The following is a 72,089-nucleotide window of genomic DNA, read 5'->3' on the forward strand; positions in this document are numbered from 1 at the left end:
TATGCGCATTATAAAGTAACATAATCCCACTCTTATTATTATTTTTTTATTATAGTAATTTTCACTAAACAGTGCTCTCCTTAATTTACTCTTGTCTCTATTCTGGTATTTGGAATATTATGAAACAACTCATTTTCATATCCAACTTTATAAAGTATCGGAATCCGGAGGAGGTATTATAAAATGTAAAAGAAGGCATTGATAGGAACTAATCCATAAAAAAAAAACAACTGCCCTAATTAAAGCGTTCAAATCAACGCAATTATGAAACCCTTTTTTCCATTGTAGGTATCACACGTTTACATTGTCCTTATTTGATACGTAAGTTTTTCTTTTTAAATATAATGAAAGATGAATATTGTTGAAGAAGTATGTTTTTTTTTTTTTTTCAAATATGGCGGCATTTATGTACAATAAATGTCAAGAGTGAACAATAATTGGACTAAGATTGAGTGAAGGGATGTGACAGAGCTTTTATTCTTTCTGATTAAACTGTAAAATAAGTACATTATGTACAATTAAGACTGTAAGAGTGCTTCAGTTGGAGGTACCCGGAGAGAGGGAAAGCAAAATTCACTATACGGAGTGGAGATTTCATCAAACCACGTTTGGCCGGGTGGTTCACCTGCTCCAAAAGAGGTGAAAATGGAGAGGAAGCGGAGGGGAGCGACACTGTGCGAAGGAAACGCTACGTTGAGTTTTGGTGAAATCCTTCACCTCCAAATCGGAGTGGATACGAGTTCACCTCTCTTCCCTTTCCATTAATAAGATTTCACCTTCATTTTATAGAGCACAACCTAAATATTTTTCTTTACTAATGAAATTGTTAATAAACATCTAACCCATCAACGTTAAAAAAAAGAGTAAACATAAATTTAATAAAAAATAAGAAATGGGACATTAAGGTAATTATGTAACAAAAGAGGTATGTGTGGTTTTAATTATGATTTTTGTTCTAAATGCCTTTTTGTTTGGGTACAATCTGAAAATGTTATTGTATAGGTCTCATAATTTTTTCAAGTCCTTAGAAAAATTAAACTATTTAATATCAATCAAAATATGTACGTGAAGAATTGAACAATTAATACCTGAAATTGGTAGAATTCAAGAAATAAACTAGCGCAAGAGCAATTTTCATCAGTATTACATCGTTCCATATCCGGATGGTGAATATTCACTTGATCTTATAATTCTATCACAAAACAAGTTAAAAATCTTAAATCCCAATCAAAATATGCAGAAATCCAAAGTATATCATAATGCACAGAGAGTGCGTTATAATAATGCAGTCGGCTTTGACTTTTAATGCGTTTTGTCATGAACTGGTTATCCGGATGTGCATGTTTTGTAACGCACTCAATAGGAATACTGTCTATTATACGATCTATTTAATGTAACCGTTATTTTGTAATTATCACTTGGTTAGCAACTTGACATATTTATCCTTTATGATTTATGGGATACCGTCAGCAGTAGAATTAAACTTTGAAGCTATCCAGAACAATCATATAAATGTTTTGTGCTACTAATAAAAATTAATTTTAAGAATTTATCTTTGATCTAGTAGCAAAAGCACATGACTCCTATATAAGATGTCATAGGTTAGATACAGTATAAAATTGTATTTAAAAATATTAGTTGGATGATGTATGATCAATAATCTAATTCTCTTTGACTTTGGAAAACTCCGGCTGCATATGCAGTATGCGGGTAGCCTTCCATATACCGTATTTAAAAATATTGATTTGATGTATGACCAATAATCTAATTCTCTTCGACTTTTGAAAAACTGTAAAGAAAGATATTGTCCCAAAAATTCTACCGACATCTTCTAAGATTTCATTCGAGGCATATAAAAAATTTAATTTAAGAGAAAAATAAAAGAAATTCTAATTGTAAAATATTCGAGTGCTAGGAAACAAGTGAGAGCATCTACAACAGTAATTGTTTTAAAATTGCTAATTTGATGTGTTAATTGCTAACTTAATTGCTGGAATGTATTACAATTGCTAAATTAACAAATTTGCTTTATAAGAAAATGTTTGTTTAATGACACGATGTCTAATTGATTGGCTCAAAATCTTTTTTAATGCTCTCTCTCCAATAAAAAAGAAAAATGCGCTGATGTGGATATAGAAAGAAATTTAATTTAATTGCACCAATACAGCAGATTAATTCTTAAAATTTTTATAACCACTTTTTAGCAATTAATTTCAATTGCTGAATTGGATTGCTTCGATACGACATGTATCAAAGGACAACCAGATCAGAATTAATTTAGTGTCTATTTGGAATACAAGAGATTCGTTTTGAGTTCGTATTAGATTAAAACAGACGACTAAAATCTGAATTGAGGAGACAAGTATGGTCCCAATCCCACCATCAGACATTTAATTGATATTGGGTTTTGAACTCTTTTGTGACTGAAGCTGATAGATATATATAGATAAAATAAAAGATACGACTGATAAACTGATTGGCTGGACCATGCTTTTCACCGCTATTTGGTGAGCTCTACATATCCTTGGACCTATGAATCATGATTGATTGTGATTTTCTGTGCTTTATTTGCCACTTGCGAAAACTCGTTTTCATAAATTGTGAAAAAAAACAAGAGCAACAACAACAACAAAAGACAAGGTGCTATGAACCTAAATTTTTATTAATATCCAAAAAAAAAAATTCTATCTACTTTTGCGCATAATTTCAAAAATTATTCAAATCAGTCAAAATCTCATCGGTTTGAGATCTCCTTTCCGGTTAAATTCTAACCGGTTCCAAGCCATAAGGCCAGTTAAAACCTCACTAGTTTTTGTGCATTTCTTTTTTTACAAAACAGAAAATTTTATAATTTTTTTATTGAAATATTAGAAATGTTTAATATATTTATTTGAAAATAGATGTAATACAATATAATTTAATTTATTAGAAAGACTGCGACAAATAATCCAAATCAACATTTTCAGGCCGGATTTTTCGAGGCTGTAAGAAAAATTAATATATTTTTTTATGTGTTATTGAAAAAAAAATGCTTGGATTCTAAGTTATTGATCTTTGTTCAAAATCACTTCTAAGTAAATACAGAAAATATTATCATCCTTCTAGTACATTTAATTTCTAAAATATTGTATCTATTTTTGAAAAAAAAAACTTTAAGTTATTTAATAATTGTTATTCAAAAAGAATTCTAAAATAGATACAACTTTTTAGAAATTAAATATACTAAAAAGATCACAATATTTTCTGTATTATCTAGAAATGACTTTTAAACTGCCATCAATAACTCAAATTCAAAGCATTTTTTTTCAATAACACGTAAAGAAATATATTAATTTTTCTAACAACCGCTAAAAATGTTGATCCGGGTTATTTGTCGCTGTCTTTCTAATAAATCAAATTATATTGTATGCCATCTATTTTTATAAAAATATATTAAACATTTCTAATATTTTAATAGAAAAAAATAATAAAATTTTATGTTTTGAAAAAAAAAAAACACAAAAACCGGTGAGGTTTTAACCGGTTATAGGATTGATTGAAAACCAGTGAGTTTTGAACCGGAAAAGAGATCTCAAACCGGTGAGATTTTGACCGGTTTGGACAATTTTTGAAATCATGCACAAAAGTGGGTAGAATTTGAATTTTTTTTATATTAATAAAAATTCCGGTGCTATGAATCAAGCTCGGCCCAAAACACATGGTGACGTGGATCAGTATTAAGCGATATAAAACAACACGCGCGGACATACATAAAGAGAAGCTGACAATAATAATTTTGACAATAAATATTTAAAAATTGTAACAGAATTAAAAAATTAGTAAGTAAATTTATATGTTTGTCATTCAATAATTTAAAAATTAAATTAAGTTTCATACAATTTAAATATTGTTTAATGATATATCAAGATGAAACTTCAAACTATAGCTATGAGCTGATAACAGTCCACGACATATTATCCCCACGCTAAATCCCTAAAATGGGTCGTGATGCGCTGAAAATAAAAGTCCGACAAGTGCGAGAACATCTGGTTCGGCGCTCCCGGCAACTATTTATACTAAGAATCGTCAAAATTTATACTAAATAAACAAGTTATATTGTAATGTTTGCGCATCACTGAAAATTAAAAAAATTATATCTGCTTCATCACAAATTCATTTACAGAAATTAGATAATCGCATTATACACAATTAACAGTAAAAGATTAACTGGTTAATTCAATCAAGCAAATAATCTTATCTGTATGTCTAATCAGTATAAAAACGGAGCGCATTATTGTCTTCATCTTCAATTTACAAGAAATCATTGTTATTCTCGAAAAGAGCTTGCAAATAACACAAATTATAAAAGATGAAACATCAAAACATTTACTGATTTCAATTGCAAATACCAATCTTTAAACGGTCCTGTCAATGACAATATTACCATGTTAGTTCAATCCATTCTCTAGAATTTCCAATTTGTATTCCTTTCTGACAACAATCAAAATATAATTTGAGTTCAAATGAAAACGATAACAAAAAAGTGTAAAACTAATTCCCAAGCATGGAGACAGGTGCATCGCTAGATGAACGCCAAAGAGATTGATCTTCAAGGGGATTATCGATGAATAGACAACCATTAAATAGAAGAGAATATACCGTCTATTTTTACGAGAACCCTGATTTTGAGAAATGAAAAATTGTGAAAATGTTGCCTACAAACTTAGGTACTAATATATCATATTGCAATACATGTAGTTTATACACCAGATCACAAGTGTTTAATAGAATTACAATGGACGTCTCCATTCCAAGCCCAAGTGATTCAAGACCGAATGTTGTTATTACACAAGACATGTAATTGAGTTGGTTAGATAGTTTGTTAGTAACTGATTACTGTTAGACAGTTGTGGTTAGCTAGATGTAATCAGAGAATTAGAATGTCTATATAAGACGGTGTACATGTAAACAGAAGTTAAAATACAATGAAATCATTCTATCATTCTCTCTTGTTTCAGTGTTCTATATCATGCTATCATGTTTCTGCTGCCCAAGCTTTCTCTTCCCACGACTCAACTTGCTTTATCGAATTTTCTTTCCGCTTCAAAACTGTTTTCAATTCAACTTCACTGAATGGTGGTGGCAGCTCACAGGGGCCCACATCACTAGGTTTATACACGGCCGATTCCATCATGAATTTATGCTCGTTTCCTTGAGCCGGGCATGCCATCAACTCGGAACAGAGCTCAGTTGCATTAGTCGGTACAGTTGGCTTGTATTTCATGAGCTTTGCATACTCTGTGAGGAGGTGGAACATGTAGTCATAAACACTCTTCGTCTTGAGCTTTTCTAGCATGAAATTACTTCCCTCCTTTCCTATTTCTTGTGCCTGTTTAACAATGGCCCATAATGTTAAGCCCAGAATTGAAAAAAAAAGGTTGCTTATAGTTATATGTTAGTTGATTTCTAGCATAAGATTCCTTAAGCTGCCTTCCAAAAGAGTAAAAATATGTCCTTCAAATTTGTTTTTAATTTTGAAGTACCAAAATTAAAAAAGGAAAACTTCAAAAGGGAGAAGTTGAACCTTTTTCTTATGAGAGTTGCCCCAGTCAACTGCAAATTTAATAGAACGGCATTTGTCTTTATCGACTCTTATCGGCCAGTAGTGCTCAACTGGCATAAGACCCCGGGAGAAGAAGTCGTAGTATGTTGGCTTCACAAACAATGGCATCGAATCGCATGCTAAAATGTACTTCTCGCTAACTGACCATGCGGATCCCTCGATGTAAATCTTGTACCTGTCAAAGTATATTTTTGAAGTTCATATTAATTTGCCTTTTACTGACAAACACAGAGGTAGAATGAGAGGAGGGTTACCTATGAATGCACTGCTTCGAAAGGTCTGATTCCTTGTATCCTGTTACTGCCTCCTTGGACCAGTCCTGTACTTCACAATGCCATTACATAATTTGTATCTCATTAACAGAGCATCATAAACATATATAATCTCATGGTAATATTTTGAAATATTAATTCAATGTAATTTATATGGTACCTGTCCATAGATTCTAGCGTTCCAATCATGCAACTCGGAAACATTACATTCGACCAACTCTTTCCTGATTTGTGCCACCTCAGGATTACCTTTCCAGAAAGCATAGGGTTCCCTATCCATCCATTTGACATGCTTATTCTCTTGTTTAATCTCACTCTGCAGTGCTTCCCATGGCTTAATATTTATCTCTGCCCTGTTTCAAAAAGGCCCCAAAAAAGAAAAGAAATTCCAAACAATCATTTAACCTCATTAATTTAATTTACAACTTTTGACAAAATATGATATCATGTATAATGAATTAAGAAATAGAGAATTACCAACCCCAGAAGGACCAGTCAGGGAATACAATATCATATGCAGAGTCAGCACTGCAATAACGAAATAATGTTGGCGGCGAGTGAGCATTTTCTTTTTCGTACTCCTCAGCTCTAATCATTGGCCAGTCAAAACAGTCAAACATGAGATCGAGATCAGGAAGCCGTCCCGGGTAATATCTTAAGAGCTGCAAAATGCCCCACAGAGTGAACACATCTCGGGTTTGAAACGTTGGGTGATATTTCAGCACGTACGCACGGCCATCTATAATGGTCAATCGGAAGGTTGCGAATCTCTGGGCTTGCTCAACCATGTCAAGTGTAATACCGGTCTTGGCCCACGGACGGAGATCTTCATGGATCCAACGGAAGTAAGACGGGCAGGTGGAGGATGGGGGAGGGAGAGAAGCGGGGAGGGGAATAGGCGGTGCCGGGCATGTTATGTTTTGTTGGGGTTGGTTAGTGGTGCCTGGGCAGGAGATGGGTGAAAGAGTTGGAAGGGGTGGCCGGTCGAGTTTTCGAGGCGATCCAATGTGATTGTGGGTGAGCATGGTTTGGGAAGGAACACCCTGCAATGGCCAATGGCGGTAAATTTGATTTGTCAATAAACTCAATGTTAAGAAAAATAACGAATTTATTCCCGATTTTTTTATTATTTTTCCTACTTGTGACGAATACACATAAGTATATCTAAATATCATTGTGCCGCAAAAATGAACTATTTGCTTTCACAAACCGACAAATCAGAAGATTGAGTATTTCTCTTATGCTATGTAGTTTTAAATTTTTAATTGAAAAGGGAATAAATTAAATAAATTTGTGATTTTTTGAAATTTAAAAAGATATATATATAATATTATGATTTTTTGAAAGAAAGTATACATGAAATTCTCACTCTTTTTGAATCATTCATTACCAGTGTACGTTTTGTAATCAATTACTAATACAAGAGAAATTGCAAGCTTACTCATCAACAACTTAGCAATAGGGATTAATTGACATATTGTACCAGTAATGATGCTTGAGCAATAGTATCCTATGTAAATTACTTTCAACACAAAATGGACTTTGCAAATAAGCTAAAATGAATCTATTGGAATAGATAGGGAAAGGTCTGTCACATGTAGGATGTAGCTAGGGAACATTTCCGGTGCAAAGTCTTCGGGCGCATTTAATGCGCAATGATAAGAACAACAACTACATTTAAAAATATATATCACATAAAATGAAAAAGATAAGGGTTAAAATGTTTCATTGTTTTCTGACTTTTCGTGTCTTATTCATGCCGTACATTCTTATTTCTGTTTTAGAATGTGTTTGAATATCAAATTTCAGTTTCTTTAGAATTTATATACTATTTATTTAGATAGGTAAACCAACTTGTACAAGGTCGGTAAAGGGAAGCACTAAAAATTAGTATTGTAATATTTTATTGTTAGAAGCCTCAATATATGTACATCATGTATAATCTAGAATTTGTCCTAACAGACATTAGAGTGCTATATATAATTAAATAGGTTATAGGTGCTCTTGTATATGTGAGTGAGAATATATATCAAAGCTTTGTACCTGTAGATTCTTGTACTCTCCTTATAATAACAAAAAGTTTACAAATCTATATAACATTTGCAATCCAAAGTTATATTTCCAACAGTCCTTGCTAGACAAAATATTTCTTCCTAGATTCAGCAGTGATATAGTCTGATGGAGAAGCTGATCGGAAAGGTTGTAGAGAGCCACTGAAGAAAAAGTTCTAAGAAGTAACAAGAGGTTTTAATTCATACGGGCTTTCAAGAAGTCCTAAGATCATGTAAAATTAAATTTCGCGCCCTTTACAAGCTACACAGGGACAGGGTCAAAGGAGAGTCAACCAGTCAAGGTCAAGGCTGCAGTACGCCAGTACCCAAACTTATTGTATATTTGTGATGTGAAGTCTTTGAAAGTCTAGTGTGACGTGCACGTTAGTTGCGAATTTATTACTACATGTTTTTCAACATTTTGTATGATTTGATACAATGGAGGCCAAGGATGAGATTTAACAAATAGGATTAATTTGCTTGTTTTAGGTGATTCAGTATACGGTTCACCAATCCATTCGAAAAAAAAGTACTATACGAATCTTTAATCTAATTTGACGACTTAAGGTACGCTCCAGAACGAAATATGTGAAGGAAAGAAAAGGAATAAGGTATTAACAAATCTTCTGTTTCAATTTGAATGTGATCCAACCGTACAATTCCACAGAAGAATTGAATTCTAACTTGAACTAAGCAACAAGTGGTTTGGTATTGGTGGATTTGGCGACGTCAGAACTATACTAAAAAGACGTAAAAAATACATCAAACTTTTTATCAATCATGTATGACTTTTGATTTTTAGTCACGACTCACGAGAGCGGAACGGCCGGTGAAAGGTGTCTGGAGCTAGACACATTAAATGAACTGCCTAGCTGTCCTCTACTATTTTATATAGTCTCTTCTTTTCCTAAAAAAATATATATATATTTATATATTCTCTTCTATTCTCCCAATTAGCAAATTCTACTGGATCCCTACTGTTATAATAGAAAGTGTTTCCACATTTTCAGCGTATTATCGGTGCCGGCACAGAAGTATGGTCCCGGACAGAGCATAATCATCTAAGTTTGATGATATTCGCAGGGAAAATTAAAAGAAAAGATTGCAAATTATTAATCTCTCCCATTTCCTCCAAGAGATGAACACATTTTTCCATCAAATTTGGGGCGAATTAATTGGAGATATTCATGCAGTTATTAATCTGAAAACATATATATAACTTACCAGATAGGAGATCCATTGAACCCATACAAATGCACCGATGAGGAGAGCTACAAAGAAGAGAAAAATGATGCTCGTGGTTTGCGAATGGCTCTCGCGCGCCTTCTTTATATTCTTCCCCACATTAAACCGCCACTCCATCTCCTCTTTCTTCTCAGCTTCTCATATCAATGAAGAGCACAGATTCAAGGAAAGCTAAGGGATGCAACTTAGTCTGGTGGAGCCCTCGGCGTGAAGAGATTTAGAGAAGACTTTTAGTTATTTATTTCATTAATTTTGTCGAAGTGGAAGGGTCTTAGTCGCTGCCATAGTGCCATGTCTCTTTATTACTTTTTTTGCGTTTTTTTATTTATTTCCGGGCCTACAAATTGACGTGGCAACCTCTCCTGAATTTGCGTTTTTGTAAGCGGCAGCTCAAACTCCGTATACAGCATATTTCTTTCCAGGAAAAAAGAAGACAACAGAAGCGTATAATAAATGTGAATTGCTGATCCTCTGCTGCTTTTACTGACCAATACAGGGTGCAGCTAGCGAGGAAGCATATTGTTAGTTCAATTCATTCTCTAGAATTTCCAATTTGTTTTCCAATCTGACAACAATCAAAATAAAAAGTTGAGTTCAATTTAGGGGTAATTCATCGGTTCGGTTGGGTTGAAACCGAACCGAATTAGACAAACCAAAGTTATAATTTGGTTTTAAAAATAGAATCGAACCGAACCGAACCGATTTAGTATTGTAACCAAACCGAACCGAACCGAAGTTTTATTTCGGATTGTTCGGTTCAAACCAAAATATATTAATTTTTTTGTTTAAAGCAATTGATTTATAATAAACCGAAGTATATTAAGAAATAAACCGGGTTATTAAGAAATAAATTGGAATATTAATAAATAAATCAAAGTATTTAAAGTAATTGATTAAAAAATAAACCAGGACAGTCTGGACCAAATTCATAATATATAAAAGTTCGGTCAGTTCGGTTATTTCGGTTTATAAAATTTCTAAACAGAACCGAATCAAAGTTATAATTTGGTTCTAAAAACAAACCAAACCGAACCATTTGATCCAAACTAATTTGGTTCGGTTCAAAACCGATTAAACCGGATCCAATGAACACCCCTAGTTCAATCGAAAATTATTACAAACAAGTGTAGCGTGGAGGCCTAGTCGAGGCGAGTGTACCGGTGTATCGTTAGATGAATGCCAAAGAGATGGATCGTTAAGGCCTTAAGGGGATTTCAAAATGGAAGAAATAATAGACTATCTGTTTTACGAGAATAACCCCAATTTTGAGAAATGAAAAAATATGAAAATGTTGCCTAAAAACTTAGGTACCAATATATCATATTGCAATATCTTCTATGGGCAAATGTGTAGTATATGCACCACATCATGAGTGTTCTATATCATGCTATCGTGTTCCTTCTGCCCAAGCTTTCTCTTCCCATGATTCGACTTGCTTTATCGAATCTTCTTTTCGTTTCAAAACTGTTTTCAATTCATCATCACTGAAAGGTGGTGGCAGCTCACAGGGACCCACATCACTAGGTTTATACACAGCCGATTCCATCATAAATTTATGCTCGTTTCCTTGAGCCGGGCACGCCATCAACTCGGAGCAGAGCTCAGTTGCATTAGTCGGTACAGTTGGTTTGTATTTCATGAGCTTTGCATACTCTGTCAGTAAGTGGAACATGTAGTCATAGACATTCGCCATCTTGAGCTTTTCTAGCATGAAGTTACTCCCCTCCTTTCCTATTTCTTGTGCCTGTTTAACATAAGGCCCATAATTTTAAGCCCAGATATTGAAAGAAAGAAAGGTTGTTTATGTGCCAGTTGATAGGCGTATTGTATAAACCATGTATTCCTAGCATGAGATTCCTTGTGTAAGTTGCAAAAGAACAAACATATGTCCTTCAAATTTGGTTTTAATTATGAAGTATCAAAATGGAAAAAAGAACTTGAAAGGGAAAAGTTAAACCTTTTTCTGATGAGAGTTGCCCCAGTCAACTGCAAATTTAATAGACCGGCATTTGTCTTTATCGACTCTTACCGGCCAGTAGTGCTCAACTGGCATAAGACCTCGGGAGAAGAAGTCGTAGAATGTTGGCTTCACAAACAATGCCATCGAATCACATGCTAAAACGTACTTCTCACTGACTGACCATGCGGACCCCTCGATGTAAATTTTGTACCTGTCAAAGTATATTTTTGAAGTTCATATTTACCAGTAAATGACAAACATAAAGATGTAGCATGAGAGGTGGGTTACCTATGAATGCACTGCTTTGAAAGGTCTGATTCCTTGTAGCCTGTTACTGCCTCCTTGAACCAGTCCTGTAGTTCACAATGCGTTTACATAATTTGTATCTCATTAAAAGAGCATCAAAGACATAATAATCTCATGATAAAATTTTGAATTATTAATTCAATGTAATTTATATGGTACCTGTCCATAGATTCGAGCGTTCCAATCATGTGATTCAGAAACATTACATTCGACCAACTCTTTCCTGATTTGTGCCACCTCAGGATTACCTTTCCAGTGAGCATAGGGTTCCCTATCCATCCATTTGACATTCTTATTCTCTTGTTTAATATCACTCTGCAGTGCCTCCCATGGCTTAATATTTAGTTCTGCCCTGTTTCAAAAAAGCCCAAAAAAGAAAAGAAATTCCAAAAAAATCATTTAAGCTCATTAATTTTATTATTTACAAGTTTTGAGAATATCTTATATATGCCTAATCAATTAAGAAATAGAGAATTACCAACCCCAGTAGGACCAGTCAGGGAATACAATATCCAATGCAGAGTCAGCACTGCAATAACGAAATAATGGTGGCGGCGAAGGTGCATTTTCTCTTTCAAACTCCTCAGCTCTAAGCATGGGAAAGTCAAAACAATCAAACATGATATCGAGGTCAGGAAGCCTTCCTGGGTAATATCTTAAGAGCTGCAAAATGCCCCACAATGTGAACACATCTCGGGTTTGAAACGTCGGGTGATATTTCAGCACGTACGCACGGCCATCTATGACGGTCAATCGGAAGGTTGCAAATCTCTGGGCTTGCTCAACCATGTCAAGTGTAATACCGGTCTTGGCCCACGGGCGGAGATCTTCATGGATCCAACGGAAGTAAGGCGGGCAGGTGGAAGATGGGGGAGGGAGAGAGGCGGGCAGGGGAATGGGCGGTGCTGGGCACGTTATGTTTTGTTGGGGTTGGTTGGTGGTACTTGGGCAGGAGATGGATGAAAGAGTTGGAAGGGGTGGTCGGTCGGGTTTTCGAGGCGATCCATTGTGATTGTGGGCAGGCATGGTTTGGGATGGAACACCCTGCAATGGCCAATGGCGGTAAATTTGATTTTTGATGTGTTAATAAATTCAAGATTAAGAGAAATGACAAATCTACACAAATACTATAAGTGAACAATTTGCTCTCATAAACCGGACATGTTACGTGGTTTTAATTATAAAAGACAATAAACTAAATAGATTTGTGAGTTATTGAAATTTTGGAAAGGTAAATATGATATTATGAATTTTTTAAGGAAAATTTCCAATTTTGAAGTTTTTGAAGGTTCTACATGAAATTCTCCTTTTCTTTGAAATCATTAATTACGGTGTAAATTTATTAATGAATTACAAATAAAAGATTAATAGCAAGCATAGTCATCAATAACTTAGCAAGAGGGATTAACATATTCAACCATAATTATGCATAATTAATAGTATATTACGTAAATTAATTTCAACACTAAATGGAGTTCTAAATAACTAAATGAACTCTTTAGGTGCAAATTCTTTCATTTAATGCGCAATGATAAGTGCAACAACTACATTAAATACGTATACCATATAATGAAAAAAAAAAATATGATTTAATGTATTTATATGCATCATATTTTGTTGCCATGAACATTAAAATACCATCAAACCCAATTAACTGTTGCCAGATCCGATTAGTCACCTTTTAAGATCTAATAATCCGTGTTAATTTTAAAAAAAATGAGCCGTTACATACTTTATAGTAAGCGAACGAGCAAAGCTAGGGTGTGATGTGTTCATCAAGAGAGTTTGGTAAGCACAACTTCAAAAGTATATCGGATCGACTTCAAACGCCGAATCCAAATCGTTGAAATCCATGTAATTCATGAGTGATACATGTATAGGCAAAATTTTAAAAGTTTCAAATTTATTTGCTACAAGGTCAAGCAGTCAAAGAAATTAACTCTTTATAAGTTAATTTATAAGTTATTTTTTGTATTCAATTTTTATCATTTCTTTGACCACTTGACCTTGTAACAAATAAAATCAAAACTTTCAAAATTTTATATGTACATGTATCACTCATGAAGCATATGGATTTCAACGGTTTGAATTTGACGTTTGAAGTCGATCCGATATATTTTTAAAATTGTGCTCACCATCTCTATTGGTGAGCACATCACACCCTAGCTTTACTCTTATTATAGTATAGTAAGGATTTAATATTTCAGAATAAATTTTAAAACTTGAACTTGCTTCAAATAAGGTATTTTGATTGGGACAATATGATTTAGCTCGTCGTACAGGTGAACTTGTATAACTATTATTTATGCAATAATTATGTGAATAATTCGATAATCAACGAGCATATTTTTGTTAGACATAAAATTTATAATCAATATTTTGCATAATGTGATAAAAGGGAGGTCCACAATGAGATTTGAATACGGGTGCAAACGGGTTGGATATTATCCGATTCCGTATTCGAAAATTTAATACGGATATCTGATTTCTGAATATCCGTGCGGATACGGATAAGATATGGTTTTGAATTTTAATTATCCGTATTCGAATAGTAGATATATATTATATAATTTAATATGAATTATGAAAAAAAATATGTTCTTCACTATTATAAAAAGTGGATATCCGTATCCGTATCCAATTAATATCCGATCCGTATCCGTTTCCGTCTAATATTTGATCCGTATCCATATCCGTATCCGGAAAATAAAAATGGATACAGATATGATTTTACCGCTATCCGATCCGTTTGCACCCCGAGATTTGAACCCATGTTTTATGCTTAAATAGCGAGGGCACACATGCTACTAAAATGATGTTACATTTAAGGATTAATTTGCTGATCTTAGTGCACTTAATTTTAAAATTTATCGAAATAACTTCAAATAATAAATACTTCACGAGTATGTATTTACATGTCAAATTTATAAATTTTTAGACTTAATTTAATATAAAATCAAATGGTAAAAAAAGTTAATAAATTAATTTTATTGCGTTAATTTTTCATTAATTTTTTACCACTTGACTTTATATTGAATTAATTTAAAAATCTATAAATTTGACATGTAAACATGCACATCACTTATGAGGTAGATCAATTTCAACCATTTGATTTATTATTGAAATAAATATAATGGACTTTGAAGTTAGCTTACCAAAAGATTTCATAAGCTTAAGAGCATCCTAGTTCTATTCTAAATAGCTTGTTTTAGGTAATCTCAAGAATAGTACACCAATCCATTCGGGAAAAAAAAATACTATGCAAATATTTAATCTAATTTGGTAACTTAAGATATGCTCAGAACGAAATATGCAAAGAGAAGAAAAGAAAGGAGAAACGGAGTTAACAACATGAACTCTTCACCTTCGATCTCTACGCTCTACGCTCTTGATTTGAAGATGACAAAATTCATTGAATTTATATAATAATTTCACGAGGAGCAAATGCTTCATTGATTCATGCTCTAATCGTACTCCAACATTTTTATTTTCAATTTTGAAATTCAAATAAAAGATTTAAATTGCTCAACATGATATCCATATTAAAATGTACTTAGAAATCAAATTTTATATTTTTTGAAAAAAAAAATTAATGTTTTTTAAGACATACAAAAGCACTGTTTTTAGATGATCCACAATTTCTTAAAAAATATTAATTTTGTATCTATTTTAAAAAGTAAAAAAATATAAAATTTGATCTCTAATTTCTAATTACATTTTAATGTAGATATCATATTGAACGGTTTAAATTTTTTGTTTGAGCTTTGAATTCAAAAATAAAAATATTAAAGTATGATTGGAACATGAAGCATTGTCCTCCTCTAATTTCACATGTGCTCTCATTTTTCTTCCGTCCGCTTATTTTTCAATTATAATGTTCTGAAACAAGTAATCTTAGACGGTCATGATCGATCTCCCAATGTGATCCGAACCGTACAAGTCCACAGAAGAAATTGATTTATAACTTTAACTAAGCATCATGGGGATTGGTGTTGACGAAGTCAGAACTCAGAATCAGTAGTCACGAGAGCGGAACGACAAGTGTCTAGAGCAAGACACGTTAAATGAACTGACAAGCGAGACACGTTAAATGAACTGCTTAGCTGTCCTCTACTATTCTATATACTGTTTCTTTTACGAGGAAAGTTTAAATGTCTTTATTTTTTTTGTCTCAATTATGTCTTTATTTTTTAAAATTTTAATAACTCAAAATTTAAAACTTAAAAATTAAAATAAAACTGTTAGATGTGATCTATGTTATTTTTTCTATGTATTCATAAAAATTGATCACATTTCAATTTTGTTTTTATGTGAATCAATAAGTTCAAAAATCAACGTTTAGAAATTATCCATATTAGTACGTTTTTTACAACTCTTGTTTTTATGTAGATTATATCCAACGGTTTTATTTTGACTTTCAAGTTTTAAATTTTGAATTATTAAAGTTAAAAAAAATAAAACTATAATAGAGGCATTTGAACCCTCCTCTTCTTTATTTCTCCTAATGAGCTAATTCTACTTTCTACAGGATACCTTACACAATTATAATAGAAAGTGTTTCCTTTTTTTCAGCAGCGTAATCAATTAATTATATACAATTCTATTATAAGTATGTTCCCGCACAGAGCATGATCTAATGAATTTGATGATATTCGTAGTAGAATTTTGAAATTTCGCAGGGCAAATTAAAGAAAAGCTTGCAAATTATTAATCTCTCCCATTTTCTCCAAGAGATGAACATATTTTTGCATCTATTTTGGGGTGAATTGGAGATATTCAAGCAGTAATTATTCTTAAGAGACATATTTAACTTACCGGATAGGAGATCCATTGAACATATACAAATGCACCGACGAGGAGAGCTGTAAAGAAGAGAAAAATGATGCTCGTAGTTTGCGAATAGCTCTCGCATGCTTTCTTTATATTCTTCCACCTCAACAACTCCATCTCCTTTTCTTTCTGCTCGCTCAGCTTCTCATATCAATCAATCAAGGGGTTTTGTTTAACTTTAAAGGGCAAAGAAAGAGCACAAATGACACCAGAGATTCAACCAAAGCAAAGGGGATTGTGACTTAAATCAGGTGGAGCCCTCAGCTTGAAGAGATTTTAGAGAAGACTTTTAGTTATGTACTTATTTATTTCATTAATTTTGTTTAAGTGGGAAGAGGCCAGGGTTTACTTAGTCGCTGGCTCGCTGCCATGTCTCTTTATTACTTTTTTTTTGGATTTTCTTATATTTTCATTGAATTGTTAATCCATTTCACCGGGTCTAATAATTGATGTGGCAACCTCTCTTGAATTTGTCAAAGGATACAGGGCTGGGTTCTTTTGATGCTTTGCAATTTAAACTCTGCAATCTGCGTACTTGTTTCCAGGAAAAAAGAAGACAGCATAAGCATTTAATAAATCGTCATGTATAATAAATGTGAATTGCTGATCCTCTGTTGCTTAATTTTAGTGATAAATACACGGTGCAGCAAGGAAGGTGAGAGTCAGAAAAATGAAGTTAGATTTTTTATTGATAAAAAAAAACGAACTTACAGCGAGTCAAATAACTCTAAATTTAAAGGGGAACGAGTCAAATAACTCTAAATTTAAAGGGGAAATTTCATGTATGCCCCTCAAAAACTTCAATATTACGTAATTCTCCTTCTAAATTTTAAAATTACGTATTTCCCCTTCTAAACTTCAAAAACTCACATATTTACTCATTTTCTTGTCTTTTATATTAAAACTAATTCTAAATTTATAAAATACCTACTTTACCCTTCATTAAAAGTATGAAATGCCCCATTAAACTCAAATTTGAATCTGAAGGGTTCCTATACTGTCCGATCCGAGCGCATCGCAATAAGATTATTGCGTGTTCGCTTCAAGATTCGTGCTAATCTAGTCTGCACAAATCTCAAAGCAATTTTGATCCGCATGCAACACATTAAAATCTGTGCACATTGCTTCAATATCCGTGTGTGTTCGCTTCAAGATTCGTGTTGATGTAGCGCGCACGGATCTTAAAGCAATTCGGACGGTAGAGGAACCTTCATATTCAAATTGGAGTCAGATGGGCGTATTATGTTTTTTTAATAAAAGGGTAAAATAGGTATTTTATAAATTTAGAATGTGTTTTAATATAAAATACAATAAAATGGGTAAATATGTGAGTTTTTGGAGTTTAGAGGGGGAAATATGTAATTTTAAAATTTAGAGGGGGGAATACGTAATATTGAAGTTTTTGAGGGGTATATATGAAATTCCCCCAAATTTAAATTCACTCTTTTATTCTCACAAAATCTTCCAAATTACTCTAAATAACTTTAATCTTACTTATATACACTCATAATTACTCTATTACCTTTTCCTATCGCTCTCTAAGACTGGATACGCTTTTTTGACAGCCGTTGCGCTCCGACGACCAGATCTACTCACCCGTGCTCTGATTGAGATGGCGTAGAGACTCAATGCTCTGAACTCTGCCAATACCACGCTCTCGGCTCCGATCAGCTCTGGTTCCTACCCACTCTCTCATTCTCCTCTCCTCTCAAGGTAGAGGTGAGAGAGAGGATGTGTTTTGTCAGAAGAGAAGTCTAGAAGGAGTGACAGAGGAGTGAATTGAAAATAAAAATGTGGAGGAGAAGAGACAGCTGTCTAGAATTTGAATCGCCTGAGACTTTTTTTTCGCTCTTTCTTTTCTAGAATTGGGGGCCATGAAGTTGAGATTTTCAAATAAAGAATGACATTAAAATCACTTGATCTAAAAATTAATTATGTACCATCAGAATGCACAGATCTTTTACGATAAAAAATTAAAATATGTAAAATTTGATGTCCATGTATATTTTTATATGGAGATTATTTTTAACGGTCCGATTAATTATTTAAATTTTAAAAATAAAAATAAAAATCTATAGTACAAGTCAATCTGTAATAATAAAGCATTATTAGCATCACTCTTATAATTTAGTTTTATAAAGAATCAAAGAATATTTGTAGTTATAAAAATTACAAGTGATGGATACAAATGTAAATTATTTGTTCACACCATCTCTCTCCCATCTTCCTCCCCTCTGTGACTGTTCTTGTGAGTGAGACGTGCCAACAACCAGAGTTCTCACATTAGTTTATATATTACAATTTTATAAATTATGTTAGAGTCAACATAAAAAATTAATATTTAAATAAGGGGAAAGCTAAGTGGAATTCGGAGGTGGTACATGTCTACCCGACATTTTTATTTTTACTCCATTAAAAAAATATTTTAATAATAATAACTAAAGTTTAGCAAAATTTTTAAAAATACCTCACCCGTGGAAATTTTCCACGGCTAGAATTGAAATTCTCATTTTTTTTTTTTTTATATAACAGAAATTTTTTTTTGTATTGAAATATTAGAAATGTTGGATATATTTCTTTGAAAATAGATGGAATACAATATAATTTGATTTATTAGAAAGACTGTAACAAATAACCCGGATCAATATTTTTCTGGTCGGATTTTTCGCGGCTGTAAGAAAAATTAATATATTTCTGTACGTGTTATTGGAAAAAAAATAAAAATGCTTAGATTCTGAGTTATTGATCCCGGTTCAAAAGTCACTTCTATGTAATCTAGAAAATATTGTGATCCTTCTAGGACATTTAATTTATAAAAAGTTGTATCTATTTTGAGAATTCTTTTTGAATAATAATTATTAAATAACTTAAAGTTTTTGTTTTTTTTTCAAAAATAGATATAATTTTTCATAAATTAAATGTCCTAAAAGGATCACAATATTTTCTAGATTACATAGAAGTGACTTTTGAACCGGGATCAATAACTCAGAATCTAAGCATTTTTATTTTTTTCCAATAACACATACAGAAATATATTAATTTTTCTTACAGCCGCGAAAAATTCGACCTGAAAAATATTAATCCGGGTTATTTGTTACAGTCTTTCTAATAAATCAAATTATATTGTATTTCATCTATTTTCAAAGAAATATATCCAACATTTCTAATATTTCAATACAAAAAAAAAATTTCTGTTTAAAAAAAAATGAGAATTTCAATTCCAGCTCATGGAAAATTTCCACGAGTGAGGTATTTTTAAAACTTTTGCTAAACTTTGGTTATTATTTTTAAAATAATTTTTTAATGGGGTAAAAATAAAAATGTCGGCATATCTACTCTAGTTAAAAATTAAAAAATACATTTCTTATACTATCACTTTTTGAAGAAAAAAATTATACTAATTTACTTGTAATCGGAAATATTTTAAAATTACATTCCATCCTAATCTAATCTTTTTATCTCACTCCGTGCCATTTTATGACCCGCCTCAAATCGGGTGCTCCCACTACGCACTTGTCTCATCTATTAAACAAGAGGCCCGTATTTTTTTTTTTGCCAATTATTCATTTTGATCATTTATTGTTATAATAGAAATTTGCGACATCCCAATTTTCCGGTCAAATTTGTTTTCAAACCGCACAAGCTACATAATATTCATTGGATAGTATGTGTTTAATAATATTGCCGCATATGATGATCCGGTCAAATGGTGATGCACGACGTCGGGACTTGGCCTGGTCTGGTGGATAAGTCCGAGAAGATGCAAGGACCACTAGGCATTAGCTGTCTTATATTTTTCTGGTAAATTTTGTTGGAGGTTGTTAAATTTTGTTCTTTCTCATGAATTAATTCTTTAAGTTTAATTTATTATAATTAAGTTTCTGAATTTTTCAGTTATTCTAATTAAGTCATTCTATAACTTTTGTATTTAAAATGTTAATAGAATATTCTTATTCCACAAGTATTTTGGATGAAATATTCCTATTCTGTTAGAATTTTGAATGAGCCATTAGTATTTTGGATAGAATAGGAATATTCTATTAGCATTTTGAATAAAAAAATTATAGAGTGATTTGATTGAAATAAATAAAAAATTTAATAATTTAACTAAAACAAATTAAATTTAAGTGATTGATTCGTGATAAAAAAATAAAGTTCACTAACTTCCAGCGAATTTTATCCTATATTTTTTTTTGCAAGTGATCTACCGTGCTGGAAGCGGGAGCATATCGCACACACCACTATATAATATAACAGGAGTGATTAAGGTATGGACATATTTATTGATATCTTTCTCTAAATAAAGTTGATATTCGTTTGTTTAATAACCGCTTTCTGCCCACTATTCGACCTTATTTCTGATGTTAGAAGAGGTGCAAACGGATCAAATACGAAGCAGATAGTGGTAATATTATTTTCGTATTTATTTTTATTTTTTGAATATTGATGGGATATTATACATATATGAATGTGGATTAAATACTAATTGAATATGAATACAATTACATATATAATTTGAATCGCTAATTCATATAATGTAACAAAATAAATATATTATTCAACAAAAATATATTTTTCATTAGAGAATAAAAGTAACATAAAATACGGATGTAACTCGCATATTCGATCATCATGGTGAACGAAATAATTTTTTCTATGTTAAACTTCTTATATCGTGACAAAATATATATCTGATTAACAAAAAAAAAACAACAATATAACCGTTTCTTCAATCAAAGAATATAAAAAACATTCTTATTTACAAACATAATTATCTAAAAGAAATGGATATCCATACGGATACGGATAATATCCATATTTATATCAGTATCTGCATAAATTATAACCATATTTATATACGTATTCGAACATCTAAATCCGTAAAAATTCAGATACATATTTGAATACGGTTATAGGCAAATACAACCGGTCCGTTTATAACACCTAGTTATTAGGAATTAGGACGACGTTTTTAAGAGTAAACTTCACGACTTCACAATATAATTATCATTGAGATCAAATGATGTAGATTCAAAAATAGAGAGGTAGGCCTGACATCAAAGCCCTGATCTTATCCCAATTTAAGTAATTAACCTTCTTCGGGTCATATCTGGGCCATATATCCTGTTTAAGTCTTTTCCAAGATTTAAGCAAAAGCTATGCGGCTCATAAAAATCAAGCCTGCAGCTGTGCCTCCTGGATTGCGGCTCTACTAAGCTGCTCATGAATGGAAATATGGACTGGCGGCCCGATGGACATCAGACCGAATTGTTCGGTCAGAAGAGTCGTTGGATTCGTATTAAAATTTGTATGTACTTGATCTATATGAATGTTGAGACAGTCCGTATGAATCTATTGATCTGATATCTAACGGAAATCCGTATCATCTCATGTATTGGACTGAATACAATATAATGTGGTGAATTTTCAACTAAGTGATTGGAATTCGGTTACAATATAATCCGTTTCATTTTTGAGATTCATACAATAATTAGAACGATTAGGATTTAATAATTGTAGATGCGATACTCAAATTCTGCCAATCAGACCATCTTGATTCCAAAAAGAATATATACCTCTTTCGATTTCCGGTAGAAGATGCCACGCCTCTTCCACTCTTCAACTTTAAAGAGTGCTACTAGGCAACCTTTTTGTTATCTCCATTTTTTGATAGACAAGAGGTTTCCCTAAGGTAGGTATGGCCTCTGCAACCATAATTCTGTTTATGAAGATCTTAACCGTTTTTTTTTTTAAAATAACGGTTACTTATTATTTTATCATGTAAATTTTTGTAATGATTCTTAGCCTTTGTGTATGGAATTTCATGTGTTAATGTAACTACGCTGTGAAGATCAAACTTAATTAGCAAATCTATCCTGAAAACTAATATACCTACAAGTGACGTATCTGGTCTAAATATTTATATTAAATATATTTTACATAAAATATAAAATTCTAACCACCTGATGATGTGTAACCTTATATTTTAATTGTTGATTCACATCGAGTTTGACCCCTTTACAAAATAATATAAAATAATACCCACATGACCGGGGTCCGGGGTGTCAATGGCATTCTTTTATCTGTTTATCCGATCCGTACTTTATCTGATAAAACATATACATATAAGATTTTTTTCGTAAATTTATTGTGTACGGATAAAGATTATTTTTCGTTATCTAAATGGATAAGAGTACGGATAAAGCTTATTTCATACCCGTTATCCAAATGATCGATCTGAACTGTTAAATGTGATCTCCATATTAAAATGTGCTTGGAGACCAAATTTTACACTTTTTGGAATTTTTTTACTATTTATTAAGCTGGTTTGAAAACCGCTGTTTTCAGTAAATTTCTGCAGCATTGAAAACAGCGGTTTTCAAACCAGCTTAATAAATAGTAAAAAATTTCCAAAAAATGTAAAATTTGGTCAGCAAGTAGATTTTAATATAGATTAAACATCTAACGGTTTGGATTTGTTGTTTGAACATCACAAAGTAATATATAGGCCCGGCAGCACCTTGGCTGAAATGCTGCCAGTAGCAACTTAGTCGGACCCTATATATATATATATATATAGAGAGAGAGAGAGAGAGAGACTGATATCAAAACGTTTGCACCACGCCTCCCGTGCAACCAAGTCATTTTTAATTTTTAAAGTCCAAATGATCGATCCGAACCGTTAGATGTGATCTCCATATTAAAATGTGCTTGGAGACCAAATTTTACATTTTTTGGAATTTTTTACTATTTATTAAACCACCGTTGGATCAACGATTTTCAAAGTGGCTTAATAAATAGTAAAAAAAATTCCAAAAAGTGTAAAATTTGGTCTCCAAGCACATTTTAATATGGAGATCACATTTAACAGTTCGGATCGATCATTTGGACTTTAAAAATCAGAAAATAATTTGGTTGCACGAGATACGTGGTGCAAACGTTTTGATATTAGCCACTCTCTCTCTCTCTCTCTCTCTCTCTATATATATATATATATATATATATATATAGAGGTTGGCTACTCTATTTACATATGCATATGAGGGTATATGCTTATAAGTCATTTTTTTATTTTCAAAATTAAAAAAGTCGATCTGAACCGTTAGATGTAATCTCTATATTGAAATGTGCTTGGAGACAAAATTTTACATTTTTCTGAATTTTTTTACTATTTATTAAGCCACTTTGAAAATCGCTAATCCAATGGTGGCTTAACAAAACAGTAAAATCAGAAGCCACCGTTGGATCAACGATTTTCAAAGTGGCTTAATAAATAGTAAAAAAATTATGAAAAATGTAAAATTTGGTCTTCAAGCACATTTCAATATAGAGATCACATCTAACGGTTTAGATTGACTTTTTGGATTTTGAAAACAAAAAATGACTTATAAGCATATACCCTCATATGCTTATGCTTATGTAAGTAGAGTAGCCAACCTCTATATATATATATATATATATGAGGAGGGTTCAAATGCACCCTATCTTTCAAATATTTTTTCTTCGTTTTCAAAGTCCAAATAGTCAATCTGAACCGTTAGATGCGATCTATATATTAAGATGTGCTTGGAGACCAAATTTTACATTTTTTGAAATTTTTTTATTATTTATTAAGCCACTTTGAAAATCGCCAATTTTACATTTTCTGGACCATTGGATCAACGATTTTTCAATGTGGCTTAATAAATAGTAAAAAAATTCCAAAAAATATAAAATTTGGTCTCCAAGTACATCTTAATATATATATCGCATCTAACGGTTCGGATTGACTATTCGGACTTTGAAAATGGAGAAAAAGAATAGGGTGCATTTGGGTGCATTTGAACCCTCCTCTCTCTCTCTATATATATATATAGAGAGAGAGAGAGGCTATGGTGCATTGCAATGCATAGGCATCTTTGTGCATTGGACCATAAATCACCGATTCAAAGTCCAAATGATCGATCCAAACCGTTCATCTTGTTCTCCATATTAACATGTACTTGGAGACGAAATTTTACATTTTTTGAAATTTTTTTACTATTTATTAAGCCACTTTGAAAATCACCGATCCGGTGGTCCAGAAATTTTTACTGTTCATCCGGATTTTCATATTTTCAAAGTGGTAATAAATAGTAAAAAAATTCCAAAAAATATAAAATTTGGTCTCCAAGTACATATTAATATGGAGAACAAGATGAACGGTTTGGATCAAGGTTCTAAATAGCGATTATAGCGGCATAGCAGGGAGACCAAAAAAAAAGCTATTGCGAATAGCGTAGCTATAGCGGAAGCTATCACACATAGCGATTTTCCCTTTTCAAACTTTATATTCTATATTTCTATTAATTATCAACATAATCAATATTAGAGAATTGATGTAACAACTAAATGACAACTAATCTAAGTCTATACTTTTTATCAATTACGCAAATAAGAAGAAAAAAAAATCTAAAAAGTAACATTATTTAATAGTTTATACTTCATGGTATTACATATTATAATAGACAAAGAGCAATATAAGGTAAATGAAGTCAACATATGTTATATTCCGAATTTTTAAAACAGGATTAATTAGCTAAACTAAAATCACGCCTAAATCAAATTATTATTTAAGTAAATGGTGCATCAAACGATATTCGAGTAATTAAAACAAAACTAAAATTTCGAAAATAAATGATCATAGGATTAAAAATTTCTAACTTAAGATTTAAAGATAAAATTTTAGAACTTATAAAACTAAGATAAAATTCGGAATATTCGAGAAATTCGAGAAATCAAATAATTGAGAATGAATTCATTACTCGTGAATTATTAGAACATGATTAATCGATAAAATTAGATTTACTAGTAACAAAAATAACCGGATTTATGAGGTTAATACATAATAAATAAAATTTGAAACTAAACTATAAAACTTAGGATCTAGTTTTAATATTCGAAAGATTCGTAATTATAAAAATGTTACTAATTTATAAATTAGATATGTTCTCGTTTCAATCAGATAGTGAAATAAAATATTGTATAATTTTTAAACAAAAGTTTTGTTAGTTCGATTTGATTAGAAGACCAATTTCATTCTTTAAATTAATGGAGATCTCAACCGTTCAAATGATTAGCACTAATCTCAAAGCCATTTCCCTATTGAATGTTTGGAGCAAATTCACTCTTAACCAAATTGAAATTTTGTTCGGATCCGCACCTTATCTCCCCCTCTTATTTCATTCCGGGAGGAATCTCAACCATTCAAATACAATTGGCACAAATCTTAAAGCATCAATTAATTAAAACCCCCCTCTCTATTTCTCTCTTCTCTCTCTCTGTTCGTGTAACCCCACCCCCGCTCCTCTCTTTTCTCTCTTTTCCGTCTCCTCCATCTCTCCCGTTCAAAACCCTAGCTCACTCTCTCTTCTCTCGCTGACCCGCGGCCCCCACTAAGGAAATCCCCTCTCTCGTTCCTTCCAGGAGAAGGATCTTGGATTCAATTTTCCCCGCTCTCTCCCACTGTCCCGTCGCAAGTCAGAACGCCCACGCCCCTTTTGGGGCGAATTTATTGCGAAGCTGCGAATTTCGCCATTGTCTCTTCCGTTGTCAGTTGGTCGTACGGGCTGTCCCTGTTGCGTGTGGTTCCTCTCTTATTTCGGGTATATAAACCCTCCCCTCTCCCCTTTGGTTGGTTGCTCTCTCTCTCTCTCTTTCTGCCTCTCTCTCATGTGTTGAGAAAAACCCTCTTTTGAATTCGATTTTTCTGTTGTAATTGTGAATCTGTGTTGTTGGTTGTTCTTGAGGCATTTCTAAGAAACGGGCCTTTCAATGGTGCGAAAAAATCGATTTAGACGGTCGAGACGCGAGCCGTGCTTGGAACCGACTGTTTTTCATCTCCACCTCTTCCCTTGCTTATTCAGGTAATCTCTCCAAATACCTCGTTTTATTTGATTGATTTGTGCCTTGTCAAGTTATAATCGTTAGAATTGTGGCTTGCTCGGGTTGTTGATTTTCCCGGCAAGCCAATGCACGTGGCTGTGTTGCCTTGCCCTCTGACCTGTTGCTTTGTCTGTGCTTGCCTTGTTCCATTCTGGTTCTGTTTGCCTTGACTTGCTTCCTTGCTCTGTTTTGTTTCGCTGGGTGTTTTGCCCTTTGACCTGTTGCCTTGTTCTGCTCTGTTTTGCTGGCCTTCGTGCCTTGAGTTACTGGTAGTGTATGGCGCTGGTTTTACCAGTATATGATTTGCAGGGGCCTTGATGTAATTTCTAAAATTTAGGGGGGGTGATATGCTAGTTGCCCTTGTTGTGTTAATAAATTAAAAGGGAGGGGCCTCTATGCAAATCTGATATGAAATATGGTAATTTCGGCCTTGAATTGATGTATATTAATTAGACTTTGGGCCTCTTCCTTGCTGGGCCGAAATGACATGTATAAAAATATAGATAAATGGATTAAGGGCTTGGGCCTTTAATAAATGCATAGTTGAATTGTTAAAATTGAATTGGGCTTGAACTTAGTATTTGAAATAAAAATTATGGTATTTGGTTTAAAAGCTAAGATGCATAATTGTTAGATTAAACTAAAACACTCCACATGTTAAATAAAATAAAAGTCTAATAAATAAGTTTTAATTAAAACTTTTAAACTTTTCAAAACTTTCATAAAACTTCGTTGCTAATTAACAAGGGACAATTAATTAGCACAGAAAAGTATTGTTTTATACTTAGATTCGAAACGTCGAGATAAACGTAAAATTAGAGTAGTTATAAAATATCGAATTGTGCGGCTTAGTTAGAAATAATTCAAAACACGTACATTAGTTAAAGGTTTCACTTCAAAAAATTTATAATCAAATTACGCATTTAAAATATAATACAACTATACTAAACTAAAATACAAAATTTAGTTATAATTATACAAATGCACATTTTAATTAAAATAGTATACTTAGGAATTTTAAATCATAAATTAGCTTTCGAAACCGCATATCGACTGACTAAAATTAATCGTAGTTCATTTAAAATAAATCAAAGTAGATAAGGAATTAGAATAAAATAATTAAGTAAAACACATTTAATTTGCCATAATTCTCGAATAATTATTTTTGGTCTGGGAATAATTCGACATTTAAATTTTCACAAGCAATATACCTTCAAATTAAATTATTAAAAATATAAATTTAATTAGGATTAAATTAGATTAAATTAGATTAAATTAGATCAAGGTGAATGATCAATATCTGACGAACTTATAAAGAAATTAAGATTAATGCTAAGCTCGATGACATGAAATTAAATAATTAATAAATGCCTAATCGGATCAGTCGGACTGACTGAACCGGTAATTTTATAAAATCAAAATAATCGAGAATTTGACTTGCACATTAATTGGGACGAGGGTTAGAATAATTTAGCGTAGATTTTAATTAGTTTAAATTACGTGATCACAGATAAGTCAACTTCGTACGAGTCTGACCCGTGGACCGATCTGTAGTTCGGAGCATACGCGGAGCACGCTGATTTTTAGCGACAGAGACTCCAGCCCCCTCAGGTGTGGGATATCTGAATTATTTTCTTTCGTGGGCGTACTCTTACCAGTCGATCCATCTGACCTGACATCCGCACTTTATTTTAAGTAGTTGCATTAAAACTTTAGAGCATGTTTATCCTTTCTGCACTGTAGGTAGATTTGCATAAACCCTGAAAAACCTGAATTTACTGTATTTTAGGAGTAGAATAATTAAATAATATTATATATATATCTGATTAGAATATTAGGTTACTAGTTGTCTCCTTCTCGTGGAAGGCAATATATTATTATTATTATTATAATACGTGCATACGCATGCATTGGTGAGAGCTGAGCAGAGCCGAGTGACTTCGTTCCGTCTTGGTGTCACTTGGCATGGGACGGCCCGACAGCCACTGAGCTGAGGGTCACTTGATCCTTGGATGGCTTTAGGATTATACTATATATATACACTTTGATATATATACCCTTTTTCGATCATTTTACTATTTGACGTGAGCAGTTCCGATCTCGAGTTCTGTGGCACGATACGATTCGGGATTTATCCCTTCCCTACATTAGGAGCTACTTTGCCTAGAACGGATTCCAAGGTCGAGCTACGGGAGCCTACGGGAGCTACGGGAGTCTACGGAAGTGAACGGGGGTCAACGGGAGCCTACGGTTGTGCAGGGCTCACACCGGACCCAATGACCGGACTCATAGCCGGACTCATAGCCGGACTCATAGCCGGACTCAGTCTGTCTCAGCCGGTCTCGAGCCTTGTGGAATCATGCGTGGTGTACCTATTGGACTGGCCGGACGGTAGAGTTCTCTCCTGCTCATGAGGGAAGAGATTAACTTTTTACGACCTGCATTGTATGATTTCTCCTATTGGATATGTTTGGGTGATGAATCGTTAGGCGAGATGACACATTGGATTTGATATAACCATCGGCTAGTGTGCTATTATCTTGTGGAGTAATGCTCGATGTCACTAGGCAACGTGTATCATTGCACTCTGATCACAGTCCTTGGATTATATTGTTTGGATCTTTTTGATCCTATTGGCACGGCACGGGGTGATTACTTTATCCATATTATTATTATTATTATTGTATTTGGGCACACAGTGCAAGGAGTACTGGATTCCGACTTGATTTATATCCGATATTACACCTTGATTTTATTTTGGGTTTATTTCGCATGTTGGCATAATAGAATAATCGCATCATGGCATCATTCAAAAGTATTGTAAATTCTATTAGCTATTAATATAGGTTCACACATGTGCATATTTTTAATTGTATTCATTTTATAAATAAAAGTGCTTTGACCGTAGAGGATCCCTGAGGGGATAATTCTGGGTCACATACTGGGCGATTCGTCGCTCACCCACAAGTTGTTTCGTGGGTTTTAGGTACAGGTTCTGGCGGTCCGCAGCAGGAGATGTCAGGAGCTGTCCCCGAGGGCCATACCACTTGACCTAGTTAGGGTTAGGCTTTTGATTAGGTTTGCGAGTCCCGTATTTCCTGTGTTATATATACGGGCTCGATAGATCATGTATCCCTTCTATAGATGATGTTATTTGGATCCGAGATGGATCGAATTATATGTTATGTATGTGTATGTTTATTTATTTGCTATGTGACTGATGCTTGACATTTATATTATTTTGCTTCCGCTGCTGTTTGATTTATTATCTATGATTAGCCTTGCGTGCTTAATGATTAATTAAGCACGAGGCGAGGTTGATCACACCTTAATCCAGAATTCCTGGTTTGGGGTGTGACAATATACATATTTAAACATTTTATAATTATAATAATAATCAAAATCAGCTTTCAATTGAAATGAACGATAATAATTTTACAAATGAATACTATAAAAAGAGTAATCAAAATGAAGAATTAGTATTTGAATATTTCTCGATATAGAATGATAGAATAAATCACAAATAAAAATAGAAGCATATAGTTTGGTTTAGTATACTTATCATAGAATACCATGTAGCATTAGAAATAAGAATAGAAGTACAGAAGTCCATATAAATTGCAAAAAAAAAAACCATGTAGCATAGCGGTAGCTATAGCGGGTCTCATATAACGGTAATAGCGGTCAGCTATTATAGCTATAGCGGTCGTAGCTGAGTTAGCGCAATTTTATCTCATAGCTTAGCGTTTATGGTCCAGAAAAGCTATAGCGTAGCTATAGTGCCGCTATAGCTAGCTATTTAGTGTTAGTGTAATAATCTAGAAGTCAATAATACGATAATTTATCATAAAGCTTTGTTCATGAATTGAATGATTAATATCATTTTGTTACCTTGAGTATTATTGCATTTATGGATCATTTCGAGTTCATGACTGAAATTGTGAAACTCCATAATATAGATGATATATACTCTTAAAAGGTCACTGACCAAGGTAATTAGCAGGAACACTAATTACCGCTGTAAGGTTAGTATGTGGATTAAATGATGGTCAAGTTTTACAGACCATAGACAAGGAGTTGTCATTTTAATCACATAGATATATGTTCCAGGAACATGATATCTGACAGACCCCGAATGAAACATTATACGGAATTGTGTTCGTGTCATTAATGCTTTCATTCAGTGTTAAGTTCTAAAGTATGAGGTATTCATCTTTCCTACTAAGAAATGTATATGTGTGATTATTATCAAACGCTGTCGGTAAAATGCAGTTATAACAGTAGCTCTTCGGTATACATAGCTTAGCTGAGGTAGTGATGGTTTACCAAAAGTACTATTGTCCCTCGTATCTCTATACGAGCTATAGCATCACTGGGCCCCTTGATAGAGTAAGATTATCAGCGCGCGGTATAATTACAAGAGTAATCATATTTGATAATCTGCTCAAGATCATGAAAAGATTAAGTTTACAAGGATGACACACACCTACCTTGAAACTAATCTGATAGCTATGTGACAAAAGAACTGGCACAAGTAAATTGTTTACTAGATCGTGATATTGTACTGTACAGCATCATCTGTGTAATTGGATGGTCATGATGTGTTGCCAGATGCCGCACATGATTATAGAAGTTAAAACAGTTTTAACTCTATTTACCAACATAACACAGATCCTATTGGGTCATACCATATAGGAGTTAATCGGAGAATCTTATTGTGATTGATTATAAATTGGTTATGATCAATAGTAAGATGGTTATAATTAATTATACGTGTTATAATTAAATTATAAATGTTATGTAAAAATAACAAGCAAAAACATTGGTTAATTTATAAACGCGTATGACACGTTGTATAAAAGTTAACCGGTTAATTTATAAATGTGCATGACACGTTGTATAAATTATCGAAACAACAACCGCAAGAAAAATATATATAATTGTTCAGAATAATTATACGAATATTATTTGTATTCGGGCCGAGGGCATTCGGGTCTTTTCAGATTCGTCTTATCCGCATTACATGTCATCGATCCTATCCAGATGACACATCATCGATACCGAAACAAACAACCGCAGAAAAATATATATAATTGTTCAGAATAATTATACAAACATTATTTGTGTTCGGGTCGAGGGCATTCGGGTCTTTTCAGATTCGTGCTTATCCGCATGACGTGTCATCGATCCTATCCAGATGACACGTCATCGATCTTATCCACATGACATGTCATCCTTATCCATTCAATGGCATATCTTGTAAATAAGCATATGTTGAGGGGTATTTCGGTCTTTTGCGAACCTCCTCAAAAGCCTATAAATAGAGGGGTGCATGTAGAGAGAAAAACCACTAATTCACTTGTATCGTTTCGTGCAGAATCGAATCGGTATTTTCTCTCTTTCTCGGTTTCTCTCCCAAATAGTGTTTCGGTTGAGAAAAGAAAGTTATACGTAGTTGACGTATAATCTTGCGGGTTGTTGTGGAGAATATTTACGGGATCGATGAATAGTGTTTTATCGAATTTCGCGGTATGTCAATTTTGCTCATTTGATGAAACTGAGTAATCAAAAATTCGTGTTTACGGGTTTTCATCTTTTTCCCCGTGAATAGTGTTTTTGCAGAATTCCGCGGTTTATAGTATTTCTGGCAAAAGAAATAAACCGCTCTCTGGTTAGTCCTGGTGGATAACCGATAGAGGTATCACACGTGTGATACTCCGAGTCGATTTCTTCCCTGGTGAGGCTCTACTCGCTCGGTCTGCATTCCAACTGTGATTTGGAAACAAGGTATAAATATGTTATATTAATCTATTTAATTGGTAAGTAGATTAAAGTTTTAGAAATCAATAATGGAGTAGATCTGTAAAAGGATTAAATTGGGTTTTGATGCCAAAGGAATACTGAAGGTGGACCGCCTTGGAAAGTTTCCTGACATACCCCGTTTAATCCTGAGCTTAAGTTGGCTGTAGAAATTTTTGTTCTACGGTCATTCCGCACCTTAAGCCTAAACGGGTTTTGGTTACAGCACCGCCGAAACCCCAACATTTAGAACCCTGGTTTGGATCGATCATTTGGACTTTGAATCGATGATTTATGGTCCAATGCACAAGGATACCTATGCATTTCAATGCACCATAGCCCATCTCTCTCTCTCTCTCTATATATATATATATATATTGAGGAAGGGTCCAATTACACCTTTTTTTGGTGACACCGAATTACACTCTCCATTTACAAAGTTTTCAAAGTTCAAATAGTCGATCCAAACCGTTCAACATAATGAATATATTAAAATGTGCTTGTAGATCAAATTTTATATTTTTCAATTTTTTTTACTATTTATTAAATTCAGACCATTGAATTTTTGTACCCATCTTAATAAATAGTAATTTTTTTTTAAAAAAATATAAAATTTGATCTGCAAGTACATTTTAATATATCCATCATTTTGAACGGTTTGGACTTTAAAAATGTAAATTGTAATATGGTGTCACTAAAAAGGGGTGTAATTGGATCCCTCCTCATATATATTATATATTAATAAGCACTGAAAAGAATAGTTTAATTGATTTATTTGGTTTTAGCATGATTAGAATTTCTTTTTTCAATAAAGTACTATACATGTGTAAAATGAATGTAAATATTTTAATTATTTATTTAATAAATAATAAAATAATTATTATATTATTAGTATTATTTGTTATTTATTAGTACCGTTTTGTTATCCAACAATTATAACGGATAAGAGTAAGGTACATATAAGATAATTTATAGTAGGTAAGAGTAGAGTACGATAAAGATAATTTATAACGGTTACATATATAAAAATGTTTCCATTCGATCTTTACTGTATCCATTGACACCTCTACACATGACCCAGCCCGTTTGTAGACTGTTTTTTTTTTTTTTTTTTTTCTATTTCTTTGTTTTGTACTAGATTTGTTGATAATTTTATGTGGAAGTGCTATTTTGAAAAAAAAAAAATAAGGTTAAGGTCTTTTACTTTTTGTTTAGAATTTATTTTCTGAATTGTTAAAAAAGGAGTCACGGTCATAGTAGAATACTCTTCGTTATTATTTAAAATAAAAGTGGTAATTAAATTTCAATGTTAATAAACTAAAATTTAAAAATCAAATATTAAATTAAAAATATATATTATTTTCTTTATATATGTACATATAAAACACGTTAGTTTAACTTTGTTTTAATCGGAATCGGAAGTTTGCAAAAAATATATTGATATGGATAAATTTTAAACGTTGGTTTTTAACTTATTAATTTATATAAAAATAAAATTAAAACAATATTATTTTACGTATATATTAGAGAATTAAAAATAAAGACACGAAAAAAGTACAAAAGATGAATAGAAATTTGAGATAAGCTAAGTACAGAGTCCGCATCGTCTGCATTAACTTAAAAGAGCATCTTTTCAGTTAACGCATCTCGGTCGTCTGATTGTAAACAGAGGTAATCCGATCACAGTCTAAATACATTAATTCAAAAGATACCTTTTTGAGTTCATGCAGAGGATACGATATCAAATTTGAACCCCATAGTTTTGGGAAGCCAATCTACTCCTTTTCTTGAGAAAATGAGGACCCTTCTATACTCCAATCCGAACCGTTCAAAATCGATCAAACGGCTTCAATTACATTTTTCTTTTATATCAATATAATATATTAAAACAAATCAGATTTAATTGAAGTCGTTTGATCTATTTTAAACTGTTCGGATTAGAGAATAGGAGGATCCTCCTTTTCTCAAGGAGCAGAGTTCATTCCATAGTTTTGCAGTGCGTATCCTCTGAGATATCTCATATTTTGCGTGACTGACGTGTTCGGTGCCTATTTGGGGATAGCGCAGGCCCACTATTATTTGAGCTTCGAGATTCGTGTAGAACGTATTTTAACGGTTGAGATTTTACAAAAAAAAGTCGCTCAAAATATGAGATTTATCAGAGGATGCGAATTCATAGTTTTGGTCTGAAATGTGAAGATGTGACAGAACGGCTGCGGACGCACGAGAAGAGAGCTAGTGTGAACCCTTTCAGCTGACGAAGCAGTACTCCAAATCAAACTTGTTAGGATGCCTTTACACTACAGTATTTTACTGGAACATTTCATGGACATATGCGAAAAAAAAAACGAAAAACACAAAAAGGGAAAGCATAAAGCATTATAGTAAGTAAATAAAGGTCCCCCAAAAGGCACCGACCTCTTTCTTGGTCAAGCCAACCTCAGAAAAGAAAAGCTTAGCTTTTCAGTCTTTTTATTTGTGCATTTTGGAATCAAAATTACAAAAGCAAATTCGACTTTACAATCCACGTTCCACCGAGCTCTAGTTCTGAGATGGCGCAGGTAAGCTAAAATATTCTATGATTCGACTAATTTATTGCAATCTCTTATTCCTTTCCGTTTGGATTTCTGTAATTCTATGAAATTTCTGCTTGAACAGCAAAAAGTAGTTCTCAAAGTTCTATCCATGAGCGATGAGAAGACGAAGAAGAAAGCCATAGAAGCAGTAGCTGAAATTTATGGTAAAATTTTTTTCAGTTCTTTTTCGTTGCAGTGTTGATCATAAGACGAAAGATGCCTTATTCTTATTTGAAAGTAAAGTGTTGTCAAACTCATATAAACACTACTGATTTCAATTGAAGTATCAACACTTGCTTGTTCTATCTTTTTCTAAATTGAAATTTTAATTCCCTGGATGGTTATTTTCTCCAAAAAAAATTATAAAAAATTTAGTACCTATCTTATCCCAAAACCATAGAAATTTGACACCATTCTCACCAATTTAAACGGGAAACAGCTGGGTGCAGCACCATGAAATTGAATGTCTAATAATCAACTGAAGGAGTATTCTTTGGGGATTGCAAATATCTAATTTATCGGTTATTATCCCAAATCCACTAGTTCTATATTTTAGGATGCCAAGGGCATTGTCAATAGCAGGTTATGTTTTTTTGTTTGTTTCTAATTCAGTCCTCAGTTATTTATCTGATTAGTGATGGCTGAAATTGTGCCATGAAAATGACTGGGTTTGAAAGAGGGAGAAAATTTTCATATACTACAAAGTACAAAGTACAAAGTATAGTGAAGTTGCATTTGAAAATTTGGCAATTATTATTATTATTTTTTAAAGTGGATAGGAGGATAAGTCCCTACTTTAATCTTACTTTTTAGCAGCTGAAGTGGACACTTACACTCCTAGAAATCCAAAAATTTGAAATTTCCATGTAGGAATTAAGTTCAAGATTTCTGATTCCACGTAATAAAAATGAAAGTAGAGCTGGAAAGGGACCTTATAAAATGCAAGGATTTCGGATCCTCTGTGCCCAGCACTGTGAAATAATTCTTAGTCGGACCCTCTGACAAGTTGGTGCTCCGCTATTTGTTCATGTATAAGCCTTCCTCTTTTTTTATTCTTAGTTTCTTAACTGCATTGTCAGAGACTACCAGTTTTCAAAGATGGTCCTTTTGCTGTTCCAGTCACAGAAGGTCTGGATTCTGGACTTTATGTATCTTGTTTAACTTCCTAATGTACATGATTGCGAATGAAAAATAAACAAATTTACAAAAGCTTGAGCTGTGCATGCATGTTGCTTTCTTAACTTGAGCTGTGCATGCTTATGTATCTGGACTTTATGTAAGAAAGCAATTATTGCTTTCTTAGAAAAAAAAGGGCCATGCTGATGCTAGAGCTGTGCATGCATGTTGGTTCCACTGTACTCATCTCCAGATCAACCATCCATACCAAACATGAATTTTAAACATAATTCAATAGACAAGAAAAGAAAAGAAAAAAAAATCTTCACTGCAATTTTAAACATACTTCATAACCTTTAACTGATTCTCAATTTATTGATTGGGTAGTGTTGTCCAGTTTAACAAGCGGTCCAGCACTAAACCTGAAACGCTGAATATGTAGATTTACTTTGAAGACACTTTTATTTTTTCATGAAATGCCTCAATTATCTTCTTTCTTATAGTGTTAGAACATGGTTTGGAACCCTGCATGTGGAAGTAAAAGAAGATTTTTAATTTATCTTCTTTGCAAACTTCGATATGTATAAAAACTAATTCGGTTTGCTATTTCTTAAATATATTGCAGGTATAGATTCAATAGCTGCTGATCTGAATGAACAAAAGTTGATCGTGGTAGGAAACATGGATACAGTGGCAATTGCAAAGAAGCTCAAGAAAGTCGGCAAGATCGACATTGTGTCGGTTGGTCCAGCCAAGGAGGAGAAAAAAGAAGAGAAGAAAGAGGAAAAGAAAGAGGAGAAGAAGGAAGAAAAGAAGGAAGAAAAGAAAGAGGAGAAGAAAGAGGAGAAGAAAGAAGAGAAAAAGGAAGAAAAGAAATAATTGAAATGTTGTGTAAGATGCTTTCACTGCTCCTTATCATGAATAATTTTATACTGTTTAGTGTATAATAACTGAAAGACTTCTAAGAAGAAAAGTTTCTGAGATCTGAAATTTTGTCTGGCACCATTCGATCTTTGTATGACCTGTTAAATTGGATAATGCTGCAAAGTTTACTGAGAGATTGTAATAATTATTTTAGTTGAAACAATTACCGATGATGATAGATCTAAGGCCTATTTTTTTGGCGCAATTGTACTCTGGCACGAGCAACATGAGATCCAAATCCCAAACGATATATACGAATTATTGTGCTTGTCCATGCCGGAAACTGTAAATCTCTTTGAACATAACAGGATTATTGAGGGGGGATTTTTTCCGTAAATAATCGGTGCCTTTAATTTCCTCTCTTGATTTTGTACAAAGCAAATTATAAATTTTCAAGTTTCTGGCAAGCTAGTCTTGTTCCTGATATATAGAACAAGCTAAATAATTCGAATTTATCATTTGAATTTGAATTGATTATTTGTTACAGGTCCAATTGGGGCATAATGTGACAGTGACATAAAATAAGTAGGTATTCTGATCTCTCACTATCAGCAAGTGAATTGCATTCATGATCAGCCCTAAAAAAGGCTTCATTGAAAATACATCTGACATTGAGTCTTTTACTTTAGTTTTATTTGTCATCACCCAATCTTCCTAATTTATCTCCTTTTATGAAATATACCTCTGCTGATAGATGATAGATCATAAACACTTAATCAGCGCACCTAATTTTCACCGAGTTTATACTCGTATTTTTTTGTGAGCAAATATTTAGCGGCCTCTATACAGGCCAGACTCAGAATTTTCGTTAAAGGGGAAAAAAAAATATTAAATCGGATTTAAATAGCTAATTAAATTTAAATTTATTAACTAATTAGATACTCGATAAAAAAGTAATGCTTTAACTTATACTTTTCAATATTTTGACTTGTAATTTCTTATTCTCTGATCTATAATTATAATTATCAATCATAATTTAAGAAATTTATTTCAATTTTAACTCTAAATTTTATCCGAATTACAAATCAAACATCCAAATGGTGGAATTTTTTTTTTTCAGAGAGGGCAAAGTCAATCGGAACGTTCCAATCTCCACTAAAACTCAAAATCCAAGGAGGGCAGCTGCCCCCGGGACCATGTGGGTGTCCCTGCCTCTATATACAAATAACTTGATATTTATTTCCAATTTATCTTGTAGTAGATTTTGCATTAAACTAGTCTTGAGCGCAGACACAGTGAAGAAAAAGTGTAAAGTATGACCTGATGTGATTATCATGTTGTGACTTGATTGTAATAGATGACGTCGTGATTTAATAATTATTTCAGGTTTTTAGTTTATAGAAAATAATATTAAAAAATTAATAAACTATTGTAAAATAAATTAAAATATAGAAATAATGTTAAAAAATTAATCACGTTATATATCATATAACATGACATGATCCGATCTATTTGGGTGAGTAGTCACAGAACCGATGTCAGCATCACTAATTTTCTTCACAACACAAACGCGAATTGCCATAAAAGAAGGCCATGCTCTATCATTTGTAATTCTCTGTATGATTGAGAACTGAGAAGTAATTGTCAGACAATCACGGCCTGATGCCAGATCACTTGGATGAGAAATTTTGGGCCAGATTATTCACTGGACTCGGGTCGTACTTAGCCGTTTGTAAATAAAACAATTTTCGTTGCGCCACTTCTTCCCAAATCCAAATTCTCTGAGGTAACTTAAATTTTGATTTTTGGACTGAACCGTCCGATCAGGATCTGGACCAATCCGATCCTAGGTGGAATGCACGGGGAGTCTTTAATATTCGTGCCAGTGCATATTGGACGGTGTCAATTTAAGCTCAAAATTTATGTTACCTTAGATGATATGAAATCGCTTCTTCCCTTGTTATATAAACTCATCTCCCTCCATTTTGAAATTTGGACAGCACATTCCACTTCTCGTCTCCCTCTCCAAACTCCAGTCGTAGCTTCAATCGGACAATACGAAGAGAATAACTGTTGATTAGAGAATGCGAACTCGATTTCTCGGCACGGATCATTTTTTCTCCAAATCTAAGGACCAAACCTTAGCGAAGTCTCTCTTTACTCCGCTTTACCTTCCTGCTCCCGATCTATTCGATCCAGATCCTGAGAGAGATTTTGGAAACTCGAGATTCGTTGCCTGTGATGAAATTATACTAGAATCTGACTTTGGTGAACTTTCGATTGATAAAGCACTCTCTGATCTCTTTTCTGACTTAATTCCACAGTTTCGCCAAGTTAAAGTAGCAGATCAGAATGCTCTCTCAGAGAAGGTAGATATATCATGAAATAACTTATTAGAATTAATTCACTTTAATTCGGACTCCCTGTTATTATAATTTGATTATCTGAAGGTTCATATTTCGTCTAGGAATTAGCTGATTTCCTTTATGGCGAGAGCAAGGATGCTGGATTTAGAGAAGACGCTTCCCTATTTAAAATTCCAAATGTGAGTATAACTATTAGTCTTAAATCAATAATCATTAGGATGATAACTGTTATTGTATGATGTTAATTCATGCTTTCCTGATATCTTACTTCATTTTAGGAGTGGCAATTGGAGAAGAAGCTTCATTTTGAAATTGCTGAGTTAGATATTCCTCAGGTAAACTGATTAGACTTGAAATACAGTAATAGATTGACGATACAATTAGTTGATAAGGGATTAACAAGTCTGGTAGATTTGATTTGGGGTTGATAATTTTTCAGAGTGAGGTTGTCAGATTCTGCAAAGAGGAGGATTGTTTGGAGCTGTGTTTTGGAGTTCCCAAGATTAAAGTCCCTTTAGTAAGTCTACATTTCATGCCATGGTCTTTTGCTAAGTTCTCCTTTACTCATAAATTGAACTGTAGTTTGATTATGTAGCCTGATTTTATGCAGTTGATTGATTTCAATACTGGTTTGTTAAAACACTACATATGTGGACTAGTACAAGTCATATTAATGATTTTGTATCTTTTAGTTAGCTAGGTACTTATTTTGAGTAAAATTTTAATTGTACGTCATATATTTAAGTCAGACATAAGTACAATGTCTACAGTTAAGTTGGTTAGATGCATTCTCTTATTATATGATGGAAATGCTTCAAGCAATTAAAGTAAAATTCTTGTGATTTTTCCCACGGCCTTAAGTCATCCTAGTTAGAATACTGAATTATCAGTGCAAATTTCTTCACTATGGTTCTAACTGCTGAGGACTAGTTGATTGAATAAACATTTCACCTTTATTTACTCAAAATCATGATTTACTTCTTAATTGAATCTGAATCTAGTTTTTCTTTTGGTTATATTTCTCTATCCGATGTCTTCTGCAATTTACGTCAGTCATCAATATACTTTCATTTAACTGACTGTAGGATATCATTGAGCTGGATGTTAAAATAGCAATACCATACAAAGAAGAGCTGTTGGAATCCTTATATAAAGTCGAAAAGGTCCTTTTTGAGATTGATCATGCGGAATCTTATTCCAAGAATGGCACTTCCTACACGGATGTGGCACTAAATTTCATTCCCAAAGTGCCTCAATTTGAGCTTAGAGATGTTGATTGGGATCAGGACTACAAAAAACCTATTGTCAAAACTGAAACCTACAATTCACTCCTCTCAGTTATGGAACTGTGCAGTGGGGACCATGAGCAGGAGCTGGCCCTCAGTCTGAAAGAGCTATTACCTTCGCCCAACTTGGATACTTTATCCTATATTTGCAAAGAACCTGAATATGAGCCCTGTGATGAGCCTGGAATTCTGCCTCTCAACTCTTTGTTGGAAATGGATCTTATATGCCTCAATGATAAAATCCTAATTGACAAGAGATCTGCAATTTACCTGCTAAATCCTGATGGAACTCACTCTGATTTGCCTTGTGCGGTTCTTTTACCGAAAGTGGAAATGATGGATTTCACTTCTAATAACAATTCAAAAATCTTTTCTGATTTGAAACCAACAGAATTAGATACAAGTGAAGTGTTGCTCACAGATCACACAAATCAGGCAATGGAATTTTATGAATCCATAGTTAGCTCTGAGCTGGCTTTGGTGGATGAAACCTTCCAATCTTTGCCTACACCTGTTCTTTCAGATGACAAATTAAACAAGCCACCCTGCGCATTTGTTCAAGAGCTGCTATGTTCCATGGAGCCCCACTCTTTTCCGGCTTCTGATGGGATATACTTGGATTGGCACCTATTGATACAAGGGACGTGTGAGCGTGAGATCTGTTCTAGGTACAAAACCATGGTGGAAGATGTAAATGCTATTACCTTAACGGCTGAGCAGGAAATTTTTCCTGAAGAAGGGGCTATGGTTGATATAATTGATTTGTTGGAGGGGTATCAGGGAAAAGTGAGCACTCAGCATTGCAAGGAGGTGCTCAGTGAGACTCATTTTGGTGTCTCTAACTCGGAAAATAGACATGACCATCCAAGGCATGTTTCATGGACCAAGGAAGAGAAAGCACAAGTGCAGAAACAAGAGAATAGTCATGACCATCCAAGGCATGCTTCATGGACCAAGGAAGAGAAAGCACAAGTGCAGAAACAAGATAATAGTGGTAACAAAAGCAAGGAAGCGGTACCAGCTACCAGTTCAGGAAAGGCCTCGATGTTGTTTGAATCTATGTCACAAAATAGTGATCTAAATTTCTTCTTGGGTTCAAGAAGAGGTGTGGCAAGAGAAGGTACTGTTGATGGCAATTCAAGAAAAGAGAGTTGTATATCAACGGAGAAGATTACTATGTCAAAAGAGCCAGCTAAACGAGCTGCTGCACTGATAGAGCCAACACCTTTATTTACTGTGCTAAAGGAGTCAACAAAGACTGATATATTGAAAGAGCCACTGGTAACTCCCTCTCTCTAAAAAACCCTAACAGTGGCTGCCAAGTCTGACCACTCTCCCTCTCTGTCTGTTATTCATCAGAAATCATTTTATTGCACGCTTTTCTGGAAAAATTGTAGTTTTCTTATTAATCACAATAATCATAGGTTGAATCTGTAATAGTGAATTTTTTTACAGATGAAGGCCACAAATCTATTTCACGATCCAAACAATAAATCGAATGAAGAAACACCCATTTACTTGCAAAATCTTCTCCCCACAAAAGAAAAGAGCAACTCTTCATCTTTTGAACCTGCTAATGCCAATCCAGCTGTAAATATTCCTTCTTTTATAAGCTCCAGAACTCCAGGATCCACCAAGCCCCCTTTCCCCGGTGTTGTGGTTGTTGTGAACACCCAGTGTTTGAACAAACCCATGCTTGTGTCACGAAGGAGCTCTTACCAGAAGATCCTAGCCTTGGAGAAAGAAGGTGCACATGTTGTGGAAAGGGATATTAATCTACCTCTGGATCTAATTTTCTCAGCTGGAGTCTGTCTTGTGTGGTATGAGACTGCTGCATTTGGGAACAGTAGCAGAAACATGACAGATGGAGCTTCTTGCATTCAGATGTTCATGGAGAATATTGCAACCAATGTCCTGATATCTCTTAGTTATTCTTTCAGCAGCTGTGTCATGGTAAAAATATTGTTTATGTATCTGCTCATTAATTGTCAATACAGCATGTATTTTTTAAGGTTGGTAAACTGGATCCAATTGTCGTTTCAAGCAGCAGTCAACATATTTGGGCGGGTTGGTGTTTTTTTTGTGGGTTTACAAAAAGCGGTCAGCATATAATTTTCTGTTTATTTTTGCACTTTGTACAATGCTTCTACCTAGATTGATTCCTCGAGGAGCAGAATTACTTCTGCTTGAACTTCAGTTTATCTTTATTATTTTTTTCTAAATCATTTAATTTGTCTGTTTTTTTTTCAGATTTTTGAGGGAGAAGCTAACCTTCTCGGTGTCATAATGGGTCAATCTGACACCCTATACTCGGCCGCTGCTAACCTGGATTTTAACCTACAACTCCTCTGTTCTTACAACCCTGAGTCAACTGATGAAATCATCCTGACATGCATCACCAAATTCACAGGCCCAACCCGGGGTCTATACCCACCCATGCCGGAATCTGAAACACTTGCTGAATATTTCCTGACAAAATTTCCATCCATTAACCCACTCTCGGCCCATGCTATTCTGTCAACCGGCGGAGCCCTAATTAATTTCCTTGAATGGTCCAATGAGCGTAGAATCCAAGCTGTTGGTAATTACTTGGTGCCAGATGAGAGCATTGCTTTGTTCAGTGCTTTGTGCAGATATGGTGAGATGGGGGAATCAAAGTCTGTCATGACCGATTGCTCGTCGGTTGAGTCAGATATTAATAGTTCATTGTTGCAGTCACCACCTAAAAGGAAGAGGTTTGCAAATGAATTTGTTGATGTACCCATGGGTGATACATTCTTTTCTAAGCCATTTGAGCAATTTCAAGGTGATTTTATGGAGCCTCATGTTGACAATCAACCGAAGAAGAGTGTAAGCACAATTATTGATGAATTTGTGGGGAGAAAGAAGGGAATCATCTCTTGTGCACCTAGTGACTGTGATGAGGTTGAAGCTGACCAGGCTCAGTTGCTAGATCCTGCTTTCAATGAAAAAATGACACACCCTAGGGTTGTGTTTGATCAGGAGCAAGCATTCATGTCAGAAATCTCGAGCTTTTCACCGAGGCCAGAGTTGAGAAGTAAGCTGCCTGTAAAGAACTCACTTCCCACAATAGGAACGGAATTCAGCGATTACAGTTTTCGTACATTTCCAACCTCAGCTGAGATGGAAGATGAAAGTACGAGCAACTGGGTTTCGCAGAAAACCAAATGCGTGAAAGACAGCACTGGCTTATTTGGTGTTCAGAGAAATGTGTTACGAGTTGAGGATCAAGAAACCAAATACTCAGGAATAAGTTCGAAGCAGTGTCCAGGTTGGAAATTTGAGTTTTTGGGGGGAGGTGGTCAGAAGAGAAGTTTGAGTTCAAGCAACAGTTCGAGCAAGGAGTCACATTGTAAGACTCGAAGCCCTTCAATCATTGATAGTTATAGGTACCAAGGTAGTAAGGAAGCTGCCAAAAGAATTGACAAATACCGGTACCCTAGTAAAGGTAAGGATGCAATAAATCCACTTAGGCCAAAGTGGAAGGATTTCAAGTTGCAACAGGCTCCAATTCCAACTACTGAGAAAAGAAAGACCTCTGCGCCACTAAACCCTTCTTGGACTCCTGTTGACAAAAGAGCAAGACAGGTAATGGACTGAGCTTCGCATAACTAGTATGATTTAATTTTTTAATTTGTTATAATTCTTTTTTATGTTTTGTTATAAAATCTTATAATTATGGTGCAGAATCTTTCATTTACTAGAAATGGGAAAGAGAAGCAAAGCAAGCTGGTGTGGAGAAGGAAAGAGAGCCCGTGTATTAGTACTAGTCTTGGCAAAAGATCCAGAGATGAAGGTCATTTTTGCAATCTTTAAATGTAAAGTTGCTACTCTTTCCTTTCTCAGTCCATATTGGGTAGTAGGTAGTAAGCAAAACCATTGAATTCCTAAATGTCACAGTTTGGTCCTACATTCTACAGGACATGTAAATTGAATGTCATATCTCAAGGAAAGAAGGGTCTTTTTTAGGTTTGTAGAAAAATTAAATCATACCTGAGATATGTAATTTGATTGCTGGATATGCAACTAATTAGGTTCGTTAACATACAGATTTTGCCATCCTGAAATATTTTTGTCAGGAAACTTTTCTGTAGATATTTCAGGACTGTTGTGTTCATAAAGTCGGACTAACTAAATCCCCTTTTATTGTAAAACCATCTGGATAAAAAACTTCTAGTTGTCTATTCCAGGTAATTAAAAGAACAATCTAATATCTCAAATGTTGCAAGTTTTAACAACAGTATTTTTAGAAATCATGCATTCGATTCTAGAAGGATCAGTCAGTAGATTGTGAAAATAACAGCCTTATTACCATCAGTCACCTGTCCCTTTTATGGTGAGATTGATCTTGAATGCTCGAATCAAGATGTCAATGGTAATTTTTTATCCGTTTATCCGATTCATACCGTATTCGAAAAGACGGATAAGGGTAAAGATTTTTTTTCGTTATCATAACAGATACGGGTATGAAAATTTCTCCATCTGACCCGTATCATATCCGTTGACACCCCTAGTTTTGATGCATATACAAATCATATACAATGTTATTTTGATTCTATAATCTATTTAATCTGTGCGCTCTATGAAATCAAAATTGTTATGTTATTAGGAGTATGTAATTCTCCTCTCGTGCTACAAAATAAATTTTTAGAATGGACGGACTGAATCTGCTTCAAGTATTTTTCTGTATGAGACTATCAACTCAAAGGGAAGTAGACGAGCTCTTCGTAAAGCGTTTCTTTATAGAGGAGAGATCCAATTAAACCTTTTTGTTGTGACACCAAATTACATTCTCGATTTTTAAAGTTTTTTGAAGTTCAAATAGTCGATTCAAACCGTTTAACATAATGGATATATTAAAATATGCTTGCAGATCAAATTTTACATTTTTTGGAATTTTTTTACTATTTATTAAGTATTTGACAAAATCGTTATATTCAAACCATTGAATTTTTATACCCATCTTAATAAATAGTTCAAAAAATAAAAAAAAATGTAAAATTTGATAAACAATCACATTTTAATATATCCATCATGTTGAACAGTTTGGATTGACTGTTTAGACTTTGAAAATATAAAGTGTAATTCGGTGTTACCAAAAAAGAGTATAATTGGATCCCTCCTCTTCTTTCTATTATCTTATTCCAATAATTTACGAAACACCTGCCTAAATTATCAATAAACAACTCTTCATATCAGGATCAGAAGGCAAATGAATTGTTTGTGACAAATTTTTTTTTAGATTAATTTATCAAACTCTTTTGTGTCATATGGAAATTCTATATGTCTAATAAATGCGAACTATCAATTTTATGTACATTTAAAGTTCATATATGTTTTAGACTTATTAAAATAAATGACGTGGTTGGGATATTTGAATAAATCCTGATGAAATTCTTACTTGGGATCATTTTAAAAGGTTTGGTGATTTAAAATGATTTTTTTCTAAGTTCTTTCATACATTCTCAATCGAGAAAAAAAGCTTCATATCTTCATTTTTAAATCTTTATCAGTGATATTGTCAGCAATTGTTGCACGACAATATTCTCCGAAAAGGATACCACTTTTAAATTTATTTTTCTAAATGTTACAGAAAAAAAAAAAAAAAAATCTTCTCATCGCTGCCAGACTCCTAGCAACCTTTAAAACGCTCGTTGCACAAAGTAATGGTGAACCAACCACAAACCAAACAGATTGTTTAGCGGGTCCCTTTTCCATTAACAGAGAATACATTAACCTTTATAGTTTTTAGTGGGTCCCACGCATGTGACCCGCTTCGGGGCCACGTATCGCTACAATACAGGAGGAAACTGGATAGAAGAAATATGTTATCCAATCCCTATCTAGATTCTAGATTTCTAGACCATTCTCAGAGAAATTCTGAACCGTCCGATTAAACCTGTTGTTCGTGATGTCACATCTTGAGACCATCGAACGCCTAGATTTTCACTGCAAATGATGCGGCGCTTGACAGGACACGGTGTTGAAAAATAAGGGGGAATTTCATGTATACCCATAAAAACATCAAAATTGCTTACTTATCCTTCTAAAGTTCATAATATCATATTTATTTTTAAGAGAAATGAACCAGTTGTCTTGAAACCTATCAATTGAGAGTTTGAGACTGATTTTATTTTTTAAACATACTATATATATAATTATATATATATATATAGAGTTAGGCTGGGGTGTTATGGATAGCATAGTGACCTCTATGCTACGGCTCAATATTCGAGTTTTCAAAATCCAAACGGTCGATCCGAACCGTTCATCTTATTCTCCATATTAATATCTGCTTGGAGACCAAATTTTATAATTTTATGAATTTTTTTACTATTTATTAAGCCACTTTGAAAATCGCTAATCCAACGGTTTTACTGTTTTGTGCAGCCACCGTTGGATCAACAATTTTGTAAAATACTTAATAAATAGTAAAAAAATTCAGAAAAATGTAAAATTTGGTCTCCAAGCAGATATTAATATGGAGAATAAGATGAACGGTTCGAATCGACCGTTTGGATTTTGAAAACTCAAATATTGAGCTGTAGCATAGAGGCCACTATGCTATCCATAGCACCCCAGCCTAACTCTCTCTCTCTCTCTCTCTCTCTCTCTCTCTCTCTATATATATATATATATATATATATATAGGAATATGCTAGCATGCTATACATAACATAGAACCCCTCCATGCAACGGCTCGGATTTTGAGTTTTCAAAATCCTAATGGTCGATCCGAACCGTTCATCTTGTTCTCCATATTAATATGTGTTTGGAGACCAAATTTTACATTTTTTGGAATTTGTTTACTATTTCTTTAGATTTATTGAAAATCGCTGTTTTTTTATGGTCCAGATTTGCTGAAAACAGCGATTTTCAATAAATCTAAAGAAATAGTAAAAAAATTCCAAAAAATGTAAAATTTGGTCCCCAAACACATATTAATATGGAGAACAAGATGAACGGTTCGGATCAACGGTTAGGATTTTGAAAAGTCAAAATCCAAAGCGTTGCATGGAGAGGCTCTATGCTATGGATAGCATGCTAGCATATTCCTATATATATATATATATATATATATATATATATGGCTGTGGCTAATTTGCTGCCGGCAGCATTTCTGCCGGCGGTGCTGCCACTGTTTTTTCTATTTTTTGATCTTCAAACGACAAATCTAAACCGTTAGATGTTTAATCTATATTATAATCTACTTGGAGACCGAATTTTACATTTTTTGGAATTTTTTTACTATATATTAAGCTGGTTTGAAAACCGCTGATTTCAATGCTGCAGAAATTTACTGAAATCAGCGGTTTTCAAACCAGCTTAATATATAGTAAAAAAATTCCAAAAAATGTAAAATTTGGTCTCCAAGTAGATTATAATATAGATTAAACATCTAACGGTTTGGATTTGTTGTTTGGACATCACACGGCTAAATATAGCCCCGGCAGCACCTCTGCCGAAATGCTGCCAGCAGCAATTTAGACAGACCCTATATATATATGGGTCCGGCTAATTTGCTGCCGGCAGCATTTTAGCCGGAGGTGCTGCCGCCTTTTTTTATTTTTGTGATGTCCAAACAACAAATCCAAACCGTTAGATGTTTAATCTATATTATAATCTACTTGGAGATCAAATTTTACATTTTTTGGAATTTTTTTACTATTTATTAAGCTGGTTTGAAAACTGCTGATTTCAGTAAATTTCTGCAGCATTGAAATCAGCGGTTTTCAAACCAGCTTAATAAATAGTAAAAAAATTTCAAAAAATGTAAAATTTGATCTCCAAGTAGATTATAGTATAGATTAAACATCTAACGATTTGGATTTGTTGTTTGGACATCACAAAAAAAAAAAAGCGGCAGCACCGCCGGCAGAAATACTGCCAACAGCAAATTAGCCACAGCCTATATATATATAGATGGGCTATGGTGCATTGCAATGCATGAACCCCCTTATGCATTGCACTATAAATCACGATTTAAAGTTCAAACGACCGATCCGAACCGTTAGATGTTTAATCCATATTGAAATGTGCTTGGAGACCAAATTTTACATTTTTTGGAATTTTTTTACTATTTATTAAGCATTTTTGAAAATTGCTGTTTGACTGTGAACAGTAAAATTTTCTGGACCATCAGATCAGCGACTTTCAAAATTGCTTAATAAATAGTAAAAAAATTTCAAAAAATGTAAAATTTGGTCCCCAAGTACATATTAATATGAAGAACAAGATGAACGGTTTGGATCGGTCGTTTGAACTTTAAATCCGTGATTTATAGTGCAATGCATAAGAGGGTTCATGCATTGCAATGCACCATAGCCCATCTCTCTCTCTCTCTCTATATATATATATATATATATATATATATATATATATATATATATATATATATAATTTTTTAATAAAGAATAAATTGGATATTCTATAAATTTAAAATGAGTTTGATAGAAAAAATAAATAAAATAAACAAGTTTCTGCGTTTTCAAATTTAGAATGATAAATATAATATTACAAATTTTAGAGGAATAAATACCTTTTAATATCGGTTTTGTTTTTTGTTTTTTGTTTTTGGTTTTTGGGGAGTACACGTGAAATTTCTCACCACATCGATGCTTCGTCTTTTTATTCCTTAATCCTCTCTAACCTTGTCAGATTCTACTTACGCACAAGTCGTTGCCGGACTCCTACAACTTTTACAACGCTCGTTGCACAAATTAATTGTGAACCAAGGACACAAACTAAACAAATTGTTTAGCGGTCCCTTTTCAATTTATAGCGGGACAGCCTGACAGTCGGACAGATGCCCAGCAAGTCATTGTCCTTTTTAGTTTTTGTGGGCCAATGACTGCTTTGGGGACACGTATCTCTACAAGACAGGAGGAAACTGGATTATAACGATCCCTATCTAGATTCTAGACCATTCTCAGATAAATTGTGAACCGTCCGATTAAACCTGTTGAGACCATCGAACGCCTAGATTTGCACTGCACATGGTGCGGCGCTGGAGAGGACACGATGTCGAAAAAATAATCGCACGATATCCATGCTTTGTCATTTATTACTCCAAAGTCCTCGCTAGAGCTGTCAGATTCTGTTTCGTGTTTTACTGATCTAACCCAATCCGATTCCTATCTCTTCCACCAAGTAAAATCAGGAGAAAAAGAAAGGGCTGAAGCGGAGCGGAGGAGAGCTGAGACGCGATGGGTGGATTAGGCGTAAAGGTAGCCCCGTTCACATACGTGGCCCACGTTCTCGCTGTGGTGTCAGCGGTGTTGGTGCTCGTGTGGTGCATCCATTTCCGTGGTGGCCTCGCCTTTGAGTCTTCCAACAAGAATCTCATTTTCAATGTATGTACCGATAAGTTCTCTCTTTTATTTCTCTGTTTCCTATATCAGTTCTTTTTGTTAATTTTTGGAGGACATAATTAGTGTTTATTTTGATAAAAGAAATAAATATTTCTGTTATGGGTAAATAATATACTGAGAATTATCATAACAGAAAAATGGTAGACACAAGAGCCGTTCTGTTGTTTTTTCTTTATATGTTACGTCAGTTCATACATTTCTGTTTCTTTGTCTGATTGCTAGGATTGATATACTGTTTGATATGAGTATATGACTCTATGGCAGAAATTTTACTTCTGTTATATTCTCTTACTCTCTAAAATTATACTTGGTACATATCAAATATTAAATCAATCTTAACAGTGATTTATGTTCTGTCCGAGTTGTTTGTTTTTGTTGCTGGCACGTCCTCTATGGAGCAAATTAACCATTCTAGTTTTCTTCTAAGTTTTGTAAGATATTTTAGTTAATAAAAACCAGATAAGAGGAGCAGAAACTTTAATTCTACCCGCTTCTAATTGGTAAACTCCAAATTTGTATCTGGGTTACTTATTTCACTATGTAGCTCGATCGATTCTGTCTGGCTACATAAGGGCTGCCACAGAACATCCTATTACAAATTACAGAAACTCATTGGGTTGTTGAGATTTTGTCATAAAATATTATTGCTTAATGTTACTATCACTAATGGTGATTGATATTGAAATATTTAATGGAAATGGGAGACAGGGAGAGCACATCTCCAATATGTTTTCCCTGAAAGTGGAGTATATAGTATTATATTATGTAGTGTTTGAAAGAGACAAGGCAGTAGTGTAACTTTACTTGGTCAGATTCTATTAAATGTGCCCTTTCTGGTAATGACATATAGTTCATTTCATTTAAGTTTGAAAATACTTTGGCTTGTTAAGTGCTGTTTCCAAGTTTATTTTTTTGAATAAAAAAGGGAAGGTTTAGGGTCCTGCTCCTTTAAATATTATTAACATAATATAAGAAGGTACAAAGCTACAATTGTGGTACCAGTAGTCAAGAGATATGACTGTTTAGCACAAACTAAGAAAAACATAATAATGAAAACACTGGAAAATCAAATTACAAGCATTAGTTGTGGAACAAAGAAAAATGTTTAAAATGGATTGTCTACTATATTTAATATGTCAGAGTAGAACTAGGGTGTTCTTAAGTTCACCAAGCCCCTTGGTGAACTCAAGTCTAAAAATCATCAAATCGGTTTCAAATGACAAATCCGAACCGTTGAAACTTGCCTACGTTACGAGTGATGCGTCTACGTGTGAAAATTTTAAACATTCGAATTAATTCCGTATAAAGTCAATCGGTCAAAATTAGAAGGTTAATAAAATTAATTTTAATGCATTCATTTTTTGAACGTTTTTTGACCGCTTGACTTTATACTAAATTAATTCAAATGTTTAAAATTTTCACACATAGACGCATCACTCGTAAGATAGACGGGTTTCAACGGTTCGGATTTGTCATTTAAAGTCGATTTGATGGGTTTTAGACTTGAGTTCACCAAGGGGTTTGGTGAACCAAAGAACACCCTAGTTCTACTCTGTCACCTTATATAAAAAAATATTTAAAATGCCTTAGTGCCTTATACTGATATTTACGAGTGCTGTGCAGCTATTTGTTACTCTCTTTCCCACCTGCAACAAAAGACTTAACTTTACTGATATTTACGAGTGACAGAAAGAATTGGGCAAGGGTATCAAACATGAAGAAGTTATTAGAATTATTTTTCATTAATGGGTTCTATATATGAACCTGAAATTGTTAAAGTTCATGGAAAAAAATGTTAACAAAGTGTTAGTGTAATGGCCTTCTTTTAATACACACTTTCTCTCACTTTATCAGAAGTACGTGAATGCTTGTTATTCATTTATAATTATAATTTCATAGGAAGAAAGAAAATTTTCTATTGTCACAAGATTTTCCTAACAATTCATCCAAACATTATTTGCAGTTACATCCTGTCCTCATGCTTATTGGCTTCATTATCCTTGGCAGTGAAGGTTCGTATCTCAGATATTTCAAAATACAGTTTCCTTACTTCTCAACAATTCTTGCCAACTCTCATTTATTTTCTATTATTTCGATACAGCTATAATGGCATACAAAGTGTTACCTTGGAGCCATGATGTCAATAAAGCAATCCATTTGGTGCTCCATGGAATTGCAATAGTGTTAGGAATATTTGGAATTTACTGTGCATTCAAGAATCACAATGAGAGTGGAATTGCAAATCTATACAGCCTTCACTCCTGGCTTGGAATTAGCACTATTTCCTTATATGTTATTCAGGTAAAATAATTTTCTTTTGAAATAAGAATCACAATAAGAACTAGCCTTTAGTCTAGTGACAAAGGCACATGATCTCTATGTGATCTCTATGTGAAAGGTCATAGGTTCTAAATTCAAATAGGAGAAATTCTTTGTTGTAATAACAAGGATATTAAATAGTTGGGTGCTTTGATCTCCAACCTTTACTCAAAAAAAATTTCTTTTGAAATTGTGTCCCATTCAGCTTTTCTAGAAATTTTCAAAATGTTCACTTATTTCAAAAGAATTATTCTAAAAAATCATGAGTAAGATGTTTAAATGGCATGGTATCAAAGGTACCCGATAACTTCATACCAATTAAATTGATATGACTACCAATGTCAAATTATTCATACTGATTTTGTTTAATGCAGTGGATATTTGGTTTGGTTACCTTTTTTGTCCCTGTTGCTTCCCCTACCTTCAAGCGTGGTGCTCTCCCATGGCATGTACTTTTTGGTCTTTTTGTGTATATACTAGCTCTTGCGACTGCTGAATTAGGGTTTCTTGAGAAACTCACTTTCCTAGAAATGGGAGATTTTGATAAATATGGCACCGAAGCCTTCTTGGTGAATTTCACTGCTCTCATTGTTGTCCTTTTTGGTGCCTCTGTTGTAGTAGCTGCTGTTGCACCAGCACAAGTTGAAGAGACACCAGAGTACTCTCCTTTGCCAGATAATTAGGTATTTTTTGTGATTGTTGAATATTTAAAATCCAATTGCCACTGCAGGTACTTAAGCCTCGTTATCTTGTTTGTGTAATTCTGTTTCTAGCAATTCTAGATTACGAGTACAAATAAAAACAAAGCAAGATGTGATATGTGAATATGATGATTGTTACTTTCCTGTATTTTGATGTACTCTTTTATGTTATGGAAACTGATATCTATGTAGCTCAATTTATAGTGCTCAATTTTATCATCTTTTCTTTGACAATTACAATTCTAACCGTTCGCCTGTTACATAAGATTAGTTCCCATGTCTTTTCTTCTTTATTACTATTACTTTCTAAACATTAGGTTCTTTTTTACCTTTTAGAAAGAAAACAGAAAATTACCAAAACAGTAGTTATTTCGTACCGTGTTACCATGTACAACAAATACCATTTACTGTCAACTTTGATTTCATTTCATGGAAGCTTATTGGGCTCAGGGCTGGGGTTTTTTTTTTTTTAATCTTGATATTGTGCTTTGTTAACAAGTTTGCATTGGCCCATTAATTAAGGCCCCTCCTGAAATCAGTTTACAAATTGCAATATTATATTACATAATCAATTTTGCATATCTCTATCATAATCAGACTTGTTCTGTTATCAAAAGTGTCTTTACTAATACGTGTTCTCAATTTACATATTATAAAAAATATTATCAAGGCTGGTCTGAACAGTAAAACTGGTATGTTGTAAGATTAACTTTTTTAATTATTATCTTTCCAGACTATGATAAATGAGTGGCTCATTTTTTCTTATTGTTTTGGTACTGTTACAAATAATTAAGTGCCTACAATGATTGCTTAGCTGTGTAGTTGGATTATGTCCTCAATCAATCATAAGAACTTAGGTGGCTCAGCATATAACTTAAAAATTATTTTATCCTTGTTCTCTCTAGCAGCATTATGTGCCCCGTATTAATATTTAGTTTGTACAGCTTATTTTAATTTCTTTTCTATTACCAAAACAGCTAATTGCTTAGAAAATGAATAATCTATTATGGTCTCGAGGGCAGGATTGGTATTTATCTTCTCCAAGTATTTTTTGTGATTATCAATATAAATTTAATTAAGAAAGCTCAGAAAAGCAACATCAAATCAATTGATACCTCTGCACTGATAATCCCTGTGCCAGTAATGAACTGGCCTAACCCTGTGGTATATTTGTAACAGCTGTAACTTTTTGAGATGCGCTCTCTAATAATCTAAGCTAATATCAATTATCAGCAGCACACTATCAAAGAAACTAGGAATCTTACACGAAATCCAAGATTTTATTAAAAAAAATATGCAATAACATAAAAGTTTGCATTTCAGTCGCTCGTTGTGCTATTAATTGCCTTATGCCAGAGCCACCCCTATTCTTGCTATCATCTCCGTCTGCATCGTAAAATTCTCTACCATCACAGAACACACATGAATCACTCTTATCCACTTTAGAATATCTTTATTCCAATTTTTTTTTTTCAAACTATCCAACAAAATGTCTTTATTTTCAATAGCCGCTTTGTTTTCCAAATTTTTCTTAACCAAGTATAACCGATACAACCAAAGTTCAGCCACTTATACAGCGGTTTTACTGTAACTTGTCAACAGAGTAAGGCTTGGGTGCTATGAATAGCATAAGGTCTTTGTACTACGGCTTCAAAATTCTATTGTATAAATCTCAAACTTCGATTAAAGTAGCTCAATAAATTGGTTATATAATGAACTTGTAGAATACCAATTTTTACTATTTTTGAGAATTTTTTTTATTTTTTATGATGTATGAAAGATGATAAAAAATGACTTAAAAATAAAATAAACTTGTCAATATTTCAGGCTATTATTTGCCATGTTTCATAAATCATAAAAATAGTAAAAATTGACATTCTACAAGTTTGTTAGATAATCAATTTACTGAGCTAATTAAATCGAAGTTTGAAATTTATACGATAGATTTTTGAGACCGTAGCACGGATGGCCTTATGCTATCCATAGCACGCAAGCCTTACTCTTGTCAACAACTATCCCATTCCATTACAAGTTTACAACATATCTAAATTTTGCATTAACAGTATCATTCCTTAAAACCTTTGCAACTAATATTTGTTGCTGCTAGCACACCCTATACGTTTTAGGAAACAAGCATGCAAGGGTATTAAATCTGCACCATCTATCCTGCCACAAATCAATATCAGTACCATTTTCCACCTGAAAATAACATCCCATTTGAACTGTATCTTTGGAATTGATTGCAGCTTTCCAAAAGTCGGAGAAGCCAGTGCTCCTATTCCTGTTAATCCTGTACTTGTTCGTCACAATAATTTTCTACATACTTTTATAATGAGGATCTTTATATTTGTACCACCATTTACACAATAATTTTTTTTTTAAAACACAATCTTCTGATTAACTGAAGGACATTTTTGCTTTCCAAGGTATCCAGCCAATGAAAAGTTTATCCTGCCTCATATATAAGGGTATTGTTGTCAAGACGAAATACTACCCCCCCCCCCCCCCCCCCCCCCCCACCCCCCACCAAAAAAAAAAAAAAACACTCAAATACTTTAAAGAGCCGATTTTAAATGTGAAATCATTTTTCTATCAGCTTTAAAACTAAATCGATGTATCATCTGCATAGTTATGATTAAATATGTCTTTACCGTTTAAAATAGCCTCCTAATTCTTGAAACATTCCTGCCTCTCCCTCTATCCAGAATCATGGTACTTCTAACAACTACAAGATAAAAAAAAAACAAAGGGAATAAAAGATCACCTTGTTTTATGTATCTCTTGCAATTGATATTGATATTGATACAGACATGACCACCATAGCAACCTTTGAATCCACTCTATCCATTTTGTTGTAAATTCTCTACTTTCTCAAACAAGTAGTCCTAATGAATTCTATCATATGTCTTTTTGAAATCAATTTTTAGAAGTATTTTTTTTTCTTTTTGGGTTTAACATAGTGTACAATCATTTGAGCACATATAACACTATTCAAAATATATCTATCTGTTGTAAAAGCTGTCTGTATTTTATCTATTATTCTTTGCACGACTGGCATTAATCTGTTAGCCCATGGCTCTAACTAACTTTTTCCTTTATTTTTTTATTGATTGTTTTTGGAATTGTTTTTTTATTTATTTTAGGATCGGAATCAAGATTCAAGAAAATCCTTGTTTCTGATCCCCTTAAGAAATTAGAAGGAATATTTGTTAGATCAATTAAAAAAGGGTGTGTCGCCTACTAATTTGTCAGTATTCTAAAGAAAAAAGAAAAAAATAATAATAAGATAAAGACATAATTTGTTCGGTACATATATGTTACAATTATAACTCAGATATTTTGTGAAATCTCAATTTAACTTATTCGTACACATTGATCAAAAGCTGTTTGGTCCCCAAATATGAAAAGCTAGATGACATTTTCTTCCATGTTGATTATTTCTTGCTATGGTCAAGCCACTTTATTCGTTATTCTTCATCCTTCAGCACTTAATCAATTAGTTTAACTAGAAAGGTGCAGAGAGACAGAGTTTGACTAGCGTGTTATCGATAGTATAAAACGTTCCGTGCAATCGTCTCGAAAATCTATTGGATAGATTTCAAACGATGAATCCAATTCGATAAAACCGATCTACTTCATGAGTGATGTGTTTAATTACATGCAAATTTTATAAATTTTTGAATTCATTAAGAAAAATCAAGGGGTCAAAAAATGAAAATTTATAAGTTAATATTAATACATTTATTTTTCATCATTTTTAACCGCTTTACTTTATACTAAATACATTCAAAAATATATAAATTTTACATATAAATACATAATTTGTGAAGTGGCTATGTTTCAACTGTTTGAATTCATCATTTGAATCTTAAAAAATAAGTTTTTGCATCAATAGCACGACATGTCTCAGTACTATCAATAATACACCAACCGAACTCAAGAGATACATATCAACCAAATCATAATGCAAAAACAATTATGATATCTATACTATCAATAATACACCAACCAAACTCAAGAGATACATATCAACCAAATCATAATGTTCAAACAATATGATAACCATTCAAGTATTAATGTAATATGCTTAATCAAGGTAAAGATTTTGCCCGGATGGCTAGCTTGTCCAAGTGAAATTGCTCTGCTTATGTAAGCGAGAAAATTTTCCCTACCAAATTCAAAAAGAAATTCCACCAAGAAAAGTGAAGGGCACGATTATTGAAAAGCTTATATAAGGGATTTGGATATTGAACTTGGTGCAAAGCAAAAGAAAAACAAAAGATAAAAATGGACCTTAGACATCCATCCTTTTCCAGCTCAATATACCAAACATTAGTTAATGTCTACAGGCTAATCCTGGGGCCCACATGACATGACAAAGGTTTGAGAATTCAGATGGAAGTCTGGTGGCAGATTTTTTAAGTCCAGAGATTATGCAGACCTCTGTGTCACTAATTACTGTCATGTTCAGAACCGGCAATTTAGGCAATTGATCAATGTGTAACACATAATTAGTATACATATGGATCAATGGATGCATATTCAATAAGATACATGTCTAATATATGTAGATATTTGTTCAGAAAAAAAAATAGAAATAACCAATTAAATGCAATTATTCTGAGAACTTTAGTCGAGAATAAATAATATATTTGTTTCTTGTAGATTTAAAATGATATGATTAAATCTTTAATTTTATATGTCTCACAAAATAAAATATATTAATACAATGAGGAGGACTCAAATGCCCCAATGTTTTATGTCCCAATCGTAATCCAACATCTTTATCGTCAATTTGAAAGTTCAAACAAATGCTCCGAACCACTCAACGTGATATCCACGTTAAAATATAATTGGAGACCAAATTTTTTATTTTTTATTTTATCTTACTATTTTTTAAGATGAATACAAAATTATTATTTTTCATCTGAAAAATAATGATTTTGTACCTATCTTAAAAAATAGTAATTTTTTTTAAATATAAAAATTGATCTCCAATCATTTTTAACATAGATATCATATTGAGTGGTTTAGATCTCTTGTTTGAACTTTGAATTGAAAATAAAAATATTGGATAAAATTGGAGCATGAAACAATGAGTATTTGAGCCCTTATTAATATATGGGTGCATATTCTTATGCACATAATTTTGTTTTGTACAAGTCTATATCTATACGAACCGCACAAGCAATATGGTAGTTATTATAAAACACCCGTACATATATTGTTAAAAATAAACAAACAACAACCAATCATTGAACTAGTAACTCAGGTCGTTTCATGTCAAGATTCATTACTAAAGCAACCAGACTATGAGTAGCTAGCATCACAACCAGACTATGCTGGATATAACCTGGCAATGTTTTAGTATTCAACAAAAGTAATATACTTTCTATTTTTTTTTTTAATCTGTTTCTCCTTTTATTTATGTTCTTTTAGTCTTCTTAAATTACATATGTATGGACAAGAGAGACAAAAGTACTGTACTTGGTGTGTTTGGATGAAGACTTGAATTAGTGAGAATAGTGAGCTAACTCAAATTTGAGATGGTGAGCTAATTTAACTTTTAGTTGGGTTAGTAGAATAACATGCTAACCCACAAAAGACAAACAAATAATAGTTTCTTTTTGCTAATCCAAACACATCCAAATATAAAATAGTAGTTCGGAATAGTAGCTAACCCGGGTTAGCTCTATTCTTTGCCTCATCCAAACGCACACTTAAATTATATGTAATGTCTCAATTAGATAATAATACAGAATACAGACAGCTATATATGAGAATGGGTTTCTATAGTTAATTAGATTGCTTGATATTGACATAGAAGTTAGGTAGGAGATCAAATTTTGAATCAATTTGAGATTATTAAAAAACATGTACTGCTACCACCCGGTTTATATATAACCTTATATGATAGTATTAGAAAAATTCTAAATATGCATCCTCAAAGTACAATACATTTTTATACTGAAATGAATGGTTAGCTTTACAAAATATATTCTTTATTTTTATACTATCTGAACAATTAGAAGATAGATTATATGAAGATGGTCCAAAGATGATAAATTTATTGTGCATTCCTTGTATAGGTGGTTAGAATTTAGAGGTATCCCTAATTCTGAATATACAACTATATGGAAATCTCATATTCCATTAAAAATTAAAATATTTTTGTGACTTGTTAGCAAGGATAAGATTTTAACTAAGTCTAATTTGGTCATTAAAGGATGGCAAGGTGATAACAACATGTGCATTTTGTGATCAAATTGAGACTATTGAGCATCTCGTTGTTCATTAATTGTTCCTATATAAGATTGATTTGGGATTGGATAGCATCTTATAATAATTTTAATTTTGACTCTCTTTAGATGATTTATGGCTTACAGATGCAGCTATACCTTTAAAAGGTAGACTGCTAGTAGAATTAGTAAGAGGGGCTGTGTTATGGATTATTTGGTTAGAAAGAAATCGAGTTTGTTTCAGTGATACTCAGCCTTTGTTGATTAAATCTATTGGAGTTATTATCTTATTTTTGGTGTCAATTTAGATTAGATAATTCTTTACTTAAAATTAGTCTAATTATTCCATCTGATATTAAGAATTTCTCCGATCAAGTTATGGAGGAGGACACTAGCAGCCACGATACGGCTTAGGCAGTGGCACTGCTTCTATCCATGGCAGTGGGTACAAGTAGGAAAACTCAAAGTCAAGTTTCTGGAGATGGCAACCTTTCCAATCAAATGTTTAGAGAAGAGGATAATGATGGGGATATGGTAAATTGGGAAGAACTTGGTACTAATTAGTAGTTCAGTTTGATGTTTTAGTTTGTGATGTTCAGACGTTCAGTTGACTGTAGTGCTATGTCTTTATCTTTGCCGTTGTTTTTCTTTTGGTAGTTCTGACAAATATTTTAGATTTGCATGTTATTTGATATACATGTAATCAACTAATGTAAGACTGTATTTGATTTTGATATCTGTTTTAGGTACCAGATCAGGTACTTTTGGATTTCTTAATAAAATTATTGGAATACTCCGCTACTTTTAAATATTTATATATATAGTGACTAATGTGCATTCGAATGTATATGGGCCAAAATACATACGGTTCAAATTCGACTTTTCAAAACCTAAACGGTCGATTCGAACCGTTCATCTTGTTCTCCATATTAATATGTGCTTGGAGACCAAATTTTATATTTTTCTGAATTTTTTTTTACTATTTATTAAGTATTTTACAAAATTGTTGATCCAATGGTGGCTTAACAAAACAGTAAAATCAGCAGCCACTGTTGGATCAACAATTTTGTAAAATACTTAATAAATAGTAAAAAAATTCAGAAAAATATAAAATTTGGTCTCCAAGTACATATTGATACGGATAACAAGATGAACTGTTCAGATCGACCGTTTGGATTTTAAAAAGTCGAATTTGGACCGTATGTATTTCGGCCCATATACATTCGAATGCACATTAGTCTCTCTCTCTCTCTCTCTCTCTCTCTCTCTCTCTATATATATATATATATATATATATATAGAGTGACTAATATGCAATCGATAGCATATGGGCCAATATACATACGAATTTGAAATTTCAAAATCCAAAAAGTCGATCTGAATCGTTTATCTTGTTCTCCATATTAATATGTGCTTGGAGACCAAATTTTACATTTTTCTGAATTTTTTTACTATTTATTAAGCCACTTTGAAAATTACTGATCCAACAGTGGCTGCTGATTTTATTGTTTTGTTAAGCCACCGTTGGATTAACAATTTTCAAAGTGGCTTAATAAATAGTAAGAAAATTCAGAAAAATGTAAAATTTGGTCTCCAAGCACATATTAATATGGAGAACAAGATGAACGGTTCATATTGACTTTTTGGATTTTGAAATTTCAAATTTGGACCGTATGCATATCGGCCCATATGCTACTGAATGCATATTAGTCACTCTATATATAGAGAGAGAAAGAGAGAGAGTGACTAATGTGCATTCGTATGCATATGGCCCGATATGCATACGGTCCAAATTTAAAATTTCAAAATCCAAAACGTCGATCCGAACCGTTCATCTTGTTCTCCATATTAATATGTGCTTGGAGACCAAATTTTACATTTTTCTGAATTTTTTTTACTATTTATTAAGCCACTTTGAAAATTGTTGATCCAACGGTGGCTTAACAAAACAGTAAAATCAGCAGTCACCGTTGGATCAGCAATTTTCAAAGTGGCTTAATAAATAGTAAAAAAATTCAGAAAAATATAAAATTTGGTCTCCAAGCACATATTAATATGGAGAAGATGAACGGTTCGGATCGACGTTTTGGATTTTGAAATTTCAAATTTGGACCGTATGCATATCAGGTCATATGCATACGAATGCACATTAATCTCTCTCTCTATATGTGTGTGTGTCTAACAAAATAGAATATATTAATAATAGACATGTTATTAATATATGGTGCATATTCTTATGCACGTAATTTTTTATTGTACAAGTCTATATCTATACGAACCGCATAAGCAACATGGTTGTTATTATAAAACACTCATACATATATTGTTAAAAATAAACAAAGAATAGTCAATCATTGAACTAGCAACTCAGGTCGTTTCATGTCAAGATTCATTACTGAACAATGTTCTACAAGATACATCCATTAAAAAGAATTTTGCCATCTGGCAATTAAATCATATATATAATAAAATAATCATCAATTCATAAAAGCAGCAAACTTAACTGGGAAGGAAGAATTTCAGTAGCTAGCATCACAACCAGACTATGCTGGATATAACCTGGCAATATTTTAGTATCCAACAAAAGCAAAAATTGTAAAAGCAATTTCTTTCTGTTTTTATTATTTTTTATTTTTTATAATCTGTTTCTCCTTTTATGTTCTTTCAGTCTTCTTAAATTACATGTGAATGGACAAGAGAGACCAAAGTACTGTACTTTTAAATTACATGTAATGTCTCAATTAGATAATAATACAGAGTACAGACAGCTAAATATGAGAATGGGTTTCTGTAGTTGATTAGATTGCTTGATATTGACATAGAAGTTAGGTAGGAGATCAAATTTTGAATTAATTTGAGATTATTAAAAAACATGTACTGCTACCACCCGGTATATATATAACTTTATATGATTGTGTTAGAAAAATTCTAAGTATGCATCCTCAAATTACAATAACTTTTTCATATTGGTTGGAATTATTGACAACAACTTGACAGTTTTAACAATATTTTTTAAATTAAATCAAAAAATTATCAGAAATAAAAATATTTACAGGAAATTATTAATCTAATATTTATACTCTTTAAATAATATTTGTGTGTGCATGACGTGCATTAAAGTACATATTACATTATAATTGTTGGTCAACCTTATCATATTTTATTGTTATCCAAATTAAATAGTTAATTTATTGTCAATAAACCATACCCTTTTTATAAACACCAATAACATAAGTAATTGATATGCAGCTGATTCTGCATCCTATATATTTCAATAATTTAAATACTATTTTGATTAAAAATATTTGATCGATTTGCTTCTTTTCCCTATAAGTTTTATGAGGAAGGATTCATTTACAATTTTACATCATTTTTTAGTGATACCGGATTACACTCTACATTTTTGAAGTCCAAACAGTCAATCCAAACCGTTCAACATGATAAATATATAAAAATGTGCTTGCAAATCAAATTTTATATTTTTTTCTATTTTTTTTTTACTATTTATTAAGATGGGTATAAAAATTCAATGATCTAAAAATAGCAATTTTGTAAAATATTTGATAAATAGTAAAAAAAAATGAAAAAAAAAATGATTTGTGAGTACATTTTAATATATTTATTGTGTTGAACAATTTTAATCAATTATTTAGACTTTAAAAACTTTAAAATATAGAATACAGTCTGATATCATCAAAAACAAAAACAAAATAATAAAGATGTAAGTGAATCCCTCCTCTATTTTAGTATCGGATTTGTCTCTCTTTTTAAAACAACAGCTAATTGCCCGACAAATAAAACTGTAGAATCCGTGAGAAGCGGCCGCACGCACAGGTGTGCTAGCAAAAGCTATATAATCGTGTCACCATTAATGTTCCTGCCATATTTCTCCACAGAATTATGAAATGTTTTCCTTTTCTATTTCTGGGTTTGCTAATAGATCACAATTATCCGTTCAGTTTGGGATTTCTCTTATTTAGAAAATAATTAATATTGAGAGTTGAGAAAAAAAAAATCTTAGCATTATAATATTTATTTTATGAATAGTTATATCATTCTCCTCACCCATGTCTCCCCATTTATCCATCCACTCTCTCTCTCCAAATTAATTTTCTTAACTGTTTTTTACCTCCCATTAATTCCGCTAAGAATTTTCATTTATTTCAGCATTAATTATTGTCATTTAATAACAATCGCTGCATTAATTATACTGTCATTTTAATAACAATCCCCACATTAATTGTGCTGTCATCTAATAACAATCTCCGCATTAATTATACTGTCCTTTAATAACAATCCCCCGCTAACAATTATTTATCTGTTTATTAATGTTCAAGAAAATATTTATCATTGTTCTGACATGTATTTATCATTAATAATACTTTGATTTGATTAAACATTACTTATTGACAAGTTCAAGAAAGTATTTATCAGTGTTCTGACAAATATTTATCATTGTCCCTGACATGATGATACATTGATTTTTACTGTAAGTTGCAATTATGTCTGAGAAGTATTTATCCATGTAACATAAAATATTTATCATTGATGTTTTACTGAAAGTTATAATTATGTCTGATAAATATTTATCCATGCAACATAAAGTATTTATCATTGGTGAGGGAATTGTTTATTTAATGGTCCCCAGTTGTACGGGGACAATCCAGAAAAAAAAAGAAAATTTTGTGTGGGGATAACTGACAAGTATTTGTGAGAGGATTATTTATTTAATGGTCCCCAGTTGTGCAAGGACGATTCAAAAAAAAAGAAAATTTTGTGCGGAGACAATTGATGGATTGATTTATTCTTTCATAAATAGAGATCATTGCATAGGGATTAAATACTTTGAAAATTCAAGATAAATACTTTGATACTTCAAGTTAAATATTAACAGTTTTCTAAACGCTTATTAATGATTGAGTGGTCCCCAATGATATTTTTGACAATTTGTGCAGAGTTTTTTGCGGAGATAAAGCTGCGGGGATTGTTATCAGGATCCTTATTTTATAATTTAATTTTAATAAACTGGGGATTGCATTCAAATAAAATAAACTTGCGTTTAAATTGTATTTTCATGTTACTGGACTCTTGTAATTTTTCTATTTCAATAAAATGTGGGGTGTAATCATAGTGACAATACATGCGTTTAATTTACACATTAAATGTTTTTGATGTTTTCAAAGTGAACTATAAATTAAATGCAAAAAAAGTGTATAATACGTTTTATTCGCGAAAAAAAAAATTGTTTTTGTTTTTTTTGCTTCGTTGTTGTACCGAATCATTCCTAAATTATATCCGAATCATGAACTTTTGACTCCGCTGAACCGAACCTGAATTATTTGTTTGTCACTATGGGTGTAACCCCAATTTTTCCTTCAAAGTATTTTTGTGCTTTTAAGATCTGTTTCCCTTTTATGGTAAGTGTGCATTTTAATTTCATATATATTGCATCTTTTTTTCTTTAACTTTCTTTATTAGTGTGCATTAAATCCAAACTCCAAAGTGTCAAGGGAAAATTGGACAATGAAAGAAAAAAGTTTCCAAGTGTCAAGGATACTACACAGCTACCAGCTACCAACTACCAACTACCAAGTGATGACCGCATGCAAGCCGATTCTTGATAAATTTATGCTTGTTTAAATATTTAATGAATTATGATACTTTGTAATTTAAATTTTTTAAATTAATATTTTTTTACTTTATAATGTTTGCTATTTTTCATGTATAAATAAAAACATCTTATCAGTTTTAAATATTTATGAAGCTATATCTTTCTTTCTTTTTTAAACAAAAAAACTATATCTTTCAAATAAAAATAAATAAAATAAAGCATACATACAAAATAAGAAAATGAAATATCAAAACATCTCGTGTATTATAAATATTTAATCAAGTGCCGATTTTTTTTTTTAAAGAAGTATACAAACTTTCAACAAATAAAAGAACCATAATCATAAATAACTAAATAATATACCATAAAACAACCTAGGATATTTTGAACACAAAACTAAATTATTATTTCATACTTGAAATTGAACACTAAATAGAAAATTAAATGACAGCGAGAGCTATTGTCGTGGATTGCATAATTTTCATGTATCTTTCACCTTTTTTTTTTTTTTTTTTTTTTTGAGGAAATTGTATCTTTCACCTAAGAAGCCAAACCCGTCTTGTTTGTTATTAATTGGAGGAGCATGGCTGGTAGGCTCTACTGAGGTGAAAGAAATCTATCTACGTCCTCTGAAAACTACAAGCTTGGAATATAGAGGGAACAAATTAAAAGTGACACATTCTATGAAAACAAAAAAAACATTGCACATAGCACATTTCGGTATCTTTCAATTAAAACTTTAATTCAGTAATTATTTTTTTAGGAGGGCTCCGATGTTTTCGTGCTCCAATTATGTTTCATATTTTTATCTCTATTTTCAAAATTCAAATAAACGATCTGAACCGATTAACATGATATCCATGTTAAATATACTTGGAGACCAAATTTTATATTAAAATTTTGGATGGTCCTAAATTTTCCGAAAAACAGTAATTTTGTATCTATTTAAAATAATAGTAATTTCTTTTAAAAATATAAAATTTAATCTCTAAGCACATTTCAATATAGAGATCATGTTGAACAATTGAGATCGACTATTTAAATTTTAAAAACAAAAATAAGAATATAGGATATAATTGGGACACTAAATTAATCGGCATTCGAGCCTAGTGGAAAAACGTGTCGTGACTAAGTTAATTTTTCACGTGTCGTGCCGTGACTAAAATGTCAAGGAATGGTCACAGAACGTGAATAGTCATGTCACGTGAGTCATGCCGTGTCTAAATGTGCCATGATCAAACGTGACTCGCGTGACCATCTAATCGTAATTTATGTTAGCTTATTTAAGATTGATCATTTAGTCAAGATATGTAGCTCGCATGACCACTTGTCATGCCGTGTCATGACTAGATCTTTCGCATGACGTGTCATGTCGTGTCAAGTTTTTAAAAAATAGTCACGGCACGTAACCGTACAGTTCGAGCCCTCCTGTTGTTAAAATTTTACGGCCTAAATATCCCCTTACACCTCCGAAATCTGAGTCGTTTGCCATAATTAATCCATACCATGATATAAACAAAATTTTGATAAACCAAAATGTTAATGACCAAACTACCAAAGCACCGTCCACATTAATCTCTCGGATACCTCGACATCTGCCATTTAAGGCGAACGGTCACAGTTAAAAGGAAATAAATCTGCTGTTATCCCAAAGGAATAACAGGATTTTGTTATTCCGATCTCAACCGTTCAAAGTTTTTCATGCGCGAATATCAATGTAAAAACTTTTCATACACGAATCTTAACAAAGTTGAATGGTTGGAATCGGAATAACAGCAGATTTATTTCCCAGTTAAAAACCCAAAAAGAGGTCAAAAATAGATATCTTTGGTGAGATTGAGTTCATTAGTTATGTCGGCATGGATTTCATGACACTTCACGCTTGCTTACTGGCCCACGTGGCTCCTTTCTACGCCACAGCAACAGCCAACAACGACTTATTAATTGGTGTTTGATTATACTCCAAGTTCCATCCAAATCAAAGCTGGCCACCTGTTTTGTAAATTTCTCACATAAGAAATGATCACAAATAAATTAAGGCGTCGTTTGTTTGTTTGAGTGATGTGTATTAATAATTCATGATGATAGATGGATAGCTAGGTTTGTTACCGCAAACTATGGATAAGATTCGGAGTCCGAATCTGCCCTAATCCCGGGAGGAATTACAGGGCCCTGAAATTCCAATATCAACCGTTCAAATTTTTTCTGTATAGATCTCGAAAAAAAGTAAGTTTTCATGCACAAATCTCGAGAAAGACCAACAGTTCGAATTGGGATTACAGAGTCCTGTAATTCTTGGAGAATTACAACAAATTTATTTTCTAAGATTCAAGGTCCAAAATCAACAAAATTGTGCAAATAAGAGGTCTTGAAGAGCAAAGCGTCACCAAAAGAGTTTGGTGAGCACAACTCCAAAAGTATATATCAAATTGACTTCAAACGTCAAATTCAAATCGTTAAAATCTATGTACTTCATTAGTGATGCATATACATGCAAAATTTTGAAAGTTTCGAGTCTATTTGTTACAAGGTCAAGCAGTCAAAAAAATGATAAAAATTGAATATATAAATTATAAAACAACTTATAAATTAACTTATAAAATGTTTATTCCTTCGACCGTTTGACCTTGTAGCAAATAAACTCTAAACTTTCAAATTTTTGAATGTACATGCATCACTCATAAAGTATATGAATTTCAACGGTTGAGATTCGACGTTTAAAGTCTATCCGATATATTTTTGGAGTTGTGGTCACCAAATTCTCTTGACACGCACATCACATCCTAGCTTTGCTCATTAACTTTTGTCTATGTCATGATTTTAAGTACTATGTGTTAATTTTTTTTTATCTGCATTTATTAAGTAATTCTATATTTTCAATCAATATTCATGTTGGGTAAATTTAGCAACTTGTTATTGTGAATTTTTGCAATTGACGCGAACATATTTTCGGCATTTTTACACTTTCGAGAGCAATATTTTATTTTCTAATGCTTATTTTGTTGCAACGACGTTGTTAATATTACTAGAGCCATTTTCGGCTGAAAGAAATATTAATTTCTACAATAATTAAACCAAAAATCAGACTACGAATGGATTGATCATACTCTAAATTCATTGGACCTTCATTGACAGCCCCTTCAAAATTAAAATTCAATATAAATTAAACTAAATTTTGTAAGACATTAAATACATTCTATCACTATGAAGTATGAATTATCAAATTGACAAGAGAGCTAAAAATCCAAATTGCTTATGTTTCCCGCTTTTTTTATTTTTTATTTATTTATTTCTGACTCGTATCTTAACCACCTTTGCATAATTTGATACAGTGACAGATGGTAATACAAGAAAAAAGGTGCTAAGCACCCTATAAATTTAAAATTTGTAAATTTATTCATTGAATACTGTAAATTTGTATATACATCATTACTGTTAGTCTCCCTTATAAAATAAAATTACACCTTAGTTGATATTTTAGTTAATATTTTAGTCTCTTTCAATCTCAATTTTCTAATTCCGCCCTTAATTTCATATATCCCTTCATTTATGTAAAACTAACACCACTGGTGTTTTTTATAAATAGAATTTGAAGACGTGACACCTATCTTTTTATATAAAAAAAAGGTTCAATTGAAATGTACTTGTTTTGAATTATCTTAGATTAACTTTATTTAAGTATTTATAAAAATGTGCTGTCCAAATCATTTAGATATCGTAATATCAGAACAAGCTGTATATGTGGGGTCAACATCAACCACTATTAATAAAACTGTTAAAAATTTCCAATCATATATATTTGGAGAAATTAATTGTTTATCTAAATGTAAGCAATAAGTCTGTAAAATTAATAGACGTGCAAGCAACCTTTTCAAAAGAAAAAAGGAAATATATTCCCAAAATAAGCAGCATAAAAATATATTGGTGAATTAAATTAATTTGTCCACCTTTGCATGAAATTGGAGACATAATTTTGATTTATGACTATATTTTGGTTGAGCTGGCACCTAACTCGCCGCACTCACGGGTTCCTGCCAGCTCTAAAGTGGAAAAACGCTCTTCTTTGGAATTTCTCTTTTGCCTTTTATTATTTTATTTTTAAGTTTGTATTCTTTTGACGAAATCAAGGATCAAGATTAAATATTCATATATATTTGCGAAGAACTGTGATAATAATAATAATAACATAGGAGAATTTAAATATCTCATGACTTTTATAATAATAATAATAACATAGGAGAGTTTAAAGTTTAAATTGTTACTGCGAACATGATATTTATATCACAATAAGACTAAATTTTATATATTTTTTTAAACTTTTCTACTATCTATTAAAAACAATAATTTTGCACCTATCTAAAAAAAATCAAGGTTCTAAATAGCGATTATCGCATCATAACGGAAAAGTTAAGAAAAAAAAGCTATCCTAAATTGCTTTTTTTTGTTTTAAAAAAAATATATTTTATATTTCTACTAATTATCAATATTATCTAAAGTCTCATAGAGTAATAAGTAATACAAAATTGATTAAGAAATTAAAATATTCATATTGGACCAGTACAAAGTCCAAATTGTTATTCAAAATATCCTTAATAATGAGTTCAACTAGTATGATATCGGTGTCATATGACACCAACTACAAAATTGATTGGATAGACTTCAAACGACTAATCCAAACCGATTTACTTTATGAGTGATGCGTTTACATGCAATTTTTTTTATATTTTATAGTTATTTTAATATCAAATCAAGCGGTTAAAAATGTTGAAAAATGAATGCATTAAAATTAACTTAAAAACTCACACATGTGACCGCCTGACTTGATACTAAATAAATTCGAAAAATTGTAAATTTTGCATGTAACACACAACTAATGAAATATATGGGTTTGAACGGTATGAATTCACTGTTTAAAGTCAATTCGATAGATTTTGGAGTTGGTGTTATATAGGCTGAAATGACATTGATATCAAGACTCCTTAATAATATCATAAACTATCTATCTTTTTTTCGTTCAAAATAACCCAAGTATTATAACATAAACTATATATTTTATTCCATTCAAAAAAAACCTAAGCATAATGGAATAAAATATCTATATTTTTTCTATTTAAAACAAAATCAATTTGGACCTTGAAAAAATTGATCTTTAAAGCACTTTTATCTCATATCTTAGCGTTCAAGATCCAAAAATGCTATAACGCCGATATTGTGTCGCTATAGTGCGCTATTTATAACACTAAAAAAAATAATATAAAATTTGATATAAAAACATACTTTAATATAGATATCATGTTGAACAGTTACAATTTAAAATTTTAAAACTGAGCTATGAAGCACTACGGTATGAAAAACATAAGACATTTTAATACGATCAGAACCAATTTGTTCTTAAAGCTTCCACTTTTTCCATAAAAATGATCTCATTTCCACGATGTGAACAATACTCGTATTATTTTTTTAATTTAACATCATGGAGGTTATTATCAGCTATAAAGATGCCCGCCCCCAATCAATGCAAAAAACTGCGGTTATCGGCGGGCCATCCGTGCCATGGCAAACATTTTTTCTGTTCAATGAATTCGTCGATTCTTATGAAAACATCTACATTGGAATATCTTTTTTTATTTTACTTATTTAGAAAGATTAAAAAAAAATCTTAATGGTTTTTATTGACTCATATCGTTCTCTTTTTTTCTGTTAGTAATAGTTACTGGTGTGACTGCTAAATTTAATTAAAAGTTAATTGTACGAATATAAAGATTCAAAAATTAAAATTATTTTAAATTTTATTTGGTGCTACCGTTGTTTTAATTAATTAATTCTGTTGCGACCTCACCGTTCGGTTACGGCGAACAGAGCAATAAAACCGGTGTTCCGCTACGACGAGGGAACAAATACAGTACGACATATGGGTCCCGCAGTTTAGGTGTCCGGATGTGTGGCCATGTATCATCGGAAATTAAATTTTGATATTTTGGTGCCACATGTGATCCTAACTGAATTTTGGTCCGTTAAGCAACAGCTCGACAGCTCAGCTGCCAGATGAGCAAGTCTTGGATTTTACCTGGTTCTGGTTTGGAATGCTAAACAGATAAACGTGGCTAATGCCGACAAGATAGAAATGGTTGCGTTCTCCAAAACTGTACATATTCTGTACCAGCATGACATGGCAAAGACGGGATTATGTCCATGATTCTTGAGTTTAATTTTATCTTCATATTTTATAGCAAAGTTTGAATTAATCCTTTTATTGTCCAAACTCTATTATCTAGTTTAGAATTATGTGAATTATATGGTTGGTTAATTAAAAAACCGAAATTTTTAAATATACCATACTTCCAAAAAAAAAAATCAAACAATCACGATTTCTGAAAAATTCGATTTTTGACATGGCCGCATCCCCTAGGTGCGGCCACCTTTTTTTCCCATTCAGATTAAACTACACGAAGAAGAAGAAAGAAAAAAAAAAAAAAAAAGGTGGCCGCATCCCCTAGATGCGGCCCGTAGAAAAGTGGCTGCATTTTGGGAATGCGGCCATGTCAAAATTCGAAATTTTGAGAGAAAGTGGTGGTTTGGTTTATCTTTTTTAGGATAATGGTATATTTAAAAATTTCGGATTAAAAAACGACCGATTGATTTGTTTCCATAATCATTGGTATTTAGATTACATCATCATTGTTCATGATCTAAACTAAATTTTAATAATTATGAAAAATATACAACCAATTAATATATGAAAATAATCATATTTATTCTACTGATAAGGTATCCAAAGCAACAAAATGTCTCTTGATACAATATACATGACTTCAAAACTTTTTGACTTCCCAATTCAACCAACTAGAAAGCCGTTAAGATTTTTTCTACAACCTGAGTGAGATGTAGACACCTGAAGCTACGATACAAGGTTTGAAAGAGAAACTTGTTTGGTTTTACTTGTAATTGAATTGACTATATTTTGTACAATTTTTTGTTGAATAAAAATTAAATAATTGTTTTTAATAAAGCTTTTTGTTAAACAAAAAATTGAAAATTTATAAACTGTTCTTTCTATTATAGAAAAAAACTATTTACATCAACTTATGTAAATAACCACTTTATTTAAAATTAAATAATACTGACAGTTAATATGCAAGTTAAATTGACTTATATATAATTGTAAGAAAATAATTACAGGTTAATTAAAGTTTTATATTTGTGAACTAACTAATATGTAATAGATAAAATATAGAGCTCTGTAATTTTCTTGTAATGCACAAATTTCTTAACATCTAATCTGTATTTTATTCAACATTTCCACCTCTTAAGAACATAATTTTCACTATATTTAATTATATTATTGTAAAGAAAACTTCGGACCTCACAAAAAAGTTGTAGATACTGCTATACAAACACCCGATGCTGGATATTTATTGTAATTAATATGTAACTTAGGAAAATGTCTAAAAATTATATTTGTTGTTATCGTTATCATTATCATTGAATCATATGTATTCTTGATAAATTATTTAAATAAACCGAATAATAAATTCATAAGCTGAATCATGACAATATTAAACTGAATCATAAGGAATATATATTTTTCGATTAAATTGAATCCGGTTTATGATCTTTTGCAATTTAATTTTGTGATCTTTGACTCTTTCTT

General features: G+C 32.5%; 5 protein-coding genes and 1 long non-coding RNA gene across 9 annotated transcripts; 4 read left to right on the forward strand and 2 right to left on the reverse strand.

Annotated features, from left to right (window-relative positions):
- Positions 1 to 4,941: 4,941 nt before the first annotated feature.
- On the reverse strand, positions 4,942 to 9,341 carry LOC144561769 (uncharacterized). Its single transcript, XM_078310864.1, has 6 exons — positions 9,150 to 9,341; positions 6,352 to 6,917; positions 6,035 to 6,227; positions 5,857 to 5,921; positions 5,564 to 5,777; positions 4,942 to 5,368 (listed from the first exon to the last, which is right to left on the reverse strand). Exons 1-6 carry the CDS (start codon positions 9,285 to 9,287, stop codon positions 5,015 to 5,017), a joined length of 1,530 nt encoding a protein of 509 aa, XP_078166990.1. The 5' UTR covers positions 9,288 to 9,341; the 3' UTR covers positions 4,942 to 5,014.
- Positions 9,342 to 10,407: 1,066 nt separating this feature from the next.
- Positions 10,408 to 16,563, reverse strand: LOC144561770 (uncharacterized). The gene is made up of 6 exons (XM_078310865.1): positions 16,252 to 16,563; positions 11,915 to 12,480; positions 11,596 to 11,788; positions 11,419 to 11,483; positions 11,128 to 11,341; positions 10,408 to 10,914 (listed from the first exon to the last, which is right to left on the reverse strand). The coding sequence occupies exons 1-6, from the start codon at positions 16,381 to 16,383 to the stop codon at positions 10,558 to 10,560; spliced, it is 1,527 nt and encodes a 508-aa protein (XP_078166991.1). The 5' UTR covers positions 16,384 to 16,563; the 3' UTR covers positions 10,408 to 10,557.
- A 7,133-nt stretch (positions 16,564 to 23,696) lies between these two features.
- On the forward strand, positions 23,697 to 36,769 carry LOC144562114 (heavy metal-associated isoprenylated plant protein 39-like). The gene is made up of 4 exons (XM_078311277.1): positions 23,697 to 23,706; positions 34,416 to 34,529; positions 34,627 to 34,708; positions 36,286 to 36,769. The coding sequence occupies exons 2-4, from the start codon at positions 34,521 to 34,523 to the stop codon at positions 36,537 to 36,539; spliced, it is 345 nt and encodes a 114-aa protein (XP_078167403.1). The 5' UTR covers positions 23,697 to 23,706; positions 34,416 to 34,520; the 3' UTR covers positions 36,540 to 36,769.
- LOC144562271 (uncharacterized) lies at positions 25,640 to 29,421 on the forward strand. Its single transcript, XR_013514033.1, has 4 exons — positions 25,640 to 25,889; positions 26,045 to 26,150; positions 27,680 to 27,780; positions 29,156 to 29,421. It is a non-coding gene; the product is annotated as an uncharacterized LOC144562271 (long non-coding RNA).
- Positions 36,770 to 38,435: 1,666 nt separating the features above from the next.
- SHOC1 (shortage in chiasmata 1) lies at positions 38,436 to 44,449 on the forward strand. 4 transcript variants are annotated; one of them, XM_078311544.1, is made up of 8 exons: positions 38,436 to 38,893; positions 38,992 to 39,069; positions 39,169 to 39,225; positions 39,330 to 39,407; positions 39,976 to 41,457; positions 41,632 to 42,129; positions 42,427 to 43,785; positions 43,885 to 44,447. In XM_078311544.1, the coding sequence occupies exons 1-8, from the start codon at positions 38,609 to 38,611 to the stop codon at positions 44,011 to 44,013; spliced, it is 3,966 nt and encodes a 1,321-aa protein (XP_078167670.1). In that variant the 5' UTR covers positions 38,436 to 38,608; the 3' UTR covers positions 44,014 to 44,447. The 4 variants fall into 4 exon arrangements, 2 of the variants coding, with proteins under 2 accessions (XP_078167670.1, XP_078167671.1); XM_078311545.1 differs by lacking the exon at positions 38,992 to 39,069 and having other exon boundaries at positions 43,885 to 44,449; XR_013514063.1 differs by lacking the exons at positions 41,632 to 42,129; positions 42,427 to 43,785; positions 43,885 to 44,447 and having other exon boundaries at positions 38,758 to 38,893; positions 38,975 to 39,069; positions 39,169 to 39,407; positions 39,976 to 40,018.
- A 4,727-nt stretch (positions 44,450 to 49,176) lies between these two features.
- On the forward strand, positions 49,177 to 52,799 carry ACYB-2 (Cytochrome b561/ferric reductase transmembrane protein family). Its single transcript, XM_078310640.1, has 4 exons — positions 49,177 to 49,550; positions 51,532 to 51,580; positions 51,670 to 51,869; positions 52,262 to 52,799. The coding sequence occupies exons 1-4, from the start codon at positions 49,404 to 49,406 to the stop codon at positions 52,568 to 52,570; spliced, it is 705 nt and encodes a 234-aa protein (XP_078166766.1). The 5' UTR covers positions 49,177 to 49,403; the 3' UTR covers positions 52,571 to 52,799.
- The last annotated feature ends 19,290 nt before the right edge of the window (positions 52,800 to 72,089 follow it).

This window comes from Carex rostrata, chromosome 11, assembly GCF_964058835.1.
Source record: "Carex rostrata chromosome 11, lpCarRost1.2, whole genome shotgun sequence".
Classification (NCBI taxonomy): Eukaryota; Viridiplantae; Streptophyta; class Magnoliopsida; order Poales; family Cyperaceae; genus Carex; species Carex rostrata.

Bases quoted from the DNA above. Each gene is read 5' to 3' on its own strand.
- SHOC1 (XM_078311544.1), top strand. From the start codon at position 38,609: ATGCGAACTCGATTTCTCGGCACGGATCATTTTTTCTCCAAATCTAAG. The intron at 41,458-41,631 runs GTAACTCCCTCT...ATTTTTTTACAG, and splicing joins ATATATTGAAAGAGCCACTG to ATGAAGGCCACAAATCTATT. The intron at 43,786-43,884 runs GTAATGGACTGA...ATTATGGTGCAG, and splicing joins TTGACAAAAGAGCAAGACAG to AATCTTTCATTTACTAGAAA.
- ACYB-2 (XM_078310640.1), top strand. From the start codon at position 49,404: ATGGGTGGATTAGGCGTAAAGGTAGCCCCGTTCACATACGTGGCCCAC. The intron at 49,551-51,531 runs GTATGTACCGAT...CATTATTTGCAG, and splicing joins ACAAGAATCTCATTTTCAAT to TTACATCCTGTCCTCATGCT. The intron at 51,581-51,669 runs GTTCGTATCTCA...ATTTCGATACAG, and splicing joins CATTATCCTTGGCAGTGAAG to CTATAATGGCATACAAAGTG.
- LOC144561769 (XM_078310864.1), bottom strand. From the start codon at position 9,287: ATGGAGTGGCGGTTTAATGTGGGGAAGAATATAAAGAAGGCGCGCGAG. The intron at 6,918-9,149 runs GTAAGTTATATA...TGGCCATTGCAG, and splicing joins TTCAATGGATCTCCTATCTG to GGTGTTCCTTCCCAAACCAT. The intron at 5,369-5,563 runs GTTCAACTTCTC...ATTGTTAAACAG, and splicing joins GCAACTCTCATAAGAAAAAG to GCACAAGAAATAGGAAAGGA.
- LOC144561770 (XM_078310865.1), bottom strand. From the start codon at position 16,383: ATGGAGTTGTTGAGGTGGAAGAATATAAAGAAAGCATGCGAGAGCTAT. The intron at 11,789-11,914 runs GTAATTCTCTAT...TTTTTGAAACAG, and splicing joins GACTGGTCCTACTGGGGTTG to GGCAGAACTAAATATTAAGC. The intron at 11,484-11,595 runs GTACCATATAAA...TGTGAACTACAG, and splicing joins ACGCTCGAATCTATGGACAG to GACTGGTTCAAGGAGGCAGT.
- LOC144562114 (XM_078311277.1), top strand. The intron at 34,709-36,285 runs GTAAAATTTTTT...AATATATTGCAG, and splicing joins AGCAGTAGCTGAAATTTATG to GTATAGATTCAATAGCTGCT.